A 72,089-nucleotide genomic window follows, 5' to 3' on the forward strand; every position below is an offset into this window, starting at 1 on the left:
ATCGGATTTGATTTCATAAAAAAATGGTTTAATCTTATTTGTCTAAATTTTAATTACAAAACGTATATTTTGGTTTGATATTTAAAAAGTAGTAAACTAAGATTACTATTTTTACTTCTGAATTATAAAGATAATTCAATGAAATATTTTTTATATAAAAAAAATAATTTCATTCACAGTTATCTATTACAGAATAATAACTTAATTTTATTTTGTATTATTTTAATAAAAAGAGATTAAAGAATGTAATCAATGTATGAGAGCTTTCTACAAAAGGCTATTATTTATCAACCAAAACAGTATATTGTATCACTGATAACATCATTTATAATACTAAGTTTAAAATTTAACTTTCAATGGAAAATGAATTTGTTTCACGACTACCCAAAAAGGAATATAATATATTTAGAATGTATGTACGTACTTATGTATGTATGTTTGGTCCACCGTAGCAGCTCAACGACTGAACCGATTTAAATCTATGACCCCGCGTTAGAATCCTTACGTTACCGAGTGTCATATGGTACATAAATAAATAAATATATATATATATGTTTAAATAAATGGAAAAAAATTGAAAAAAAATTATTACTATATACAAAATTGTCATCCGCACGCTCTTTAATTAGTTGCTTGGATCCCTAAAAATTTGCTGAACTCAATCGCTTGTGAAATTTGTAAGTATAGATTGGTATCAGTAAATGAAATAAATAAATTGAAATGTTTCAGTTTTCTCATTTGACTCAGTAAGTTATACATGTTACATCCATAAATTTTCAAATAGAGGATTTTTCTTGAAGATCCCTAAAAAGTATTAAATAATAAAAACAATTATAAAAATTAGGAAACTTGATAGCCAAAAAAGAAAATAAAGAACTAATAAAAAAAATAAATAAAAATTTAACTAAAAAATGACAACAAATCGAACTAAAAAGATGAAAACAAGGTATGGAAATATAGAACTAAACATCGTTATTCAGTATTTAATTAAATAAAATAACGGGTGACCAAATCAACTTTTAAACAGCTGTATTTAATTTAAATATATTTTTCTTGTAGAAATTGCACGCATTTAAGGTTATCTAATGAATAAATTCTTACCTGGTCTTACATCGATAAGAATATTTTGTACTTCGATGAAAATTTTTAAAAGCAGTCGGTAGGGGGCTCTCAATAATAACTATCGTATATTAAAGAGCAGGAGTGTCACTCCCGCTCTTATAGCGGGAGGCTATATATATATGTTTAAATAGATTTAATAAAAGATTATACTATGTATAAAATTGTCACCCGCGCGTTCTTTAATTATCCTGCATTAAAAAACAATATAGTTTTGCAGCAATTATTTTTTTTAATATTTATCTTCTATCTTAATAAAATATATAAGAAAATATTTATAATTACTCGAATTATATTGTCTGAAGTGCCTATTTAGAAAAATTAGAGAAATTACATTTCAAAAAAAAAAAGGTAAAATGTGGAGCGTAGATGGAAAAGTTGTAAGGAAGTGAAGGAAAAACGATCAGATGAATTGAAAAAATTTGATTTAATCTGCTTATCAGTCGCGAACATGTTACGCATGTATTTTAACAAGGAAGAAGAGGTGGATAAAATGGTACTTTAAAAAAGTCAAAACTCTTGCCTAGAATCGAAACAAAGATCAATAGATAAAGAAATTTAAACAAAGAAGGGGGAATTAATTAAATGAATTTTTTTAATAAGAAAAAATAAGATAATAATGATAATATTAGACGAGATTCTATTTTGAGATTAGAATTTGATTGACCTGTTTACAGAAATAAGGCATTAGGATTAGATTATTTACCTATTGTCTTGATTCTCAGAAGCAAGACTTGGTAGATTATACACAATATGTAAAGTTTACGATTCTGAAAAAGTACTTAAAGATTAGTGAAAAATTGTAATTATTACCATACTAAAGAAAGAAAGCACTTAATTGTGTTGCCTTATTCTCCCTTTAATTATCAAGCGTCGAAATATCTTACCAATTGACAGGCAAATAGAATTGGATAATAAAGACAACTGGAATAGAACTGAATGATAAAGAGTTCTGTTCAACTAGCAGCATCAAGAAAACTATTTTAATAGTAAGCTAAATTTATTAAGCTAAATCTTTTCTCAGTAAAGAATAATAAAGCCAAAGCCATCCACATAAGAATTGAAAAACGCTGAAAACACAGTTGTTTCTGATACACGGCTTACACACACAAAACTTAATTAAAAATATTTATCATTTTATTTAAATGGAATAATGTTACGTTTATTTATTTCAATGATTCTAATTAAAACGCGCGCGTATACCGCAGTTCATTTGCGCGGTTGCGGTGGTACTAGTGGCGACGGTCTGCTCTAACTTAACTAATGTAATTTCACAACTTACATAGAACAAATTTCGCTTCTACGGTCGGCAGACTAGTGTAGCCGCAAGGCTTAATGCACCAGGTACCGAGTCAATCGGGTGATCGAGTTCGAGACCCGGCCAGAACGAACCGCTCACCTGTGACGACTTCAATTGCAAACGGCTACAAATGCATTTTTTGGGATGGGGTGCGATTTTGCAAAAACTTTTTTTAGCAGTTATTGTTCTTCCTTAATTGTTAAAAAATCTAAAAAAAATATACGACATTAATTAAATGAAATATCGAGATACTGAGAGTGACCTTTCTCTACAGCCTCACCCCCTTGATCTTTTAAGTTGAAAATGTAACTGCATCAATGCCCCATATATGGAAGTAATCTGACCAAAATTGGTCAAAATCGGTGTAGTAGTTTTGGTTATTTAGAGGTCAACACCAAACACACACTCGTACATACGAATATTAACATCCGGAAACTTTCCATCCGGTTTTTCGAATTTTTCGATTCCGTACGTGTCAAAATGCTAAGATCCGGAGAAAACCTCTTATGTCCATATTGGACTGACTACAATACTTTCCCTTCTAGAGCTGTAGCTCTGCTACAGCGCTAACTAGGGAAAGTAAAAATAGAAGCAAATCTTTGTTCCGTAATAATAAAACATTGAGAAAATTTGGCTAAAATCTATAAAGGAAGAAAATTCATTTAAAACTGGAAAAAAAAATCAGATTATACTTTTATAAATATAAAAAGAGAAAACAGGATTAATTTAGGAATGAGTAAAACAAAGAAAGTCTACGTTTTTAGGAACGTGTTTAACAACATTATACGTTGTTAAAATCTCTATGTAGATGAAGCAGTGCACAAAGTGAAGAACAACTTTGAGTATGGTAAATCTATTTATTGAGAAAAAATAAAAAAAAATTGAAATTCCTTAATAAAATTTTTTTTGGCAATACTAAAAATTACTTAAAAGAAATTCTGAATTGTACGGGTTAATTGCCAAGAGAAAAATCCTACTGAGGATTAAAAAATAAAGTAATTAATTATTTTAGAAAGAAGAATAATTAAGAATTGTACGAAGGAAGAATGAACAAAGTAAAAATAAAATTAGGGCAGATAAATGTAAGCAGGAAAAACTTTGACGTAAAAATAAGTCTGATGTCTTTATGATTAATCTAAGAATTAATAAGATATTTATACAAACATTGCATCAAGCGGAACGATACATAGCGTTTAAAAGTAAACAAATTGAAAATAAAAAATGAAAACAATATAGAAAAAAAAATAAGGCCCTTAAAAAATTATGGCACAAAAAAATTTTAATTTGATTAATTACGAAATAAGGATTTATAAAGTTAAACGGAAAGAAGAGAAGCTTGCGTCAGAATCTGTAGAAAAGTAAAAAATAGCTTGTAAGGTTACAATGTAACTCCAGGTGTAACGTATTTGGTAATAGAGGAATCTGTCAAGATAACAATAAAAGAGGAAGGAAAAGATTGGAATATATAAAACAGATAACTGAGGATGTAGGATGAAATAATAATTACAGTAACCTAAATAGAATAAAACAAAACAAAATAGAAAGGAGAGTAGCATCACTATTTAACAAAGAAAATCAAGTTACTGATGACCAACTAGCTTGTTTATGGATATTATTTACTTATTCTTAATTATGTTGGTGTAAATAAATATATTTCTGTTACGTACCTCGCATGTTTTGGCTATAAGATTAATTACAAAAGAACATGTAATAGTGAACGGGTGAGGTAATATAAAATATTGTTTACAAGTGACAGTGGTGGGAGAGTTTTCCTTTCTGTTGATAGTATTTAACGTCTATTGCATCGTTAATAAGCATCAAACAACCGTAAACATCAGAAGCAGCATGTTGAAGTTAATAGTGTTGTGCTTTATGGTAATAGGAGTTGTATTGGGGGATGGTGAAAAAATTAAGAGTACAGTGAAAAAAATTAGTAATGATGGTCGGTCATCACAACATCAAATAACGCATAATCAAGATCAAAAGAAACAAAATAAACGTGAACTTTTTCATTTTAGCATCTTTGGACACGAATTCGGTCAGAAATCAATCGAAAAAGATGATCATCATTTTGGATTTGAAGGACATCACATCTCTCATGATCATCAAATTTCTCATCACCACATTACACCGCATCATGAGGTAACTAAAACAGTGACGTTAACCAAAGAAGTTCCAGTACCTTATCCGGTAACCGTTGAGAAGAAAATTCCAGTTCCAGTCGATCGACCGTATCCGGTACACGTCCCTAAACCGTATCCAGTACCGGTCGAAAAACATATACCGGTTCCGGTTAAAGTACCGGTACCGCATCCTTATCCGGTAGAAAAAGCAGTACCATATCCAGTTAAAGTTCCAGTCGATAGACCGATACCTGTTCACATCCCGAAACCATATCCAGTCTACGTCGATAAACCGTATCCAGTAACAGTCGAAAAGAAAATTCCTGTTCCAGTTAAAATAACAGTCGACAGACCTTATCCAGTACATATACCGGTAGAAAAACCAATTCCTTATCCGGTCGAGAAACCAGTACCTTATCCGGTTAAAATTCCCGTCGATAGACCTGTAGCAGTGCATATAACAAAACCATATCCAGTTTATATTTCTAAACCGGATTCATATCCAGTAAAAGATCATCATTCTTTACATCATGATAATTCACTAGATGGACGTTATCATCACACAGGACATCACTTGTAGTTTTAGGAACTTATTTTTACTTAATCATCAATTTCGGTTGGATTTTCATCAAAAGACATCTCATCTTGTAACGTAATACAGTATTATTTATTTTACAGATTTTATATGTTTTTTTATACTGAAATATAATATTTAACAATTTTTTGTTGTTCTTGTTTTTAAAATATCCTGCTTTATTTTATATATTTATATATAATAGTTTTTGTTTTTGTTATAAATTTGTAAGCGACAGATTTGTCTACAACTGTATTTTACCGAAATATACTCTAACAACTTATAAGATAAACATAAAGTAAACACCTGTGTTGGTTTTTAAATAAACAGAAAAAAATTATGAAAAAAGATAATTTAAAAGTCGTATACTTATTATGTGAAACTAAAAAAACCTTTTATTACAAATATTATATTATATAATTATGAATTAAAATAATTATTAATTATCTACTATTATATATAATTAATTATAATGAAAAATTACTAAATAAATATTAGTTTAAAATTCAAGCGTTGAATAAATATAGTATATTGTATATGAATGAATAGTATATATGTGCATGTTTGGATGTATACAAATAGTATATGTGAGTCTGTTCCTGTTTCACATAAAAATTTCTCAAAACGATTGAGCTGAAATTCTGCCAGAATATAGGTAATACTTGGAAAGAATATAGGAGAAGTGACGGCTCACGTATAGGCACTGTAAGGTTAGCAATAAATACCAATTAACAACAAATGGAAATCACATCGGTGATCTGAAGAAAACCTACTACACACTTGTTGAATTAAAGAATCAAATCTTCAGCGTTTGTAGTTTAATGAATAAACGATATTTATTTCATATTATTTTCTGATCCTTTAAAATAATATTTTTTAATTTTTGTTTTGTTATAAAAACCAAAGATCACACTGTTTATTAAATATTATTAATTTTGTCATGATTCGATATGAATATCCCAGAATTAAACGATAGTTAGGATTTCGTAATGCAGTTGTTGTTATCGAAAACAAACAAAGTTTGTTCCTAATAACTTTACTCGTTTTTATTGTAAAACATTGGTACCGTACTATATAAAAAAATTAATATTAAAAAAACCTAATATTAAAAATACTTAATAAGAATTTCAACCGTAATTCGCCGTATTGTATCTCATAATGAAATTTTATTTCAAATGTACATATTAGATTTTACAATAATAAATTTATAATTTTACAACAAAAAAAGAATATTATCCCAGTAAAAAAAAAACTGCATGTTGCTTGATATTAGAAATTTTTTTTTTGTAGAAAAATAAACTTTTACATGATTTAAACCTCTGTAAATTTAATGATTAATAAATTCTGACAAAGTTAATATTTTCCCACCAGTGGTTATTTATTCTTATATGGCGGAAAACGTACAACACGAAAAAGTTAAAAATTCAAAAAAATCGAAATGTTTTTAACTTATTTCTCCTCCTCCACCAACCTCGAATCGCCTGAAAATAGATATTTATCGATTTTTCTACTACGTTAAACGGAAAAAACTTTAAAACATCCATTAAAAAAACGTAAATAAAAAGATACCGAAGATTAATTTTTTGGTGGTAGGGGTGAATTATGATTAAATTATATTAGAAGTTTAAATAAACTAAAAAAGGTTTAAAAAATTCAGCTCTATATTTTTAAACTTCGGTCGGTTCCCGTCCCCAATATTGCGCCAAAAGTACAATGGATCACTGTTACTCTGCCTAGGAATACATAAAATTTAGTTAAAAAATATGCAACACATGAAGAGTTTTTTAGATTTTATGGGAGAGGAAGAATTTTTGGGAGCAAAATTTGTTTAAAAATTGTAAGATAACCATGTATGTATTTACCGAGTGTAATATAAAGAGAGGTTACGTTTCCAAAATGTTGATAAAATTCACCCTAAAAGATCTATTTACCCCACACCCCGAAGATATTGATCCCAAAATTTTACAAAAACCTGATAACACCCTAGTCTCTGTACCAAATCTCATAAAAATTGGTTATTCCAATCAGATGTTATTAACTTTCAAACACGCCAATTCACTTTTTATTTTACGGTAACCAGGCTCAAGAAACGTCGATAGATGCAAAAAATTCATATCCTAATTTTTGACAGATTGTACTTTTTTTTGTAATATATTTGTAAAGCTATGATATAATATTAGTAAAACTATCATTAAAATCAAAATACTACATGAAACTTTTTTCATGATAATTTTTACCATATATTCTCTGATCCTATCAGCTTGGTAGGCATTTATATCTTAATTTACCCTTAAAACGTAGAGAAAAAACTATTAATTTCGATGTGTATTTTAATATTCCGAATAAATTCATTTTTTACAGTTAATGTTGAAGAAATCTATACCTCGGTAAGTTGTAGATAAAAACCACATTGTAACTAGCAAGGATAGTTTACACATTAAAAAAAGACTGCAAACATGAAATGTGAATCTAAGCCTAGAAAAATCTAAAAAAAAATTTTCCGGTAGGATTTTATGGTAGAAAGACGGGGCAATCTAGACGGAAAAAATATCCTTTGAAGTGTTATAGAGAATGATGCTATAAAATGAGTGGATAGATAAAAAAACAAAAAACAATTTTAAGATGAATATATGAGTGAAGCTTGGGAAATAATCAGTGAAAAGAAACGATGTAGGGCTGTATATAAAATTTTAAGCTTTTAACTATTTTTATTAAACAACTGAATACAAAGAAAATTAGCAGTAGAAGAAAAAATAAATCAGTTTTATAAATTCCTACCCGTATCAAATGATGTAGGAAGTTGTACTCATATTAATAATAGCATATTATTAGTACAAAAAAGCAGAAACAAAGATAACCGACCATCAAATCATTTAAACAGCTGTTGAAAAGAAATCTTTTTGGTAGAATGTATTTTATTTCCATTCACCAGAATGTTTAAAGGTAGTAGTGCTGTGTTTAGCGGCACCAGGAAGTATACTGGCGGATAATGATGAAAGAAAGTTTACAGTACACAAAATCAGTGATGAGGATCGACTATTAAAACATCTAGCACGAATAAACCAAGACGAAAAGAAACAACATAAACGTGAAGTTTTTGATATCAGCAGCCACGGACAAAATTTCGGCCGGGAATCATTCGGGATATACGATAGGAATGTTCGAATCGAAGGACATCAAATTTCCAATGATCATCATACCTCTCATTAACAATTCGTATTAGTTCATGAACAACATCACATCTCTCAAAACAGTGATATTAACCAAAGAGGTTTCAGAACTTATCCGGTGACGATTGAAAAGAAAGTACCAGTTCCAGTCTATCGTCCATATCCGGTATCCGTACCGAAACGATACCGGGAAACGGTGGATAAATACATAACAGTTCCACTTGTGGTACCGGTACCACATTTTTATCCAGTAGAAAAAAGAGTAACATATCCGGTTAAGTTCCAGTCGATCAACCGTATCCATTACACAACCCGAAACATTACAAAATTTACGTCGATAAACCGTATCCAATAACAGTCGAAAAGAAACTCCTGTGCCAGTTGATAGACCACATCCTGTTCATGTACCTGTAAAGAAATCAAATTCTTTGTCCAGTAGAAAAAGGTCTGACTTCAATGGACGTGCTTATCTCCAGCGAAGTCGGAAACAAGCTTCCGGTCCCAACAGCTCTTCTCAGAGCTAACGCATAAAACGGTCCTTATCAGGGCCACCACAAGGTTAGGAATTACGAGCCGTCGAAGCCATTCGACGACAACAGCTCTTCTCGGGGCTACCATAAGATTAGTAATTATGATGAGATGCCGAAGCCAATCGGCGATAATATATATGTATATATATCAAGAACATATGATATTCAAATCCAAATACGTCACTACGCTAATAATAGATATAAATATAAATACGCAGATTCTTCTACCTCCATAATCTTTCCTCTTACTACTTTTATATTCAGTGGTCCATTTACATTATTTCTACTACTGTACATTTCATTACATTCGTTTTGTACTTATTTATTTTCATTCGGTACTATTTGCATAGAAACTCATCCATGCCATTCATTGTTTCTTCTAAATCGTTTTTACTTTTAGCTAGAATTACTATATCATCACCAAATCGTAGCCTCTTTTGCTTTTCACTTTGCACTGTTACTCCGGATCTAAATTGTTGATAACATCATTAACTGTTAGTATTGTGTAAATATTAAAAATTAACGGGAATAGGGTACATCCATGACCGACTCTCTTTTAGGTACATTTCATAAGAAAGCTACCTATTGTAATGGGTACCGTGATTCGACTTCCGAAAAATGTCGACATATCTTCGCGTTTCACATCAACCAGACCCCAAAACCACCGTCAGTTCAAAAATTTCTATATATATATATATTTCACTTTCTTGTGAACTCGATAACTGCCGTAATTTTGGCCCAATCATTTTCAAATTGATACATAAAATATAACCACCCAAAATCTCGGTAAAGTTTGTTAATGGTCAAAATCGGACTATCGGAGTGGAAATGGGGGGGTTTTCGAAAAAATAAATTATCCTTATAACTTTCTTATGAAGTAAAATATCGAATTTGTTTAAAGTTGCTACTATTCTTTGAATAAGAGCCTAAAACTATCTAAGTAAAGTTTTTGATATCACCAACCATTGACCCAGGAGGTGGAAAAAATGGGGTTTCGAAGACAAAAAAATCATACCTCCCTTAATAGGCACCGAATCGGTTTAAAGTTGTCGTTTGTCCTCGAAACATTACCTAAAACTTTTGTCTGAAATAATTTTTGACATGACCAACTCTTACGGCAAGGGACGACCAAAATGTTGCTGGAATTGTAAGATGGGGCTTGCGGTATGCTAAACATGTGAAACTTTTTTTCACATGCAACCATTGTCGTATTGAGTAAATTTGAATTTTTTCTTAATTTTAAGGTGGAAATCTTTTTTATCCCCTACGTAGCACCGATAAAATCTACCCCCGGCTTCCCACTGACGAAAGGGATTTTTTTATTACGGTTTCTTTATTAATTTCATCGATTCTTACTGTTGCAGTTTCTGTTCCTGTAGATGTTAGTAATCGTTCTTCTATCTCTTTACTTGAACCCTAATATTTTTAAAATGCTGAAAATTTTATTCCAGACTACGTTATCAGATGCCTTTTCTAAGTCTGTAAATGCTCTGTATATTGGTTTGTTTTTCTTTAATCTTCTTTCTACTATTAATCTGCGCGTTAAAATTGCTTCCCTTGTCCTATACTTTTCCTGAAACAAAATTGGTCTTCTCCTAACACTTTTTCCACTCTCCTCTCAATTCTTCTGTACAGAATTCTAGTTAAGATTTTTGATGCGTGAGTAGTTAAGCTAATTGTTCTGTATTATTCACAATTATGTGTTTCTGCTTTCTTTGGTAACATGTTAATGATACTCTTTTTGAAGTTTGACGGAATTTCCCCTTTTTCATAAATATTACACACCACTTTGTATAATCTACCTATCGCTTCCTCACCGGCACTGCGCAGCAATTCTGCAGGTATCCCGTCCATCACAGGAGCCTTTCTGTCATTCAAACCTTTTAATGCTCTATTAAATTCTGATCTCAGTGTTGTACCTCCCTTCCTCTTCGACCTTTTCTTCCTCTTCGACTTCTCTTCTTCCTCTATAACACCAGTTTCTAATTCATTTCCTCCGTATAGCTCTTCAATACACCCACCTATCGACTTTGCCTTTCGTATCATAAATCGGTGTCCAATATTTATATAACGCACTATGAGATTTTAATTTATGTACCACAATACATTCTTCTTAACTTTCCTGTATGCTCCGTCTATTTCACCAATGATTATTTATGTTTCCACTTCTGAAAACTTTTCTTTAATCCACTCTTCTTTCACTAATTTGTACTTCCTGTTTGTATTTCTTAATTTTCGATAGTTCCTTTTACCTTTTTCATCACTAGCATTCTTATACTTTCTACGTTCATCCATCAACTGCAATATTTCTTCTGATGTCCAAGGTTTCGTCCGAGTTCTCTTTGTTCCGACTAGTTGGCTTCTGTTGATTTAATAACTTCCTTTTTAACATTCTTTCATTCTTCTTCTACATCTTCTACCTTATCGTTTTTACTCAGACCATCTTTGAGAGATGTCCTTCTCAAAAATTTTCTTTACCTCCTAAAAACCTTCTTTTTCTCAAAAATCTTCTTTACCTCCTCAAAAAATGTCTTTACCTCAACTAAGATGTTATTTTCCTCCTCTAAAATGTTATCTACCTTCCCAAAGATCTTTACCTTCTGAAAAATCTTCTTTAGTTCCTCTTCCTCAAGCTTCTCTAAATTCCAACGATTCAGCTAGCACCTTTTCTTCAGGTTTTTAAACCCCAATCTACATTTCATTACCATTAAATTATAATCGCTAACAATGTCTGTTCCAGGATATACTTTGCAGTCAATAGAATTGATTTCCAAATCATTGTTTAACCATGATATAATCGCAGTATCACACCAGGCTTTTTCCATGTGATATCTAAAGGTATACATAAAATATCAAGATTTTAAATATCCCATAATATAATTCTTCAAGTAAAAACAACCATTTTTCATTATAAAATAAAACAAAAAAAAGAAACACAATAAAAAAACACACAAAATAAAACAATAACACATCGTTTTGCAATCAATTCAAGGCTTCATTAAGTGTACTACTTTTACCTGTAGACACTACAGGTATATAAATAGTTACTGTGTATGAGTGCGTATTTTTGTTTGTGGTACTTTAAACGTGTAAAGATCTCTAAGGATTTACTTAGATTATTATTCAGAAAAATATGAAAAGATTATCAATTAAAATTCGTAAATGATTTTTTACAATTTAATACGAAAATTTTTTTTTTAAATCTTGGTCATAATTACACTAAATTATTAATGAAATTTATTAAGGCAAAATTAAGCTACAAAAATGTTAAATGTTACTTATAATCCAAATCTTGATGGATATTTTAATTTTAACAATCAGTAGATAACATAATCGTGTGTGTGTAATATATATATACATATACTACTTTCAATTAAGGTTTTTTTTTATTGTTACTGCCTTTGATTTTTAAAATTATAAATATCATTAATTGACATCTAAGCAAAACTTAAGAAAACTATAAAACAAGTTTCTTTACTCGGGATGCAACAATAAAGTTTCTAGCCAATACCAATAGAAATCTTAAGTTTACTTTAGAACCTTAAAGCCACCAATTAATATTACCCACCTTGATTTTGTTTATTCCGTCTTTATCATTTTAACCTGCCCAACATATAAAAGTCATAGACAAAATCTCCTGTTTATAAAAGTTCTAAATTTCAGTCGATTATGTTTTTACAAAAGGATTTTCTAATAAATTTTAATTCAAATATTGTTTATTTATGGATATTGATCCACTACCATTATTCAGCAATGAAATTTCTACTTTCCTATTAATAAAGTTAGTTTCCTAATAATGTGATTCCTGTTTATTGTTTAAGACTGACTTTTCTAATGAAATAATTCTTTTACTACTAAAACCTAAGCTATACCGAATTTTTTCTGGTTTTCGATATATATAACGAAATATTTAAGCCAAACGTTTCCCTTCAATGAGTATATGTATTTAATAATTTTACATATTATGGGCATATTATGAGTATATTTATTCCTTATAAAGATTATAAATATATTTACTTATGTTTAAATAATTGAAAGTTTTTAAATATTTTTTTATTGTATTTTTTAATATGAAAATACATATTATAAATAATTTTTGAAAACAGCTATCGGCTTTTAAATAGGAAAATTAAGTTTCAGATCTGCTAAAATCATTAAGCAAATTTTCATTTCAATTTTTCACAATCTACTGATAAAATATGGGTAAAATATAGCGTAATTATACGAGAGGAGAAGAATCATCTAATTAAGAGTTGTAGAAAGAAAAAGTGGTAATTGCAGAAGTTGTGGTTATATTTTTTGAGTTTGACTTGTTAAAGAATTAGAAAAGTAAGATAGTAGGGAAAGTTAATAAATCATGAGGAACGATTATTGTTGATAGAAGCAAGATAGGTTAAATAATATATATATATATATATATATATATTGGTATCCCAACCCCTTAGAGGGAAGACACCCACTTTGTGACGTTACCGGTCGCCACACCTACCCTTTCGTTTCAAGCCCTGAGGGGCTTTACCGGAGGTCGTCTGTGGTGGGGTAAAATTGTTTGCTTACAAGGGTAACACTGTTTGTTTACAATTTTCTTACAGAAGTTGAAGTTATAATGCCACAATTACGAAAAAAATTGATTTAATATTAACTCTGCTTCACAAAAAAATCGCTTTATATTTATATATTTTTTTTTCTAGTTTCAGAAACGTAATTAATTATAGTTTTTCCATTCAATCTAAAATCTTTTAACCATTCCACTTCGATGATCTATGGTAACAAAAACCTTTCTTTTAATTTATTTTAAGTTTGCATCCATCTCGCAAGTTACCAATTGAATTTAAAATGTAAAAATATTTAATTTTTTGATATTCCTTAATTTTGAGTAAAAAAAAAAATTAGCTAAAACTTTTTCCAGTAAATTACACCTGTATATCAGTTATAACTATATAACTGTATATCATAGAATATTATTATATAATAAAATAAAATTATAGACCCCAGAACTGTACTTTTATAGTTTACGAAAAATCTGGGAGTAAAGAAAAAAGATTGGAGTTAAAGACATATTATTTTATATTTGGCGTAAAAGAACAGTGTTATATCGGTAATAAAGACGTAAAATTTTAAATAAAACTCGTAGAGAGTTGATAATGAATAAAATGGTATGAATACAATTCATACAAACGTGACTATTAAAAAAAAAAATATGCAAAAATGTAACAGATTTTAATAAGTACTAAATGAAAAGATTTTCAATAAAGGATTAAATATTTAGTAAAATAATCAATAAAAATTTTTAAAAAAATAAGAAAATCAAATAAATGAATTTATTAGGCACCTTTAAAGCTAATTAAAAACTAATTTTATCTAAATCTGTTTGAAATAATTTATTTCATTAGTTGGCAATACAAACAGATGATTACAACAATTAAGTTTATTGTACTGTATTTGAACATCCAAACCCCCTAGAAGAAGATACCCCACCTGGTTCCGATCGTCACACCACAAGCTCCGTTCATAGTTCTGATGGGTTTTACCGGAGGTCATCTTATTGTCCCTCTTCACCGATTACGTTTTAGTAATCAGCTAGGTCTCAGTTGGGATGTCACCGATGTAAATCCATCGGTAGACATTTACATCAGTGAGTTGTTTCTCAACGTTTACTTTCGCTACAGGCTTCTTACGGACATCTTCACTGCTTCGTTCAGCGTGAATCCCGCGCCTACTCCAAATACATTAGTTAACATATTGCATTTGAACAACAATAAAAATTTAAATAAGCGAATGAAATAGTGAATGTATAACATTATGTAATAATGCCTTCTAAATTTTCCAATGAGGAATTTGCAGACAACCTTTGTTAGGGTCCTGAAAAGAAAAAAAACGCTCGAGCTGTTCAGCGAGAATATTATCAAAGATTTCCGAATAGGTTAATTCCAGAATACAGAAAATTTTAGTCTGGAAAACGTAAAATTTTTGTTTAAAAACATTGTGTTTATTACCCATTTAAAAATGTTTTTTACGCAAAATATAAAATAGTGTATTTTTTGACCTCAATTTTTTGTCTTTTGTCGCAGATTCCTTGAAAACTACATACAGTTCAGAGATCTATTTTTTCAAATTTTTCAAGTAGGATTTCATATAAAACACACAATTAGATTGGATCCCAAGAATTACAATATGGCTTAATTTTAGCGAAGGCGCAGAAATCTTTCGGCAGCCGACACTCATTAACAAGACGTTTCCGAATGTACGTTTGTATGAACATTCTTTATTGTTTTCACCTGTAGAACATGTCCTGCAAGATTTGTAGATTCATGAATAATCACCTATAAGTCATATCATATCAGACATGTATAACAGTCACACTTTATAACATGCGTATTAAAATATGGCACTGTTTGTGTTGATAAATGGTAAAGCTATTTTAATATCGCAGAATTTCAATATAAAGTAATCTATCTTTTAGAATTATCAGGATATCTCCAAAATCATTTTCATTGAAAATAATTATTGCAATATTTAGTGGAATTTATGCTGCATGAATGTAAGTTATTTTGAGAAAATTAAAGAGAGGCCATTTTTAATCTCTCAGAATTACCAAATCAATTTTTCTTTTTTATCTTCTTACTACTTTTTAATATTGTTTAATGTTGTTTAATAATAATGACAACGATCTAAATAGACAGGAAAATTTAGATTTTAAGTAAAATTATTAATAAACTGTTTACGAACCGTAATGTTGTTTTCCATTTAATCAGCCATTAAAATTTAGTATATCTTTCTTTATGTAGTTATTTAATATAATTATTTAATTAATGAAGTGATTAAACTCAGGATTACTAATTTTGAACCGGGTTTTAAGTAGATATTAAGTAATTGCTAAAATTGATTGGTTAGAAGTTATTTTTTATTTATTCGGTCATTATGTATAATGGAAATGTTATAGATAAATGATTTATTCTAACTTTCATTACGATCATTATATTATTAAGTTATGAATGAAATGTTTTTTTTTATAGTAAACTAAGAAAATAATTCAAATTAGCGATGACAAAACGAAAGTACTGCTGGAATGTATATTCCTATCTATTAATATTATTATTATTATTTTACTTATATACCGTGTTACGATTGTATAATATAAAACTAATTGGAAATATGTATCCTACTCAACCTAGGAATAATCGTGAAATAGAGAAAAATGTATATGTGGTGGGATAGACTTCCTTTCATTTGATAGTATTTAACATCGCTTGCAGTACTGGTAAGTCATCAAACAACCGTCAACTACACGACTATGTTGAAGTTAATAGTATTATGTTTAATGGTAGGAGGAGGTGTCTTAGGAGATGAAGATAAAAGTACGAGTTCAGTTAAGCAAAATAATAGTCACGGTCAATCAACACGACAAGTAGCAGTACACAACCAAGATGAAAAGAAACAAGATAAAAGAGGCCTTTTTGATGTCAGCAGCTATGGACACAGTTTCAGCCACCAGTCATCCAGCAGAGACGATCATAAAATTGGATTCGAAGGACATCTAATTTCCGATCAACATCAAATTTCATATCCACAATCCGTACCGCATCATGAAGTAACTAAAACGGTGACGTTAACCAAAGAAGTTCCAGTACCTTATCCGGTGACAGTCGAGAAGAAAATACCGGTTCCAGTCGATCGACCGTATCCTGTACACGTACCGAAACCGTACCCGGTAACTGTCGAAAAACATATACCGGTTCCAGTTAAAGTACCGGTGCCGCATCCTTATCCGGTAGAAAAACCAGTACCTTATTCGGTTAAAGTTCCAGTCGACAAACCGTATCCGGTACACATCCCCAAACCGTATACAGTCTATGTCGATAAACCGTATCAGGTAACAGTCGAAAAGAAAATTCCTGTACCGGTTAAAGTACCGGTCGACATACCGTATCCGGTTCAAGTACCAGTAGAAAAACCAGTACCTTATACAGTCGAGAAACCAGTACCATATCCGGTTAAATTTCCAGTCGATAGACCGGTACTAGTCCATATACCAAAACCATATCCAGTTTATATTTCTAAGCCATATCCAGTTCCTTATTCAGTAAAAGATCATCATTCATTACATCATGGCAGTTCATTTGAGGAAAGTCATCACACAGGACATCATTTCTAGCTTGTCAGGCTGATTTGTCTTCATCGTAAAACAAACCTCAAAATGCATCTCATCCCATAATGTTTTGTAATATTATTTGTAATTTTCATTCTGTATATGTTTTACGCTGAATAAATATAATTATTTGTATGAAATTCTTATTTTTTTGTTTTTATTTTTAGAATGTATCACTTTCATTTCATTAAGATTTTAATATTAAATCAATTTAATATCATATTATAATTACCCCTTAAGTATTTCTAGAATTAAAGTAAGGGAAAAATGTTTCTGGAAAATTACAATTTTGTTGTTTAGAATTACATTATAAATAGTAGAATATTATTATTATAATATAGTATTGTTATATAATAGAATGGAATTATTATAGGCTTCAGAAGTTTACTTTTATATTTTTCGATAAATCTGGGATAAAAGACAAATTATTGCGGTTGAAAGGCATACTATTTTATGTTTAGTTTAAAGTAAGTGTTATATCGCTAACAAACACATAAAATTTTAATCAGAATTTGTAGAGAATTGATTCTGAATAAAATGGTATAAATACAATTAATACAAACGAAAAACAAGTTTATTAAAAACACATAAATAAAACAATCATTTTAGTAAAATAAACAATAAAAAATTTAAAAAAAGGAAAAGTCAAAGAAAAGAATTAAATAGGCATCTTTAAAGCTAATTAATTTTTTCTTAATCTGTTTGAAATAATAAGTATTTTGTATTGCATTTGAACATCCCAACCACGTAGGGAAATATACCCCACCTGGTGGCGATTTCGGTCGCCACACCGACCCCGTTCATGGCTCTGATGGGCTTTACCGGAGGTCAGCCTACTGACCCACGTCACTGACTACATATTAGTCATCAGCTAGGTCTTAGTTTGGATGTCAGCGATGTAAACCCATCGGTAGACATTTACATCAGCGAGCTGTTTCTCAGGATTTGCTTTCGCTAGTCTTCTTTCGGACATCTGAATTTAACAAAGTTAAACCCATTTAACAAAGTTATTTTACGCCAAACATAAAATAATGTATTTTTCGACCACAATATTTTGTCTTTTATTCGTACCCTTGAAAACTACATACAGTCCAGAGACTAAATACAGTTCAGGGACCTATTTTTTCAAATTGTTTAAGTAACATTTCATATAAACACTAAATTTACTCCTTAGTTTGGATCCCAAGAATTACAGTCAGGCTTAGTTTTAACAAAACGCAGAAATCAGGACTAAATCTTTCGCCAACACTCACTAACGAAGCGTTTCCGAATATGTATTTATTTGAACCTTCTTTTATTATTTTCACCAGTAGGAAAGATTTTTAGATTCACGATCAATCACCTGTAAGTCATATGATAGCATACATGTATAACAGTCACACTTTATAACATGCATATTGTAAATAATAGCCGTTACAGGTTTGTTTTCATTTATTTCTAAACGTATTATGATAATTTAACGGATGAACATGAAATTTGTGAAATACTATTAGAATTACAATCGAATGGTGAGTTTATCGATAGTGCTAGTGATCTAGGTATTGAAATCCACGTAATTTCTCAGCTGCCGACAAGATTATAGAAGAAGACCGAGGTGTTGTTTATAACGCAGTGACTTCAATCTCCCAAATATATCATTGTTATACAACAAAAAAGATAAGGAAAGTCGAATAAGCTGATGAAGATTTAGTGCAAATTCACAAAAACAAAAACTCCTAGGAAAAACGTAAGACGACTGACGAAAAAAGCAAGATAAAGAGCCTCCGAAAAAACAAAGAAAGTCAAACCTACTTTACCGTGGTCTGAGGTAACTTTTAATCTGTTATTTATCCATTTGACAATTCAGATTCTGGAATCAAAATTGATATCCCAAATTCTGTAGAATATGCAACTTATTTTATCATTTTATTGAAATAATAGCAACTGAAACTAACAGGTATCATAATCGAGTAATAGAAGTCATAAAACGCGCCTCCAATTCTACTTTTAGAAGCTGGACAAATACAAATGTAAATTATAATTAACTACATACATTTGTAACTGAATTAATGTTTTTGGCCAGGAATAAAAAAATTCCATAAAAGAATACTGGTTAATTGATAAATTGTTACAAACACCCATCTTTTCATGGCTAGAGCAAGATATAAAAATTTACAATGAATGCTACATTTTTCTAATAACACATAACAGCCTGTTGGTGCTCGTATTTTTTAAATTTTAACCATTCTCAAAGAACTAAAACAAAATCTTTCTGCTGCTTTGTATTCACTCAAAGATTTAGTTTTAGATGAATCACTAGTGCTGGTCAAAGGGCATCTTACTTGCTAACAGTATATAAAAACAAAATGCTCTCGTTTTGCCATAAAAATCATCACCTCACAGAATATATCCGTAACTATCTAATCAGAACAGGGAAATAAACAAAAATGACAATTCACATTCACTCTTCAATACCGCAGATTTCTGTAAACATTCACCGCCTTCACAGGTTACTTCCGTAACTATCTAATCAGAATTGGAAAATAAACCAGTGACAACACACATTGACACTTCAGTGTTGCAGATTACTCTTAATATTCACTACTGTTCAAATAGAGAGAACGATGGTAGACATTCTATGTTGCCTTTATTATGACATACCATAATTATTAATAACTGAGGGATAATATGCATGCTTATCAGATACCACAACTGTGGTGCGTTTAAGCGTACTGACATGGCTCATATTCACTTCAACAAAGCCAAGTTTATGAAAAATAATGAAGAATGGATCGGTTCCTTGCCTTCTTCAGTGACAGGAATATACCAGAATGCATCAAGATGGTAAGCTTTTCGTTTCATTTCTTTTTTCAGTTTAGCCTTCGGAACCAACGTAAGGTATTATTTTAGAGGATGATTGAGGATAATGCGTAAGAATGCAAATGAAAAATAGTCTTAAGTTCACGATTCCTGCCGTGGCGCGAGTGGTAGCGTCTCGGCCTTTCATCCGGAGGTTTCGGGTTCATATCCCGGTCAGGCATGGCAATTTCACACACGCTGTAAATCACTCATCTCATCGTCTGAAACAACATCTAACGGTGGTCCCGGAGGTTAAAAAAAAAAAATGCCGACCATTCCTAAGATGTGTAATGCTGAGATGCTGATTGATACCCAATCACCAAATAACACCGATATCCGCGACCTAAAAAAAAACTTCAAATCAAACCGTTCAATTCAAATCCGTATAAAAGTAATTCTCTGTACTAGGATTCGAACCTTAGAACTCACGATTTCGAAATCAGCAGATTTGAGATGAGTTCACAACTAGACCTAGACCAACCCGGTGGGTTATTATGCCAAGTCTAGAAAAATGCAAGCGATACAATAACTTAACACTCATTACTGGAAATATTGAATCTATATTTAACATCACTACTTTCAAAGAAAGATTTTCTGATTAGTGTCACTTATGTCACTGATTAGTGTACCTAATGAAAATGAAATGAAAATATCTGATGCGGATACCATATGAATTTCTTGTACGCCTGTTAAATTACATATACAATTTTTTTTAAATAAAAAATACAGAAAATTTTAGTTCATTAATAACTTGTGATATTTTTTTTATTGAATTATTATTTATCATAAAACGTTTTTACAATCTCAAGTTAATATTTAGTTATTAATAAATAAATCAATACATTTAAATTTAAAAAAAAAGATGAAGTCTGTTTCGAACCGATGAGTCTTCTCCTTCTAAGTTCCAAACATTACATTAATTAAAATATAATTTGATTATAAATCTGAAACAAATGAAAATATATACCGCTTTTAATATAGCTTTGTAAAGCTCTCAATAAGATCTTACTATTGTAGTTAAGGAAAAATCAAAAATCCAAATATTTTTTTAATTATGGGCTTTTTTGGACACTTTTGGTTCAGTCGATCGCAATCAAAAGGGGAGGTGCACATCTAGATTTTACAACAGTCCTAAATCCAGAATTTCAACATCCTACGGCTAATAGTTTTTGAAATACGAGGTACAACGTACGTACAGACGTCACGCCGAAACTAGTCAAAATAGATGCAGAGATGGTTAAAATGGATATTTCCGTTAAAGTTTTTCGCGATTACAATACTTCCTTTACTTCGTACAAGAAAGCATGATCATGGTAACCTCCACTCCAGGTAAAATAGCAATAAAAACAAAAAAAAAAGTCTCAAAAGAATATGAAAATAAAAATTACTAGTGCTAGTGAGACTGAATCACGAAGGATTTTAATTAGCAATAAATCGGGAAATTGATGAATACATCACATAGTACACCACAACTAAACGGATAAGAGTCAAATGTAAAGAAATTGAAACATTTTTGTAATCGAAGAACGCATTTCCGTTGGAATATCTAATTTTCCTTTTTATTTTCTTCTTATGAATTAAAACCATAAATATCGTTTTAAAAATTGTTTAATGTTGTTTGATGATAATGACAACGATCGAAATGGACAGGAAAACTTAGATTTTAACTAAAATTATTTATTAACTGTTTACTAAGCCTAATGTTGTTTCCATTTAATTAGCCTATAAAATTTAGTTTATTTTTCTTCATGTATTATTATTTATTATAATTATTAAGTGCTAAAATTGATTGGTAGTTGCTAGCAAAGTAGAAGTTTCTTTATATTCATTCGGTCATTATGAATATTCGAGATGATTTAATTAAATTGATTTATTCTAAAATCATTACGATCATTATATTAATAATTTATGAACGAAATGTTAATTTGTAGTATACTAAGAAAATAATTCAATTTAACGATGACAAAAAACCTCTGGTAGAATGTATATTTATTTCTTGTAATATTATTTTATTTATATAGAATGCAACGATTGTATAATAAAAAGCTAATTGGAAATATGTATCCTACTCATCCCAGGAGTAATCGTGAAATAGAGAAAAATGCATATGTGGTGGGATAGACTTCCTTTCATTTGATAGTATATAACATCGCTTGCAGTACTGGTAAGTCATCAAACAGCCGTCAACTACACGACTATGTTGAAGTTAATAGTATTATTTTTATTGGTAGGAGGAGGTGTCTTAGGAGATGTAGATAAAAGTACGAGTTCAGTTAAGCAAAATAATAGTTACGGTCAATCAACACGACAACTAGCAGTACACAACCAAGATAAAAGAGGACTTTTTGATGTCGGCAGCTATGGACACAGTTTCAGCCACCAGTCATCCGGCATAGACGGGCATAAAATTGGATTCGAAGGACATCTAATTTCCGATCAACATCAAATTTCATATCCACAATCCGTACCGCATCATGAAGTAACTAAAACGGTGACGTTAACCAAAGAAGTTCCAGTACCTTATCCGGTGACAGTCGAGAAGAAAATACCGGTTCCAGTCGATCGACCGTATCCTGTACACGTACCGAAACCGTACCCGGTAACTGTCGAAAAACATATACCGGTTCCAGTTAAAGTACCGGTGCCGCATCCTTATCCGGTAGAAAAACCAGTACCTTATTCGGTTAAAGTTCCAGTCGACAAACCCTATCCGGTACACATCCCCAAACCGTATACAGTTTATGTAAGTAAACCGTATCCGGTAACAGTCGAAAAGAAAATTCCTGTACCGGTTGAAGTACCGGTCGACAAACCGTATCCGGTTCAAGTACCAGTAGAAAAACCAGTACCTTATACAGTCTTGAAACCAGTACCATATCCGGTTAAATTTCCAGTCGATAGACCGGTACTAGTCCATATACCAAAACCATATCCAGTTTATATTTCTAAGCCATATCCAGTTCCTTATTCAGTAAAAGATCATCATTCATTACATCATGGCAGTTCATTTGAGGATCACACAGGACATCATTCTAGCTTGTCAGGCTGATTCCTCTTCATCGTAAAACAAACATCAAAATGCATCTCATCCTATAATATTTTTTAATATTATTTTTAATTTTCATTGCGTATATTTTTAATGCTGAAATATATGTAATTATTTGTTTAAATACTTTGTTGTTTTTATTTTTAATATTTATCTCTTTCATTACATTACCATTGTAATCTCCTTTTATAATTATTAATTATTTCCTATTTTGTACGATCGTGCTTCGATATACTTAATTGCAGTCGGTACATTGTTTTGTTAGTATAATATTTTTTTTCATTTTTAAATAGTAATATTGTCACGCCAAAAAATATTTTCCTATACTCGTACATCAAATGCATAAATAAGATTTATTTAGTAGTTTAATAATATTCTATAAAATGTTTACTTAAAATTACCAAAATTTAAAACATCTAATGCATATACCATAACCATATAAAGAGTTCTTAAACCATATCGATAAACATTTCCATTTCCAATAAAAGGTCAATATTATCTTACTGAAAGGACATCTTTATCATAAACGAGAATATTTCTAGAAATATTATATAACATATAGAAATTTTCTATATGTTATTCTAGTTAAACGAAAAAATATTCAACTAATACCTTATCAAAAATGCATCTCATCGTTTAACATAAATTTATTGTATAAGCATTTGTTTAACGTAAATTAATATTTATTGAATTACACGTTTATCTCTTTATTTTGTACTGATATTTATAATAAATATTATTATTAAATATATTGATAAAAAAGTTATAATAAATTCTTAATTATTTTTATTATTCTATTTTTTTTTTTAAATATGTACACAGGCAATTTAATAATCGATAAGTATATATATTTAAAAGTCTGTTACTTTTATATAAACTTGCGTTTACATAGTATTTTACTGCTGGAGGGAGATTGTTGGTTCTTATTAGTATTTGCTTAATGATTTTATATATATATATATATATTTACTATACAATTTTTTAACTGTGTTGAATACTCGTACAAATCACCATTATACATATGTATAATGGTGACTACTTGTATGTTTGTATATATAAACATACAAGTAGGATCATATTAAAGTATGGAAACGACATAATATTTTAAAACTGAGAGATACTAGGAGATAGTACAGAGTTATACTCGTACTATGAGATAATACTAGTAACAATAGGCGACCTACAAAATTAAAAAATTACTACTTTATGGTGAGTTTGAGATTTTGTCCGCCATCTTGGATCTGCCATATTGAAACAAACCTTCTTTTTAAATAGGTGATACATAATTTAATGTAAAATTTTAACAGAAAAAGAATGAATGAAATCGTTTCTTGCAAAACGCTTTCGTTATTATCTTTCTTATTTCGTATTACCTTCAGAATTACATTCAACGAGACAAACTCTGGCGATCTCCGTGGCGGAGTTGTAGCGTCTCAATCTTTCATCCGGAGATCCTGGGTTCGCATTCCGGTCAGGTATGGCATTATTCATACACTGAAATTTCTATTTTATTAGGACTAAATGACCAAAGCACTATGCCCGTCATCTTACGTCGGAATTAATTGCCCAAACACTAATAATAAAAGATTTCACAATTCACAATATAATAACAACAATAATATAATACAATGAATAATAATTTGCTACACTACATCATATTAAATGGGTAAATCAACTAATATCACTTTCTTTATTGTGAAGGCTATAATTATTTGTGTGGGACCAGTAATTCCAGCGTTATCTTTAAAGTTTGTTATCTTTAAAATGCAGAATAGCACAAGCTAAACGAGCCTTCAGTAAGAAATATAATTTGTTTACATCAAAAATTAATTTAAATGTCAGGAAAAGATTTTTGAAAGTGTTATGTTTGGAGTGTCACTTTATATGGAAGTGAAACTTGGACGATTGGAGTATCTGAGAAGAAAAGATTAGAAGCTTTTGAAATGCGGTGCTACAGGAGAATTTTAAAAATCAGACGGGTGGATAAAGTGATAAATGAAGAGGTATTGCGGCAAATAGATGAAGAAAGAAGCGTTTGGAAAAATATAGTTAAAAGAAGAGACAAGACTTATAGGCCACATACTAAGGCATCCTGAAATAGTCGCTTTAATATTGGAAGGACAGGTAGAAGGGAAAAATTGTGTAGGCAGGCCACGTTTGGAATATGTAAAACAAATTGTTAGGGATGTAGGATGTAGGGGGTATACTGAAATGAAACGATTAGCACTAGATAGGGAATCTTGGAGAGCTGCATCAAACCAGTCAAATGACTGAAGACAAAAAAAAATTGGATGTAATTCTGAAGGTAAGACGTAATTTCTGATTAGTGTCACTTTTGTCACTGATTATTGTACCCGATAAAATCGGAGACTAAATACAAACATAAGAATTTAAGTTTATTAAAAACAAATCACACCAAAATATGGAAAATTTTAACTAATTATTAAACGAAACAAAATTATCTTTATTTCAAAACAAACTAATTAAATATTTTAGAAAATAAACACTGAAAATTAAAAAAAAAAGAAAAATTGAAACAAGTTAATTAAAACTTAATTTAAATCTGTTTTTGCTGTTTATCAACTTATGAAATAAATTATTTCAAACAGATTAACAGTAGTAGTTTAAATAATAATAAATATTAAATAAGTGAGCGGAATAGCGACGTTCTTTCATTACTTGCCATTTGCAAATATAGGCCACAATAGGATCACACATGAATATCTTATGACTCAGACTGATGACCTGTTTGTGTTCGCTGCGACTGCCAACTAACGGTGGGCCACATCTTTGTGGACATTGTCTGTTATACGGCACTGCGTCGGAAATTTTAAATGTCTTAATATTTCTTTAGGCCGTGCACCTAGAATCAAACATATGATTAAAACTATCATGTTTCTGCCTTTTGATGTCCGCAATTATAATATTGTATTTTTGTTTTATTTCGAATCTAGCAGTCCGCAGAGGCGTTTTATATATTTTTTATTTTTAAGGTAAATTTTAATTGTTCATTTTTAATCATTTACTAAGGTAAATTTTAGTCCGGGAGCTGATAACGAAACCTCGTTGTGCGCTCAGAAAAAAAAGAATTATCGAATAATGTCTTATAAATTTGATGGGTTTTATCGTTTGAATATGTTACTTTTCTAAAATATTTCATTCTTTTGTTTTGTAATATTGAAAATTTTGTTTATTAAATACCTAGTTAAAATCTGGCACATTTTTATGTTTTGATTTTACGTACTTCAAAATTTCTTACGTTTGTATTTAGTTCCTGTGGACTTTATTCATACTGTTTTATTAAGAATCAATTCTCTACCGTTTTTATTTAAAACTTGTATGTGTTTACTACTAATTTAATACAGTTGTTTACCCAAACATAAAATAGTCTGTCTTTCGCAATTTTTTTGTCTTATATCCCAGATTTCTCGAAAAGTAGTAAAAGTACAGTTCTGGAACATATTTTTCCAAATTTTTCAGGTTAGATTTCATATAGACACAATTTACCCCTTCATTTGGATTTCAAGAATTTCAGTCTTGTTTAATTTTACCGAAGGCACAAAAATCAGAGCGAAATATTTTTCCAGCCGATATTAGCTTTTTTTCTTTTCCTGTTTAGCCTCCGGTAACTACCGTTGAGATAATACTTCAGAGGATGATATGTATGAGTGTGAATGAAGTGTAGTCTTGTACATTCTCAGTTCGACCATACCTGAGATGTGTGGTTAATTGAAACCCAACCACCAAAGAACACCTGTATCTACGATCTAGTATTCAAGTCCGTGTAAAAATAGCTGGCTTTACTAGGACTTGAACGCTGGAACTCTCGACTTCCAAATCAGCTGATTTGGGAAGACGCGTTCACCACTGGACCAACCCGGTGTGTCAGCCGATATTAGCTAACGAAACGTTTCTGAACCTATTGTAGCGTGGTGGTTCCGCGCGGCTCGATCAGGATATTGAGAGGTTGTTGACAATTTATGTTTATGTAATTATAGTTTATTGGTTTAAAATGTTCAAATATACAAACACGTGAATTAATAATAATAATAACAATGGTGATAAATACAATAATGATAATAATAATAAATGACAATATTAAAACAGTTATTGAACACAAATATAGTATTTACAACCATAATAATAGTAGCAAACGATAATTACACGACAAATAACATAATCAAAACAGTATGCACGACATAAGACAGAAAGATACATAGCGTAATCAACAAAGAATAACAATCAAGATATTACACATCAAATACTGATAAATATCATTAGTAAATAAGTAAATACAGATTACACATAAGAGAGTGTAAAATAAAAAATCGTTCCGAATTTATTCGAGGTATATAAACAGAAAACTAGTATTCAGACCCATTAACAAAATAAACGCTAGTTTTAATCTTTTTTAATCACTAGTCTTTCATTAACAAACAATCTTATAAAATTCACTTGCAAATCCCTTTTGTTGTATATCTTAACAGTTTATGGCATTATTTCTTTCACTTATAACTTATAGTTTTACTGTAACTCACCGATAGTACTTTCTTAGTTACTGAATTACGCGTGGCGTCACTTAATCGTATCGAACTGGTTACTCTCTCGCTGGACTGAGGTCTCGCAGACTCACACCTGTGACTCTCCACGCTGGACCGTCGTCGTACGTCTTGCTATAATGGTTCGCAGAACTGTCAGCTGAATACACGCAACTCGCAGCCTCTCCTCGCAGAATTGTTCTTGCAGGACCGACATCCTAAAGTCTCGCAGACTGATTCGCGGAACTCCGCCGAACTGAACTGTAGCTGGTCTTCCAGAGCTATTTATACGGCTAGCGGCTTTACCTGCCGGACTGGACCCAAGTCAAAGCGTGAGAACAGTCGACCAAGGCTTTATTCCCATGAATTCCAAGCTTGGTCTCTTCTCACCGTGCAGCAGGTGTTCATTGTGAAGGGACAGTATAACAAAAGATAATTGTAAAACGGACCTATTCTTTACAAAAAGGGTTCTCCTTTTTGTCCCTTTTCTGGATTCTTTCCAATCATAACACTTTCTATTACTTTTATAATAATTGGTAGGAATCCTTTACTCAAGCCAGCTATACCGGTCTTGTTACACTATGTTTATAAAAATCTTGTTCTTTATTTCACCAGTAGAAAACTCCTGAAAGTTGTTACATCTTCGTGAATCACTCTGTATAAAAAAATTTTAAATTTCACATACTAAAAATTTATTACCGACATTTCGAGTTATAAAATTCTATTCCTGAAATTTTATAAAAATAGTTTAATTTTCTTGCATTATGATGAATAAATAAAATGATTAATAAGAGGGAGCATACCAGAAGGAATAATTATCTATATCAGTTTACGAATTTAAATTTCTTGTACTGACTAAAAGTTAGAAGACAGCCAATCGGTATAATAACAATGTTACTGCATCTTTGATTACAGTTATGAATTTAAAATTATTAATTTAAAAATTTTAATTTATTATAAATTAAAATTTTATATAATAGTCCAACGGTGATGAATACACAAATTTCGATTGCGCTTATGCTAATAAATTGTAAAGTGATTAAAAATCTGATTATATTTTTTAATGGTAAAATATATTTATCTTTTTTTTTTTTTATAAAACTGAACAGTAATTGAATAATAAAAGCAATTCATTACAAAAAGGTTAACATTTTTATTATAACACCAGATCTGATTAAACCAAAATATTGCATTAAAATTTAAAAATTTGTTAATCTATTTTTGTATATACAGAATGTCCCATATAAAACACAACCCAACCTTATATTAGTAAATATTGAAATAATAAAAAGGCATGTATAAATATAGATGTAATTTTTATTATTACCATCCATTACCTTACATTTAGAGTAAATGTTGGAAGTGGCCGCCATCTTCTTGAATACTAGCTTCAATTCTTTTTACAGCGTTTTATGCAACTTTTTTCAAAGTTTTTGGCTGGATATTTAATGAAGCTTGTTCAATATTGATTTTCAATCGTTCAAGTGTTCGTGGTTTGTTGCTGTAGGCTTTTTCTTTGAGGTAACCCCGTAGAAAAAAATCGGCCGCAGTCAAATCTGGAGATCTTGGTGGCCACAAGCCTCGACCGATAACACGATTACCAAGGAATTCCTCGACGAAATCAGAAGTTGAACCTGCGTAGTGCGATGTCGCACCGTCATGTTGTAGCCAGCAGTGTTGTCTTCCAAGAGTGCGATGAACTGAAATAAAATATCCTGATATCGTTCTGCATTAATGGTATACTCGAAAAAAATAGGACCGATTATTTTCTTCCGCGATATCGCGCACCACACGCCCAACTTCTGCGAGTGTAATTGTTTTTCGTGATAAACGTGAGGATTTTCAGCGCTCCAAATTCTACTGTTTTGGCTGTTTACGTAGCCATCCAAATGAAACCGTGCTTCATCTGTGAAAAATAACGAATCCATAACATTAATTTCCTCACGCAGAAATCTACGGAACCGTTGACAATATTATAGCCGTTTTTCTTTGTCGGGCTCAAGAAGTCGATGAACCGTTTGAATGCGATAAGGTCGTAATTGTAATTGTTTGGTCGACCGATGAACAGTCGGTTTAGACAAATTAATTTCAGCAGACAAACGTCTGATCGATTTATTTGGCGAGGCGAGTAATCGGTCTTTGATTTCAGTGACTGTATCTGCATTCAACACTGACGCAGATCTTTTGTGCTCCTTGTTATTAACAGAACCAGTTTCTCTAAATTTTACAACTAACCTTAATACTGATGTTTTGTTAGGAGCTGGTTTATCTGGGTACTTATGGCGAAACAAATCTTGCACTGCAACCACTTATTTCGTACTGAAGTACGACTCGACAATGAAAACACGTTCATCTAGCGAAAACACCATCTTGTCTAAAGCGATACACTGAACGTTATGATTGCATTGTTGTTACTATCGGTAGTGTTCTACTGCGTCGCCGCGATGTTCAGATGTTGGAAGAGTCCATTTCAGTAACGAGTAAGGGTGTAAGCTTGACTTTTGAAATTTCATGGATGAGTGATTGATGGGTTGCGTTTTATATCGGACATTCTGTATTAAGACAGATAACATAAAGGATTTTCATAAAAGTATGGTGGAGTTTATGGCATCAGTTAAATTATTATTAAAAAGGAACTCACAATTATATAGTTTTATTAATGAAATTCTGCATTTCAGATATTTTTGCAACTATCAATAAATTTAAATATTACGCGTCCATTGTTACTCGGCAAATGTCCAATCGATATAGAGTTTTCTCTATCCCTATACATATAACATATCTTGTGTTGTAATTGTAATCGTTTCCTTAATTCTTTCCTTCACGTTTACGCAATTTTTGGAGTTAAAAGTATTTTTAAATTATTCCCACAAGAAAAATTCACGAAGGTTTCGAGGTCTGGACTTCTCAAATGCCTAAGAAAAGAAAAGGGCTTCCAAGAAGCCATCTCACCCGGTACAATTATTTGGAAATTTTTTATTCAAATCCTGGGTATTAAATCCACTTGGGTGTGCATAATTAGATGTAGGAGTGTACAATCTATTTGGAAATAAATTCGATGTAAATTTTGGAATTCATTTTTGAGGAATTTTCATCGTTTAATATATCAAAATTACCACTTTCATGAATAGTCTTTTCAACAAAATAAAAGCTTAATTACACCATTTTTCATTAAACTACAGCAAAGATAACTTTAGGTGTGACATGTACTTTCTTCAAAATTATATTTTACATCTCCATAATGTGGAATTGTGTCTATAAAAGTGAAAAATTATTTTGCTTCATCGGTAAAACAATAAAGTATTTAGAAATGATTGGTTTTCACAGATTTTGACTAAAATTTCAACAAACGAACTGGAATCGTTTTTCACTATCAAATAGTTTTTATCCCTTGCATAGCTGAATTTTATATTCAAACAAGTGCAACCTTTTACGTACAACTTAGTGAATCGATGTTTTTTTTAATTTTTGTAACTCAAGGTTTCAACGAGCGATGGATTTATTAAGACTTCTAGTTGACTTCTTGATTGGGGAATTGTGTAATTCGTTTTGAACTGATTGAACCAGGGTTGTACATTCTTTTCATGTGGTGGCTCGTTTTCATATGTACTTCGAACTAAAATAATTGACATCAGCTCAGCATGTCACTAAACACGTTGCCCTTTTTCTGGAACAGAATACACAGTGAACAAGCTGTTGAATTAAATTTTTCCTCTCCTCAATAAAAAGTCACATTTCATGTCCTAGGTATGAAGCCATTGCCGGCCTCCGTGGCGCAAGCGGTAGCGTTTTGGCCTTTCATTCGGAAGTCCTGTGTTCCAATCCCGATCAGGATGGAATTTTCACAAAAATATTGAAGCAGTTGGACTGTCTACTTCTGTAAATGATCGGTAGAAAAATCACAAGGGATAGTGGGGTTTTTAAAATAAGATGATACAAAAGGATATTTTGTATCCAACAAGATGAATTGATAAAATACAAGTAAATGGGTCTTACAATAAATAGATGGGAAGTGAAATCTGTGGTAGAATTTTGTAAAGATGAATTAGGTTAGTAAGATATCAAAAAAGGCACTGAGGTTAATTCAATTTGTTTACAGATAATTTAATTTTAATTAACTTAGCATACAGGAATGATGAGAAATTAAAATACAGTAGTATATTAGTATTAGAAAACATGCCTAATTATAAGGATATATAACATAATTATAATATTTAAGTTAGAAGATACCAGTACAAAACCAGATAGAACCGGAACTGCCATCAAATCAATAAATGACTGATTACAAAAAAAATTGTATTATTTAATTTTTTTCTTTTAATTATTATTATTATTAATGCCTTTTACTTAGGTTGCATGTGAACATTATGTAACGCAACACTTATTATAAAAATATGTTCTGCTCCACCCGTTTATTAACATGAAGTATTGTGTAAATATAATTGTAGTGGGGGTATACTTCCTTTTATTTCATAGTATTTAAGATCAACTGCAAGCGTCAGTAAAGCATCAGAGAATTGTTGGCTACCGAAGAAGTATGTTCAAGTTTATAGTGTTGTATTTTTTTATATCGGGAGGTGTACTGGGGGATGATGATAAAAATAAGGGAACAGTGAATGAAAACAGCAATGGCGTTCAATCGTCACAACAAGTAATACAAAAGGAAGATGAAAAGAACCAAGGTAAACGTGAAATTTTTCATACCGGCAGTTTCGGCCAAGAATCATCCGGCACTGACGAGCATCATTTTGGGTTTGAAGGACATCACATTTCCAACGACCATCACGTCTCACATCAACAATTCGTTTTGCATCATGAGGAAGGACAACACATCTCTCACGATCATCAAATTTCTCACCACATTACACCGCATCATGAGGTAACTAAAACGGTGATATTAACCAAAGAAGTACCTTATCCGGTCACTGTTGAGAAAAAAGTACCAGTTCCAGTCGATCGACCGTACCCGGTACATATATCAAAACCATATCCAGTACCGGTCGAAAAACGTGTCCCTGTTCCAGTTAAAGTACCGGTACCACACCCTTATCCGGTAGAAAAACAAGTTCCTTATCCGGTTAAAGTTCCAGTCGATAGACCGGTACCTGTTCACATCCCGAAACCATATCCAGTCTACGTCGATAAACCGTATCCAGTAACAGTCGAAAAGAAAATTCCTGTACCTGTTAAAGTACCGGTGGAAAGACCGTATCCAGTACATATACCGGTAGAAAAACAGGTCCCTTATCCGGTTGAAAAACTAGTACCGTATCCGGTTAAAGTTCCAGTCGATAGACCTGTACCGGTACATATAATAAAACCGTATCCAGTCTATATTTCTAAACCTTATCCGGTTCCATATCCGGTTAAAGATCATCAATCGTTACATCAGGATAATATTTCATTGGATGGACATCATCACACAGGACATCATTTCTAATGTTGGAAATTCATTTCATCTTCATTAATTTTAATTATAATTTTTCAAAATGAATCTCATTAAGTAATATTTAAAATATTTTTTTAATGTATATATTATTAGGTTTTCATGTAATATAATAAATAATATTTGTATAAAATTCTGAAACGTTTTATTTTTATTTTCAAAATGACATATTATTTTTTTTTATGTTCCTTACCTTATTTGTATAAAAAATGATAAATCCGTTTATTTTAAATATATCATGTTTAGTGGATCTTACACTCGCCTGTAACCAGTACATTTATGTACTGGTACATTTATGTACTGGTTACAATCTTTAATTTTTTTCTGGTCTGTTGACATTAGAGAGTTTGTTTTATAACCAATTGTCTTGTGTAGTTTTATTTTACAGACTTTTCTAAGAAAAGTAGGTTATTACTTTCGGTTGCGTAATAGTAGTTGTTGGAGGGGGTGAAATAGAATTTTCTTTACTTTTTGAGATATGAAGAGTATGAAAATACCACTCACTTCAATTGGGGTTTCCTTATATATATAATAAGGAAACCCCAATTGAAGTGTAATTATATATATATATATATACATAGGCCTATGTATTAATTTTTGTGGCTTGAAAATCTCCAAAACTACCAAATCAATTTCATTGAAATTGAGATATGCTATATTAATGTACATTTAGTTGTGCATGTGAAAATCTGATGAAGATTGGTTGAATCGTTTTGAGTTACGCTCAATTTAAAGTCAAAAAGGTTTGAGCGGGGCAAGTTAGAAGCGTGGTTCATTATTGTGTTGCAAGTAGGAAAGTTGCCGTTTCTTTATCTGCATAATCTTTTATTAGCTATATTAAACCAGATTGATAAAATATTAAAACCGCATTAAATTAACGAAAATTCCGTCTTCTTGCGCAGAACTGCGCATGTATTTTTTATATTTACAAATGATGGAGTATTTCACTTAATCATTTATATATTTTTCATTATTTATAATTTAAACATTAATGAATTTATATGCTGATTTTTATTGTATTATAAAGTTTTAATAGCACTAAGCGTTACGGAGCTTGAAAAAGTTTTTTATGATATTTATTTTTTTTTAAATAAATAAAAAATTATAATTCAGATCGATAATTCTATCTTTAGAATTTCGAAAAATAAAATATACGTTTAGATTTACTTTGCTACTTATCATTATTTTTATTAATAATGATGTTATTCATGTTACTCATCGAATTCCTTTAAAGGATATAAAGAGACCTCCAAAGTTTGGTGCAGCTTCATTCAAGAATCCAAAGAGACGGACGAATGGCTTAATTCTGAATCAAAAAATATAATAAAAAAAAATTTATTAAACAATATACTGTTTAATAATCCTAAACGTTTACAAATATAGGATATTATTGTTATGTTTCCTTAATTTTTTTATTCGATATAATTATTTTTTAATAATATTAATGAATTTCTTTCATTTTATAGTTTTTTTAAGAAAAAAGTTAGAGAAAATGGAAACGTTAGACAATTTCTTCCAATGGCAATTTGAATCAGATCTCAATGAAAATATAATTTCTAATATTTCTGAAATTGTTACTGGTTAAATGAATTTTATTTATATTTTTAAGTCTAGATTAATGACTAGATATATCTAGAGTTAGCTCCTTGATATAAAACGTAACTAAAATTAAGCGTTAAATATAGCTATAAAAATTGTTATTTATTAAATATTGTAATTAATTATATCATATTAATACGAGTATATTAATCAGAAAGTTTGTTTTTGTTTTTTTTTTTTTACTCGATCACACAAAAACTACTGCACCGATTTCGAAAATATTTTTTTATTTATTTTTTTGTAGAGAAACGTGTAGGATACAGAAAATCGATATCATACGTTAATTTTTCGAAAAGGTATGCAATTTTGAAAAATTTTATCAGTTTGTGAAACGAGTAAATTTCTTCATTTAGCTAGTACAACTCCACCTTACCCTATAGGGGAAGACACACTCCTTGAGGCGATTCCGGTCGCCACACATCCCCCTAAAAACCGTTCATAGTCCTGGTGGGCTTTACAGGAGGTCATCTTCTAGATCATCCTCAATACATGATTACATATTTCATTCATCAGCACGGACTCTTATCAGGATGGTACCGATGTAAATGCCTCGAAAGACATTTCCATCGGCGTTGAAACCCATCAACTAACAAACGATATTTTTCAAACTCACAAAATCCGAATCAAAAAAAATGACAAGCAATAAAAATTTACAAATTCAGCTATAAAAAAACATTAATCTCACCCTCAAAAATTTTTCGTAACATCGCAATTTTGACCTACCATACCAAAGCATCCAAAATTACCTATAAATCAACCCACAGACATACCAAATAACAACTGGGTACAACTGCTCCGATTGCGCCTACTCTTTCTTTTTCCTATTAAGCCTCCGGTAATTACCGTTCAGGTAATACTTCAGAGAATGAATGAGGATGATATGTATGAGTGTAACTGAAGTGTAGTCTTGTACCGTCTCAGTTCAACCATTCCTGAGATGAGTAGTTAATTGAAACCCAACCACCAAAGAACACCGGTATCCACGATCTAGTTAGTATTCAAATCCGTGTAAAAATAACTAACTTTACTAGGACTCGAACTCTCGACTTTCAGATCAGTTGATTTGAGAAGACGCGTTCACTACTAGACCAACCCGGTGGGTTGACTGCGCCTACTCTAGCGGAAAAGCACCCAAACGGGTACTTAGCCAACCACGCTACTATTCTACACTAAACACCCTCTGTAATCCTTTCGAGCGCCAGCAACCTTAAACATTTTTCCACAATGCACCACTCATCTCTATCTTTCCTGTTAGCAGATCCAGACTCGACCCAATACCCTCAAGCTCTCTGAACACCTCTGCACACTTAAATTGATATTTTGAGCACACATGCAGCACATGATATACATTATCAGATACTATGCATTGAGGACACTGACCCGAGTCAGTCAATTTAAATCGAGCCAGCCTGTCCCGAAATGCGCCACTCCCTAAAAGGAACTGAGTCACATGTCGGTTTGGGGAAATTCATGAGGCGACTCCCAACGCCTACGTCTAGAAAGAGAACGTACATATACCCAGCTATCCTGTCAAATAGCAAAACCGTCTCCCTCTATTTCCCGAGTACGCCAAGCATTCACTTACCCGACTTCTTTGCAGCGTAATGTAACTGACGTTTCATTTCGTTGATCGAAATCACCCGCTGATTTCGATGAATTTTTTTTATTTTCTTTATTTTTATGGGGAAACAAACAGGCTAAAAAAAACACGCAAGCTGAAATTCAGGCAGCATACAAAGCTTCCAAGACTTAAGATAAACAAATGAGGGTCGAAGGCCTCAAGCTACAAGTCAAGTAGAACGTACAAGTATGTGATAGCTGTTCAAAATATATAATCTTGTTTGATTATAATAACATTTCAATAAAGGACATTGAGAGACAAGTAGAGAATTAGTTTTCTCTTTGTATTTTCTACAATTTATAATATTTTTAGGAACGAATTAATTATATAATTAAATTATTTATATTTTTTAATTTCTGTGGTAATTTGACGTTTATAATTAGTTTTACATAAATTGCTGAATTATGAAGCTTAATTATTTGATGTAGCTGAATTTCTTCGATTGTCTCAGCTTTCTATAACAGCTATTAGCAGTATTGTGGATTCCTGATAATCTAACCACTTCGGGACTGAAACCATATGGCCCTATTAAATGACTGGACCTATTAAGCGATCAACGAAAAATCTGATGTGGACACCACATGACTTCCTGGTACGCCGGTTAAATTATTTATACACTTTTGTTTTTTTTTTTGTTTTTTTTTTAAATGAAAATTACATCAAATTTTATCTCATTGATAACTTCTAATATTTATTCATATTTTTTTTTGTTATTGAATTATTATTTATTGAAAAACGTTCTTTACTATCAGAGGTTAATAATTGTTAATAAATCAATAATATATCTTAATTTTTAAAAAAAAACTTTAAAAAAATGAGATGCTGTCTGATTTGAATCGATGAGTTTTCCTCTTATAAAATCCAAATATATAATTAAAACTTTATTTGGCTATAACTCTGGAACCAATGAAAATAAGTACTACTTATGTGATATATCTACGTCGTTGTAAAGCTCTCAATGAGGCCTTATTGCTGCAGAAAATGTCCAAAATCCTAATTTTTTTGATTCTGGGCTATTATAGACACTTTTGGTTCGGTCGATTACAATCAAAAGGAAAGGTGCACAACTAGATATTACAGCAATCCTAAATCCAAAATTTCAACATCCTGCGGCTAATCGTTTTCGAGTTATGCGAGATACATACGTGCACAGACGTGTACGCACGCACAGACGTCACGCCGAAACTAGTCAAAATGGATTCAGGGATAGTCAAAATGGATTTTCCGTTGAAATTTGAAAACCGAAATTTTTCGCGATCACAATACGTCCTTTACTTCATACAAGGAGTAAAAATGAGGCGATATACACAAATACAGTACAGTAACTACTAATTATTAAACACGATTTAACGTCTTATTCAGGATTTTATTTCTAATTCAATAATAAAGTTACATAAACAACATTATTAAATTACACAATGATTAAGTTACTTTTATACTCTTACATCATTAATAAAAAACAAAGCTTGATACCGAAAGTAGAAGTACAAGTCAAAACAATGACTGCCTTTTATGATCACTAAAATAAAAAATATGTACTTTAATATCTCTTAGTTTGTAAACTGTTGAAAAAGTGCTTTGTCGTCTCCCTTTCGTTTCCTGGCGTTCTACAAGTTTGGCAAAGACTCGCAATTATGCTAGCGGTTTCCATCACTGCATTGTTGCATAAAATATTGCTGAAGTCGTCATAGGTTTTTTTCATCGTCTATAGAAAAACGCGTTTAACTTCAGGTACGTCTTTTTCATCTTCAAATTCGTCCAGTTTTTGAATAATCTTTTTGATTATTTCATCATCGCAATTTAATGTTCATCCTAGCACTTAATTTCTTCCTCTTTTTTCTAGAACTAATCAAAATGTTGAACCTCCTGTTGCAAAAATGTGTTAGCATCGGCATCGACTATTTATTTCAGTGACTTTTAAATCGCATTTGGCAAAGCAATTTCTTATTGTGCTCAGCTAATAACTGAATTTCCTGCAAAAAAAAATTGAAACGTATACGGATATTTTTAGCCGTAGCGGAAGAAGTCAACATATTTCCTTAAATTTCTTGTAAAAGTTAGCTTACTTATTTAATTCGGTTAACTTAATTTTTCATTTATTTTCATAATTTCCATGCCAGTGATTGAATTAAACTTGTATTTGGTGGCAAGAACTCAATTTGATTGTTATCGCTTCCTTCCTCCTTGCAGCGTTTAAAAAATGATTAAATGATTTACATCATTAATAAAATTGTTTTTACGAAAAAATAAAGAAATATACGATCTGGTCGACCTTATAAAAAGCATTTTAGGCAGTTAAACCGGCGTAATTTTATCTGAATTATACCAATATGTTTCTGTTTTCTACAAAACTGCCCCAATTAAACGGCTGCCCAGAATAACCGGCGGCCATGTTATCTGGAATTCACTGTATTAGGAAACAATGCATACATATGAACCAATGGATATTAAATATTTGCTTTTAAAGGGAATAATTGGCCTGTGTTCTATAAATTTTAACAATAAATCGTTATCAGTTTTAAGTTAAATTTGAAAACGTTTTGAATGAATCATGTTCACCTAATGAATTATAGTTATAAAAACCTTTAGAAGAAAATGTGTTTAAGATAGTTTTAAAAAAAACAATGATCTTGTAAATCATAATTTAAAAAACATTTATCTAAACAAAATCAGTGAAGAAATAGTATCTTGTTCTTTGCAAGTTTCTAAAAAATATTAATAATTTTCTCGCTCTCTCATTCACTCTCTCTCTCTTTCTCATACACACACCGATATCTTCTGGAAAAATTAGAACAGTTCCCAATTATTAAACTATAAATATACGTGAAAATATACGGAAAATTTCATGACCGTTATCTTTTTCTTCAATAAATACTTTTTTGTATATTTAAAAAAAATTATTCAATAAATGTTCAAGGACTACTATTAAATATGTACTTATTTTCCATGTTCATGTATATTTATTATGCAAATTTAAATTCTTTTTAGTTTTTATAAGAGAAAAAGAAAAACATTTTACAACGATATTTGTAATTAGATTGTCACGCTAGATAATAAGTACAAGACTTATAGACAATATACATACAAGAGTATAGACAACAATCTGATTAAATTTTCACGATTTATAAGGGCGCACATTCACGCATACGCCCGCTCTCACACACAGTATTATTGTAAACATTACATATGATTATACATGAGAAAAACGTTTTTTAATAACGTCAGAAATGCAAATATAAAAAGCGGTTGGTAGTAAACAAGTTTTATTGATTTGCATTAAATTGTTTTAAATTAATTAATATTTTCTAATAATCATTCCAGTATTTCTATTTAAAAGTAATTAAACTACAAAACTACATGCAAATTTTGATTTTCTAAAAATAAAATATTTATAATATAATTAAATAATTAAGTAAAAAAAAAAAAAAATAAAAAAAATAAACAAGAAATAAGTTTTCTCTATGAAATTTATTTATTTTAATAAAGATAAAGCTGATTTTACTTACCTTTTCTTTCTTATTCTGTTTAACCTCCGGAACCACCATAAGGTATTACTTCAGAGGATGATATGTATGAACGTAAATGAAGTGTAGTCATGTACAGTCTCAGGTCGACAATTTCTGAGACGTGTGGTTGATTGAAACCCAACCACCAAAGAACACCCACCGGGTCGGTCTAGTGGTTAACGCGTCTTCCCAAATCAGCTGATTTGGAAGTCGAGAGTTACAGCGTTCAAGTCCTAGTAAAGCCAGTTATATTTACACGGATTTGAATACTAGATCGTGGATACCGGTGTTCTTTGGCGGTTGGGTTTCAATTAACCACACATCTCAGGAACGGTCGACTTGAGAATGTACAAGACTACACTTCATTTACACTCATACATATCATCCTCATTCATCCTCTGAAGAATTATCTAAACGATAGTTACCGGAGGCTAAACAGAAAAAAATCCACCAAAGAACATCTGTATCCGCGATCTAGTATTCAAATCCGCATAAAAGTTACTACCTTTACTAGGATTTGAACCTTAGAACTCTCGACTTCGAAATCAGTTGATTTTTGATGACGAGTTCACTTCTAGACCAACCCAAATTATAAATCCCTGACCTAATCTATATAAACGTTTTTTGAACATTTTTATTTTATTATTTTAGCCTTTATTGAAAGGAGTTGTTAGAAAAAGCTTTACTCAGATATGTTAAGTTTAACCCACATATGAATAAAGTAATTTTTTTCGATTTCATAAATTAATTGATATGTATCATAAATTGTATATGCTAATGAGTTATAATGATATAACGCATTAGTTTGAAATAAAAATTGTTACATCATTTTAGCTTATAAATTATTGTTTATTTTAACATTACCAGCTCTTCTTAAGGTACAGATACATATAAAATGCCTAAAGAACATGAAATCAGTTCCTTTCTCTGATTAACGTTATTATGAATATGACACAAAATAAATTTTTTTAATAATTTCTTATAAGAGAATCAAATATTTTTATTAAAATAAATCAACAGAATATAGAAAATTTCTTTTCTTTTATTGTTTAATTTTCTATTTATTAGTTTATTTTTGAAAAAACAAAGGTTACAAAATATGATTCCTTTTAATTATTTTTAAACAGAAAATGAAGAATTATTACCAGAAAATATTAATTAATTTAGACAAATTTAATCTCTCTGTAATAAACTGAATAAAGGTATCACTTTTTCAGCTGAATACCACTTTGATTTCAATGGGCTTCTCAAGATTATTTTTTTTAGGATTAATTCACCATATAAGCTCGAAGCTTGTGCCGTGGTAATATGAAATAGAAATTATGTAGCGGCGACTAGGACCTTCCTCGAGTTACGTGTACATTTTATTTACGCGCGCGCGCACACACACACACACACACGCACGCACACACACACGCACACACACACACACACACACACACACACACACACACACACACACACACACACACACACACACACACATTAAATAGGCATTGTTCCCCTTCAGTGTTCTAGGCTATCTGTAAGATTTAGAAATTAATATTATTATTTTATTATTAATATTGTACTTTATTTTCAGACACGTGTGTGTGTGTGTGTTTAAAAATGTATGTGTGCACACACACAAACTTAAATTCATTTATACATTTATTATTTTATTTAAAATTGATTTTTATTTAAATAAAAAAATATTTAATAATTCTAAATAAAATATGTACACTGTATTTAATCCTTGCAAGTGTAGCGGTATCTAGCGGCGGTAGTTAGTTATAACAAAATTAATGTAATTTCACAACTTATATAGAACAAATTTTGTATGGTTGATGCCCGGCTTGCAATCTTATTGGTTCCTGGGTGGATGGGTAGGGGAAATCCAAAATGGCCGTCGTCACGTGACCAAAATCCTGCAACGGAATTGGCTATTGATTCAGTATGCCCGCTTTGTACGACTTTTGTTATTCTTTAAAATAGCTGTCATTGTCAAGAGTGATTTTCCAACAACCATTGCGATTGTATTATATTTAACATCGTACAATAAATAAAACCTTTAGAAATACTTATTAAATAATAATAAAATATAATTATTTATTAATATCCTGAATCAAATTACTTAAATAATCATTTTTGATTATCTTAAAAAACATAACGGTTTCTTTAAACTCTATTACTGATAAATAGTAATGTCCTAAATGCGTTGTAAAAATTTCAATGTCGACGATGAAGAAGTAGTTTACAGCAGTTTTATATCCTCTTTTTCAGTCATGAATAATTTAAAGAGCATTATCAAAGAAAACTGAGTCAATGATTCAATATGGATGAATTATAAATAAGATGCAGTGGAGAGGGGTTTTAATATTGAATATGGATACATATATATATGTTAGCGTAATAGAAAAAAAATCTCTGTTTTATCTTCATTCTGAATAGATTTGAGATGAAAACTATACTGTAATATCAAGTTTAATTAAAACCTTACCTATTTTAGAAGCAGATTTTAAATTTAAAGATTTAATTAGTAGAGATTTAAAGTTAATCTATTTAATTAATACAGACTTAAGAAAAGATTAGAGTACGTCTTAACATCTTAAAGGCTCAACCGTTTCCAAAACTCATCCCGCTCTCAGTCAACAAATAAGTTCCAAATGACTGACTTTTCGTTTTCTTTACCTTCGTTCATTCTTCAACTTCACTCTTTAATCGTAATTTTCTATTCATCACTTAGTAGATTTTTTAAAAGTGTTTTTCATATCTTGAAATATCTTTCTTTAAAATATAATTAACATAATTTACTATTCTGTACTTTCATTACTTCATCTTTTTTTACAGTAGAAGAATTTTCTTGGCCTTGAAAGAGAATTAATTTGTTTTATACTAAAATCTTTCTTTTTTTATCAATTCATTAAACCGTACCTTAAAAATACGTATAAATAAAAATCATAATTTATTTGTCGTATTCTAGTTTTACTTAATTATTTATTTAATCGTAATTATAATTATAGTTAAACAAATTATTAATCAATGAATATATTTAAAACAAACTGAAATGAAATTGGACGAATCCATGGATTTGGAGTATTATGTATTATTTTAAGAAAAACAATCAACATTATTGTATAGTTCTTGCCACATAAATTTAACCGCGTAGGAATATATTTTGTTTTAGTATATCCAATTGCATCTTATTATATATGATATAATTAAAAAAATGACATTAATGATTAATTTAAAGCAGTCATTCCCAAAGTGTGCGCCGCGGTCTCTTCACAAGGGCGTCGTGAAATATTGTAAAAGCATCATAATTAATTGAACCAAGACATTTATAATTATTAATTTAATGTTAATAAAGTAAAAAAATAATGAAGATACACGAGTTTTATATATTTTTATCTCTTACTTACAAGCAGTCATACTTACTTAGGGTAGGGCGCCTTGGAAAAATTTTAATTGAAAAAGGGCGCCGTGACTCGAAAAAGTTTGGATACCACTAATTTTAAAGCATTGATTCTCAAACTTTTTCGCCCACCGCCCACATTGAGAATCAAAAATTTTCTAGCGCCCCAAAATTTGTAAACTTACCATCTGTTAAAAATAATAATTGCAGTTGTTATTTTTAGATGCGCTCTTAAAAACAGCAATTGCAGTTATTGTTTTTAATCGTGGCATATCCTATTTCTGAGTTGAAACTTATATTTTAAATGAGAACAATATTAAATAATCATGTTTGGAAGTATTTTTATTAAAATTGCATTCAAAAAAGTTACAATTGTATCTTTGTAATTATATAACAACAATAGTAATAGCAAATTCAATATAACAATACAAAGCTTTCAATTGAAAAATTACAGTTACAATAATGTAATTCTTTTTGTACCAACCAATAGGGATTTAGAAAAGGGAAATCTATAACTGATAGAAGGGTTGTAGAGATCTCGAACGAGGCGACAGCCGGATCTAGACACACCAAGAATTTCTATTGTCGTTATGTTAGATATTAAGAATGCATTTAACTGCATCACTTGGACCTCTGTTGTTGATCAACTGGAGGAGAAGAGGCCGACTCCCTCCTGATGATGAAAGAATACTTGACGAGTAGAGAGTTGAAGATTATCGCTATGGAAGGAGAGAAGGTCGTTGTGATATTGGAAAGGGAGGTGTCCCAGGGGTCAACACTGGGTCTCCTTTTGTGGAATGTTGTTTACAACGGCCTCCTGGCGAGGAGGCTCCCAGAGGATGCTGAAATACTCGCTTACGCGGATGACCTCGCGCTGGTAGCGGCTGCGAGGACGGTGAGAGAGGTTAAACGGCTGGCCGACAAAGTTTTGTTGGACCTTGTTGAATGGCTAAAACTAATGGGCTGTCAGTGTCGCCTAACAGAACAATTACGATCCAGATGACTGAAGAAGAAGGAGCCTCTGTAAGGCTAAAAGGTATTGAGGTGACCCCCTCGCCCAAAGCAAAGTATCTGGGAGTGTGGATAGAAAGGACGAGGTGGTTTACATCTTTTGGAAGTATGTATGAAAGCAGAGAGAGGTTGACTGCCGCGGTGGGAAGGCTGATGGGGAATCTTGGGGGCCCTCGGGCCTCCAGGAAAACAATTGTTCTACTGTGGTTTCAGCAAATTTATACGCGGCGCCAATTTGCCTCATGGTGCTAGAGATTAAGCGTAACAGAGCTCGTATACACAGTGTTTATCGGCGACTGGCGCTGCAGGTCGTACAAGCCTATCGGACGTCACTTGCAGTAGTACTAGTCACCACCGGAATGCCTCCATTAGATCTAAAGGCAAAGGAGAGGCTGGCCAGGTATCGGAGCGAAGATTTGATGGTGGCCAGAGATGAGCTTTGAGAAAATGGCAAAAGAGATGGGACAGTGATCGCACGGGCAGATGGACGCATCGTTTAATTCCGTGCATCAGGACCTGGTTAGACAGGGGGCACGGGAAGGTGGACTTTTGAACAACCCGCTATCTGATGGGACATGGGTCGTTCAATATATACCTTCACGCGAAAAGAAGGAGGAAGACCCCTAGGTATCTATATTGTGAGGAAGATGACGATGTGGTTCACACATTTTTATGGTGGCCTAGATGGAGGTCGGAGTATCCATTCCACTCAGAATTACTCCCGGAGGAGATTATAGTTAACACGCTCAGTTTGGAGAGGGGTGGAACCGTTATAGTAGTTGGTTTAGAAAAGTGTTAACTAAAACTTTGGAAGAAGAAAAATAGAACTGAGAACAAGAAGTATGTCCAAGGGTGACGGTGGAAGGCCAGCCTCCAAGGGTGGGCAGCCGGGGGTTTAATAGGATCGTCACTGCTGGTTGCCCCCGGGGGCCGCTGAAATCCGTCCCGAAGACGCTTGTGGTGATGATGGCGTACCTTATGAGTTACGAGAAACGATTTTAAAGGGCATTGAAAAATAGACATTTTGACATAAAAAAAACCTTCTCGCCAGTGTGAGAACCAATTAATAATTTTCATAGTTCGTTTCATATATGGTCTACCCCACTCATTGTATCATACCAGAGACTAGATCATTTTGAGGTAAGAATCTGCTAAGTTTTATTTTTCTATGTTTAACTTTTGAAAAGTTTCAGGTTTTAAGTTCTTAAGAGTTTTAAATATACTTTGTGTAAAGTTTGAAAAGTCGTTTATAGGTTCGTTTATACTTTATTAACACCATATATAGAAGAAGGTCTTAAGGGTGACAAAGCTTGGCTTCAAGAAAATCTACTAAAATGTTTAAAAAATGGTGTTTGTGACTTTTCTACAAATCACGGTAGTCAGCCTCCTAATCTAAATAATTTAACCGTGCATTCAATAAACTGAAAAACGCTAACTCCATATATGTGTTTAACTAGAAAATGTAAATAAAGTATAATATCTTGGCAAATGGATAGACCCTCATCTTAAATGGGACGTCCACATTAATTATACGTCCAAAATAATTATACACTTAATCCTTAAATTCCACCAAACTAGTAAACTAAAAAATCACAGCATCGTTAGACTTGTATATTTTGCGTATGCCCAATCGATATTGCAGTATGGAATATGTTCATGGGGTGAGGCAAGAAATATCCACTTTAATAAAGCATACGTGCTTCAAAAGCACTTAATAAAAACAGCCTTAAATAGACCCAGATTTTACCCTACAGCTGACCTATTCCGGGAATTTAGCGTGTTAACAATGACACAGATCTACGTCAAGAGCATTGTTTTATTTATTAACAAAAATATAAACCTCTTTATTAGTAGTAATTCGTCATTTATTCTGAGGCCATCTAGTACCACTTTTAAAATACCCAGAAATGACCTCTCGGTCTACAGAAGACATTTCACGTATATTTCTGCTAAACTAATAACTGTTATTCCTGCTAAATTTATGTATAGCAGAGTGAACAAAAAATTCTTTAAAGAAATAGATGAATGGATAATGACAAATAATCTGTACGAATAGCTATTCTAAACATATTTTTTGCATGTTTCATTTTAATGCGTGGGTGCGGGCGTTAATTTGTTCTATTATTATTACGTTCAGTTTTTTATTCTTTCTTCGTTTTTCTAAGATAAGTTTAAATGTTAATTCATCTTAATCTTTAACAATTAATTTTTTGTTTGTAAGAATTTTTATTTATTTATGCAGCGACTTTATTTGCTACTATTTATTTTAAAAAGAGTTTTAATTTTTATATTCTCTTTTTAGAAATACTATATAAAGTGGCTTACACAGCACACAGGTTATACTTTGCAGGTATTACGTTTCCTAAATTGTAAATTTTTTTTGTCATATTTTGTACAAAAGAAATAAAGGTTTATTCATACACACACACACACATATATATATATATATATATATATATATATATATATATATATATATATATATCTTATGAATATCGGGGCAGCGGTTTAAGAGTGACAGAGGCCAAACAGATATAATACGCAAACGAGTTTTCCTCCTATTAGATTTGTAAGATAAAAAAAATTTAATTTGTTAAATATTCCAGATGCAGATATTTAGGTATGTAAACATAAAGAGGGTAAATATTGTTCATTTCACAACGGAAACCTTTACACATTAGTTGTCACGTTTCATGAGCTCATTTGCATGCTGTATTTATTCAAATTGATATTTATTGTGCGTGACAAAACGCTTTATAATTGTTTTTATTCTACTTACTTTTTTATTAAATCATTATTTATTTATTTTTAAGTTTTGTAAACTACAAGGGTTAATTAAAGGATTATTTTTTTATTTTGTTTTCAATATTGATTAAACTGTTTAATACTACGCGTATGTATGTGTATATATATATATATATATATATATATATATATGTATGTATGTATTGCTCTGTGTAATATTCAGAAAATGACAATAACAGAATGTTGTTATAATACTGTACTGTACGAACAATGTGTGTAATGTGTGTTGCATAAAAGCAATCATGCAGGGGAGCCCTGCTGAGATCCTCTTTGCCATGTAGAGTACATTTCACTGTCAGCTACCATTGTATATTATTCTTCCACTACCAACCCTGTCTTTTCTCACTAAATCCCTTTTGTAGCTTAAAACTGAAATTGTTACTGCTTCAGTCGATATTATATATAATTATTTTTTTTTTTACTTTTTTTTAAAAAATAAATTAATGAAATGTTATTTTCAGTATACATGTGTCGTGTCAATTGTACATTGAACAAAACGTATAGTTTTGTTCAAAACTTTTTATTTTTTCTATTTTTTTTATCTAAAGGTCTTAAAACATAATTTATAAGTAGTGTATTATGTATAATGCAATATTTAATGCGTAATATATAAAAAAAATAATAATTTATTACCTTGACCTACACGTGTAATTCAGTTGATTTTGTTAAACTAATATCACTAAAACGTATCGTAAAATTAAATGCGCGTTTCAGTTGTTAAATAATCATCATCAGTATATAAAAATTACAGAGGAATTAATAAAAATTATTTATATTAATAATATAATATGAATATCTATATAAATATACATACATATTTCTAAGTTAATAAATATTTTAGCAAATCGCATCCTAGCAGTGATTTGATTTATAAAATTAATTTTTACAATCATTAATTTTACATCCACATGTTTAAAATTTTCCCAGATAGAGATCTCTGCTTCAGCAAGACTATTTTTTTTAAAATTATAAAGAGGTATTTTTACTATTTTAATATTACTAACAATAAAATAAATTTATCTACGTTATTACAAACAGTTGATTAATTTTGATACCATAATTTAAATATGGTATCTTATTTTTTATTTTTTATTAACAATTTAAAAATGATCATCCGTCAGACCTAAGTCTGTCGACAGATATACTAAAGAATTATTATTACATTATTAAGTGGTTAATGCAATAACCAACTTTATGTAACAACTAAAGATATTATTAGTTTTTATAATAGTTATAATAGTAGTACAATCATAAAAATTAATTTAACAAAATTAAACTATATATTTAAAAACTAATGAACAAATTATTTCTTTAATATTTGTAATGTATTAGATTTAGTAACTAAAACTATATTCAAGAAACAAAACTATACTTAATTACAACAACGAATTACACAATTAATATCTTGTTGCAACAATTACATAAAGAAAATAAATAACTAAGCTTTAACCATTCAACAATACATTATTTATTGATTTACAATAATTATCAACATTAAAATAATAACTATAATCATGTTATAATTGTCTGGACTGCCAGTATAAATCCAAAATGAATCCTGCTAGTACCTATTACGTTATAGTTAATGCCCACTCAATGAGAAGTTTTTTTAAATCATTTTTTTTTCAATTTTACATTATTGAGGTGATTCGGTAAAGAATTAAGTAATGCAGGAACAACATACTTCTTTAATCGTTTACCGTAAGTATTATTATATCTATCTGTAGTAAAGCTCATTACTCTCAAATTGTATCCACTTTCTACATTTACCCTGTATTCAGTGTTGTAAAAGTTCCTAAAAATAATTAACAATTTAAATAGACCTCTAGCTGACAGAAACCTTTTAAGATTATTTAAATTAGTGTCATAATTGTTATCAGAATCATAACGAGCAATATCTTTGAGGACCCTATTTTGTACTAAATTTATTTTATTTATGAGATAATCTGCGGCTGATCCCCATGCTGTCAAGCCGTATCGAATAACTGATTCAAACAAGGATGAATAGAGTAAGCGTTTACAGTGAATTGGTAATAGGGGTGAGATGTGGTTGAATTTCATAGCAACCGCTCTTAAATTTTTACATATATGTTTTATATGGTGATCCCATCTAAAAAAAGAGTCAAAATGTACACCCAAATATTTGTATTTGTCAGCATTCTGGAGATGTTCACAATTACAGTTTATGTGGTAATTTTTTATACGGTCACATGTATGACAAATAATTTTTATCGGTCTTTGGGATCGAAGATAAGGAGATCTTACATGTATAACAACAGTTTTTTTAGCGTTAATAATTAGGCCTTTGTCATGAAGCCGCTTTAATAGATTATTAAAATCTTCTTGCATTAAAAACTCTGCTTCTTCCAATCGCTTATGTCCAAATTCTAAAACACTATCATCAGCGTATTGCAAAAGACGTGAATAAGAGATCGCGCTAGACATATCATTAACGTACAGATTAAAAAGTGTTGGGCCCAAGATAGACCCTTGAGGTACGCCACTATCCGTTTCGTATCTATCACTATATTTATCTTTAATTTTAACAATATGTTTTCTGTTACTTAAATAGTTTTGTAGCATATTATTAAAAGGGCCATTAAACCCTAGCTTATTTAGGGCATCTAGAAGTTTATGATGGTCTAACGTATCAAAGGCTTTACGAAAATCTAAAAAAAGTAAGATTACACGGTTACATTTATTTAAGTTAATATTGACAAAATCAGATAAATCATTTATAGCATCATTAGTCCCAATCCCCTTTCTGAAACCATATTGAGTTTCACTGATTAATTTGTTATCATCAAGGTACTTAGTAACATGCATAAAGACATACCGTTCAAAAACTTTTTCGATACATGACAGTATAGAAATTGGACGATAATCATTTAAATCTTTAAAAGAACCAGCTTTATAGATAGGTCTAACAATAGACATCTTCAGTAGATCAGGAACCCTCCTTGATTTAGTTATATTGTTTACTATAATTGAAATTAAAGGGCTGACTTTATTAACGACATATTTCAAATCTTTGATCCGTATGCCATCTACACCTGGCGATTTTTTATCATTCATAGATGAAATTATATTTTCTATTTGTTTAGGAGAACTTAAAGGTAAATGAAGAGACACAAGCTGCGTGCAATTGCCACCCGTGAATTTCAAGAACTTATGTATACAATTATGTTTAATATCATCTACTGAAGTTACAAAGTGTTTACCGATAATGTCTGCAGCGACCTTACCCGCGTCATTAGATGTACCGCTTACATGTTTAATTATAGTATCGTCTAAGTTACGCTTAGAGAGTAACCCCATCAAAGAGTTAAGTAGTTTCCAGTTACCCTTAATATCATTCTTTTGAAAATTTTTAAATTTATCATTAAAATACTTCTCCTTCGCTTTTCGTATTTCAATATTAGTTTTATTTCTATATAATACGTAATATTTTCGATTTTCCATGTTAGCTGGTGCTTTTCTCCATTTTTTGAACAGTTTGTCTCTATACTTTATTTCATTTACAATGTCATCCGTCATCCATGGTTTTTTTCTATTTTGAATTTTAATCCTATCAGTATTTCTGCGAACTAAAGAACTGTTATACACAGAATTAATTATATCAACGAATTTCTCATATGCAGATGGATTATTATCCATCTTATTACCTAAGGTGTCATAATTTATGCTATCTAACTTATATCTAATTAAGGCATTATCTAAGTAAAATGAACCAAGACTGTCATCCATCGATCGTCGGGATGAATTCTTGTATAACAGATCTGCTATTACCACATAGCGATCAGAAATTTTAGTTTCAATTACTCCAGAAAAAACGTAATCAGGAAAGCCTCTAATAAAAATGTGATCTATACAAGATCTAACAATTACCCCATCTCTTATTTCCTCCCTCGTTACATCAGATATGCAACACATGAATCCCGTTGAATGTAATAAGGTTTTATAGTAACTAACTACAGTATTTTCCGTAGTAAGATCAATGTTCATATCTCCGATTAAGACCGCATTATTGTTATTATTACAATTATGTAGAATATTTTCAAGATCATGTAAAAATTCATGAACATTTAAATCTGGCGGTCTGTAAAAGCATAATATCGTAAAATCATCGGTCTTAACGCCCAATTTCACTGAAACGTGAATGCATAATAGTTCACAACTTGAGACAGTCAAATCCAACATTTTCTTTCAGGACTGAGTGTGCTATGACAAAGAATTAAAATACCACCACCAGACCTAATATTCCGAACACAGTGATAGGAGTCATAGCTATTAATCTGATAAAAATCAATTAAACTTATTTCATTATTCGTAATGTTTATTTCCGTGAGAACTATCAAATCTACGTTACTATTACCTAGGTGAAACAAGAATTCATCCCGATGACCGCGAATAGTCCTAATATTTAAATGAAGTATACTCAGTTTCGATAAACTGGAGTAATCTTTTCGAAAATTCTCTTCAGTAATTTTCGAAATTCGTCTAGGTTCGAGTAATAATTATCAATAGCCAAAAACCGGCCATTAAAAATATTATTTCATTAATGTTTTCCATTTCAATAGAGATTCGAAAATATGTCTAAAACGCACAGATTACATAAGCTATAATTTGTATCCAAACATAAAATAAACATTTTATTTAGAAACATATAAATTTTATTTGTAAATACTAATTTAATATTAATCGTTGTTATGACTAATGTCTTATCTACGCAAAAACACAGTATAACCGATTTTGTTAAAGGGGTGGGAGAACGTATATTCGATAGAATAAACACTCGAATAAGATCGTAGGTGTAACTTATTAGTAACACCTATTAGTAACACTTATTAGTAACTTATCAGTATCATATTATTCGATATCAATGTCGTCACCATAACAGAGATAACATTTTTGAGATAGGCTCGCAAGAGAAAAACATCGTTATGCAAGTCAATTATCCTTATCAATTTAAAGCCAGTTTCTAAAAATAAAATATTTTTTCGTTAAACTATTATTCACTTTAAGAAATAAACTGATGCTTATAAACATAGAAAAGCACCTGCTGAATTGGCATAAAATTAAATTAAGTGAAAGTCTTCCTTTTTTTATACTATTGGAACAGTAATACCAAGAATCTTGAGTCATCAATAAGAGAATATGATAAATATAAAATGCAATAAAAAGATAGAAATAACTAACACGTAAACTTACGTTTACAGAACTGAATGTAATGTACATAATAATATTATTACGAAACAATTCTATTATACTCTTAGGGATAACGCTATCATAGTTACAAATTTATATAACTCACTTGATTTTTTGCAGATCCGCCTCAGTGTTAATTTTAATAGCGAACACATCTTCACTTTTCTTAACAAATATTTTACCATTTCGTACCCAAACAAATTTGTACTGAAGTTCACCCGCTTTTTGTTTCGTTTTATAAAGTAAGTCTTTTATTGATGTTACTAGATTTTCATTAATATACACTTTTTTGTCACTTCCATCTGCAAGAACCATATTATTTTTTAGCTTCTCGCGCTTTTTGCTGATCCAGAAATCTCGCATTTTTCTGCTGCTAAATTGCACTTCGATCGGGGGTGAATCAGTCTTCCTCCTAGTAGGTAGTCTATGAACGGCTTCCACACCGTCCAAGCTGAAAGGAATATCTAGTTTATCAGCGATTTTCTGAAGAGAGTCATGTAAATTTTCCTTACGGTTTCCATCGGGGTGTAATTTTAGCCCGTGAATTTCAATATTTTTGTTTCTTCCATATTGTTCGAGTTGTATGATTTTTTCTTCTAGCGAAGCGATTTTCTTATCCTTATCTGTTACGCTTTCTCGGAGTTGTTTCACTTCTTGGAGAAGATCCTTGTTAGATTTCTGTAATTCACTAATTTCATTTTTAATATTATCGTCATAGAACAGGGATAGCCTACCGAGTTCATTTTCGGTCCTACTGGAAGGAGCTCTGACTTCTGCTTTGAGTTCTAAAATGATAACTTTTAATTCATTAATACCGGTGAAATCTAATATTTCTTTAGTCGAATCCACTGATTTGTTGTCAGTAGATTTGACTGATTTGCGACACTCACAACACATCCACTCTTTTTTCTTTTTCTGCGACATTCGCTGATATGTATTCTCCGTAATTCCAACGCATTTATGGTGGAACCGTATAAACAAAAACGACAAATAATGTATGTTCCATCAATCGGTAATTTTCCCTCACAGGTATTGCACTTCTTCATTTTCAAATATTTTTTATCAAACAGGATTACAATATAATAAAATATTTAACACTGGCATATAAAATACAACATAATTGTTCAAGAAAATATACAGTTGTGTATTTAAGATAACAACTGCTTATCTACTACACTCTGAACAGGAATGCGAATAGATCGAACACACGTCCGATTCAGTACAGAATCTTAAGTACTGAATCTTAAACTGGCTACTGACATCTTAAATATGATGTTTGATAATTGAAATTACGTTATTATTATTTCTATAATCTATTTATTATATGTAAATTTAACTTGCTGATTAATTAATTTTTGTTTACTTTTCGATATGATTACATTTTTGTTGCTATATTTATTTTAATGTTTTTTCTCCAAAGTAAAAGCTACTCAAATTTTGTCATGTAAGGTAAACACATTGTAAAATTGTGTTTTGTGTCATTATAAATTATATACAAGATCATCGATAAAAAATAATTTTAAGGATGTAATTGTTAATTTCTTATTCTGTTTAGCCGCCGAAACCTCCGTAAGGTATTACTTCAGAGGATGAATGAGGAATGAATGTAAATGAACTTTAATCTTGTACAGTCTCAGGTCGACTATTCCTGAGATGTGTGGTTAATTGAACCCAACCCCGCCGAACAACACCGGTATCCACGATCTAGTATTCAAATCCAAATAAAAGTCTGCCTTTACTAGGATTTGAATCTTACAACTCTCGACTTCGAAATCAGCTGATATGCAAAAATTACATAGCCTACCGGTGTAGCGGTTAATTGTTAAATGATGTCAAATGTTAAAAATTATTACCGTCATTTTGAATTTTAATAAAAGTAATTTTTATATTAAATTTTTCAATAAATTATTTTGAATAAAACATGTATCACAAATTTTCTGTTTAAAAAAATAACTTATGTTGGACTGGTATAAAAAATGATTTTTGAACGTAGGTTTTTGAACTATTTCTTCATTTTCAATTTTACTAATAAAAGTAATACTAATTGTAACTAATAAAAGTAATACGGCGTATTCGTTTTACATTTAATTTTTATATAAAGGAATTCCAAAAGGAAGTGCTAAGATACTTGGAAGCTCATTAAAGTAATGAAGGTAAACAAAATGAAAGAGATATTTTTAGAAATGTCCGATTGAGAATATTTTTACACTTGAATAATAATCATATAAAATTAAAATCGGTAAAACAATATAAAAATATTGTGCCCTTCACTAAATTCTAATAAAACTTTAAAAACGTAATTTTCTTCGTAATAGCAAACATAAAAAATTTAATTAACATATCCTTGTAAGTATAAACAACCACATTATTTAAAATTTCACTGTTATTGCTGAGCAGGCGTTAGCAAAATATCTTTTTTAAGAAGTATATATATATTTTTTATTGTAAAGTAAATTATCATTAATGTAACAAAACAAACGTTGAAAAGTAAAGTGAATCCTGTAAATGTTATTAAACAAATAATCTGTATTTGAACAATACGATATATATTTGATTTCTTGGAATACAACATAGGATACAGTACCACTTGCAAAGTACAGTAATATAATATTTTTAAAATAAAAGTTATAAACTTTAGATTATCAGGAAATCACTACAATAAAACGTACATTGTTGTCTGTTTATTTTTTTACAGGAAATGAATAATGTTTTTCAATCGCAATACATATTGTCCATTCTTATTTTATATCTGCCTCTTTTAAAGTTCATAGGTTGCGCTTATCGTCTACTACATTACAACATATCAGACTTTTTAACGCCAGGAACGTAGATTTAATTACCTGACTAATAAGAAATTTTAAAACATCAAACTATCGCAATAGTTAATTATTTTGACGAATAGAAATATCGAATGGTTCTGATAATTTAGATATTACATCCTAACCAATTACTTTGCTGTATTATTATTATTATTAAAAATTCTCTTATTATATCTTATCAAATTCTGCTGAATTTATAATGATAAATGAGTTTCTACCGTGTACTTTTATAATAATTTTAACTTAGCAGAATAATAATTACTTGAATTGTAAATTCTTCCTGTAAAATAATTTTATATCATTTATCATTGATAAAAATGTATAAATATTATATGATATTACATGCGTTCTATAACAGTTATGAAAAGAGTTGTTAAATAAAATTAATAATTCATTCGGTTTAGTACTTCAGAATACAGAATTCTCGATTTAATATTTTTATAGGAGTTAAACTACAAATATTGCACGGTGTATGTTATGCCTGGGAGATAAAAGTGGGTCCTTCGGAATGATTGCGGAGCAAATCATTCAAAATCGTTACCAGAGGGGCGTGGACAGATACTTCCACCAAAAATTCTGAATACCGTCAGATCCTGCTATTTTCCAGTTTTGTAACTTATTCACACCTTGTTTGGTATCGGAAGATCTGCTTTATTATTATTATTATTCCAATTTTTGTTGGAGCTAGGCAGGTCGAGTTGCGATCCCCTGCTTCTTGCGTCCGGCGTAGGCCAGCGTGCGAGCTCCTTTGTTCAATTTACTTCACATTTCATCTACTTGATCTTAGTTAAAATAGTTTTAACTTAGTTTAGTTTATTAGTTTGTTTTGCTTTTCTGATCGCATTTATTAACCTTTGACTCGTAAACTTTGTTTACCTTTGGTTATTTTTAGGACTTCATTACATACTAGGCATCTTGTCTAATTAAATCTTATTTCTTTTTTATTATCATCTTCTATTAAGTACACGACCAGTGTGGCCCCTTCAGTATGCCATCCAGTAAGGATATTTGCCGCTTTTGTCATCAGCCATTTTTTGGCAGGAAAAGTCATGTGAAGTGTAGAAATTGTAATGAGAGGCACCACGTTGTGTTTATTGTCATCTGAGATTCTCAGTAACGATTTCTGATCAAACATAAGATTTTTGTGGAACAGCATGAATTTTTATTGGGTAGGTCAACTACCTCGAATGTTTGTACCTTTTGAAAACTGTAGGTCCAGCAGTAGAAGGCCAGGGTCAGGTAAATGTAGTATACCTAGTTAAGAACTAAATAAAAAATTTAACAAAGCATCTAAATTACAGATTTTCTTTAACAATGTTCAATGTAATACAGTAACGTCATATTATTTTAAAATTCACTTCTATTCGATAGGAGCACATCAATTAAAATTTGCTTAAGAACTAACTAAAAACATATATAAGTTCCCAAAAACGGCTTTATTTGTTTAATAAAGCTTACAAGTTACAGGTTATAAAAAAAACGAATATAATATAATTAAAAAAAATGGTAAAACCATAACGTTAGTGGAGGGGTGGGATTAAGCGTGGTAGATTGGAGGGCCCCATCACAAAAATTATCATTTAATTATTTTTAGATATTTATTTGCAAATTGTAAACGGATAACTTTTCTTTTAATTAATTAAATTAAAAAAAAAATAGTAAAAGCCAGTAATAAGGAAAAGGTCTACGTAGATAATTAAAATATCAAAAAATCTAGGGAATAAGAAATAAACCTAATCGAAAAAGGTTTAATCAATTAACAACATTTAAGAAAAAGTTAAAAAAATTTTAACGGTTAATAAGTGTGTTCTTACTTCTTAGCCGTTTAAAGAAGGTTTTAAAATCAACAGAAACAAGAAAACAGACTTACAAGTACTAAATAAATACTTAAAAACCAAAAGGACTAAGAAATTTAACACTTGTATAAGTAAAAGAAAAGTAAAACAGAAATTGTAGAACCATAATGATAGCGGAATGGTAGGATTAAGCGACATGGGATGCAGGTTCTCTATGGCGAAAATTCAAGATCTTAATTAAATATTTTTTAAAGAAAATAAGTAACTAATAAAATGTAAGCCAATTTTATTTAGTACAAGACTCCGATTTAGACATTTGTCGTAGCGTGATACCAACTTTCCAATACCCTGATCATAGAACGGAGCCGCCTGTGTTTTCAGCCATGTTCTACGCCGGTCTGCAACTCGATGTCTGTGCCAAATGTTGTCCTCCTAGCCAGCGTTTCATGTGACCAAAGAGGTGAAAATCGGATGGAGCCAAGTCCGGGCTGTATGGCGGGTGATCAAACACTTCCAAAAGAAAACGCTACATGAGCTTCTTTGTTACAGCTGTAGTGTGCGGCCGAGGATTGTCATCGAGAAAGACAATGCCTGATGACAACATTCCTCTCCGCTTATTCTTATTCACCCACCATACAGCCCGGAATTGGCTCCATCCGATTTTCACCTCTTTGCTCACATAAAACACTAGCAAGGAGGACAACATTTTGGCACAGAATCGAGTTGCAGAGGCGTAGGACATGGCTGAAAACACAGGCGGCTCCGTTCTAAGACGAGGGTATTGGAAAGTTGGAACCACGCTACGACAAATGTCTAAATCGGAGTGGCGACTATGCAGAGAAATAGCGTAACTGTGTAAGTACTTGTTACAATTAAAAATTTTTTTATTTTCACTGTGGTTTTAATTTTGTGACCGATCGGACCTTGAAAAAAAATAACCCTCGTGAATATATATATATATATATATATATATATATAATAGCGGAAAAATTAAACCCGTCATATTTTCAATCATAATAAAGTGTTTTGTGTGTGGATAATTAATAATACAATAATATTAGTCCAGTTGATATTAATACATTTAATATGTAAATAAAACAAACATTTGTATGATTGTCTCTGCGTTCATACAGAAACGTTAAAATACAGAATATTCTGCGGTGTGACTAATTCTTTCAGGAAGATCACCACTTCAGTCTTTCTGATGCGTTTAGCCATTAAATTACTCAGATTTCTTGTCTAATTACGATGCAGTAGAAGATAAACAGAGAATGAATGTTATATTATAGCATGATATTCTCGGATTAAACAAAAGAGAAATTGTAAATGGAGATAAGGAGATAAATAAATTCAAATAATCATAGAAAGTGATATTTAACGTAAATTTTTTACCGTGAAAAAATATAAACATTAAACATTTATTTACTACCATGTCGACAATTTTACTACCAAAGATACATTATTATTTTCTCTAGTCAGTTTCATACATTAAAGTCAATTTCATACGTTAAAACTTCGTATACTGGGAAAACGAAAGTCGGAAACTATTTTCTAAATATTATAAAGCAATTTTTCTAATAAGATGTAATACTTTCGTTATTATATTTCATTTATTGCTGACCGATCACCAAGTAAGACTATATATCTCAATCCTGTTGGTCCTGTTTTATAAACGAACCGAGAGTAGTGATCTCTCAGTCGAGCTGTGTTTGCGGCCTGAATGCAAAATTTCCAGGATCTATTTAGTACCTCTCGTGATTCTTTATTAAAAATTAAATACTCCATCGTTTCATTGTAAAATCTGCAAAATTTACTTTTTTGTGACATGATTTGTTGTATCGACGCAATTTCATTTCCGATGAGCAGTACAAATTAAACACCGCTACATGCCGTTAGGTTTTTTCGACTAGTAAAACAAATATGTAAAATGAACTATAAATTTTTTAATTTAGTTCTCAATTCCGAGAAAATAAATTTCCTATTCTCTAGTGCTAAAGATATCGCTGTTGCTTTTAAAAATACATAAAAACTTAAACTGTTAATACATTAATTTATCGCCTACAAACAGTTTCTTGTTTGCATCTGTCAAAAACTACTAGATATATGGAAATATATAGTTTCACATATTAAATTAAAATCTTACAATATACTCGTATGTGTATAGTGAGTTATATTATATATTCATATATAAATATTCGATTGGATTGGTTAACAAATATTTTTGTTATGTTTATTAGATAAAATAACGGTATAATAATTCTCTCTCTCTCTCTCTCTCTCTCTCTCTCTTATGTTTGGACAAAATTTATACTGTTCTCTGAGTGATTCTCAGTCTTTGTGTCTGATGAAATGTAAAGTTTTGTGATTATATATGATGTATTAACAATATTCAGGAACGGTACGTATTTTATTAGTTAAAATTTGTTGTATTCAGATTGGTAAATGTTATTCACACCTTACGACCGGTTAAAAAAGTATATTTTTATATATGTGTGTGTGTGTGTGTGTGTGTGTGTGTGTTCTTTGTTAAAATGGAATGACCAAACTAAAAACCAGGACATAGTAAAGGAATAAGGAATGAGTACCTTTATTGAAGCGTTTGCAAAACGTCAGTTTTGAAGTAAAATTAATGAAGGCATACTTTAGAAGACAACGACTGATTTCAGATTTAGAGACTAGCAATTGATTTATACGTAGGTACGAGATGTAACAGTGTATAATTAGTGAATTTCCCGGGACAATTATAGTAATAATAGTAGTAGAAGTAGAATCGGTGGTCAAAGCTTCCTCCACCTTTTGTTAGGGTGTTTAAAGAGAAAGAGGGTTTATTGCTGTTGATTTATTCCCTTGGGTTCTTTTCCACCCTTAAAACCTCCATATGTTCTGTACATAACATACTACGTGATTGGTTCCACTGTTTTGAGTTATTTGTGTTCTGTTGGGAATAAGGACAGTTGTAATTACCTGTGTCTGACTAGTTATATATTTCTCCATCTTTGTTTTAAATGAACAAACAAAGGACAAAAAAATATTTTTGATACAATGAATTTCACCAATCGTAAACTGAATTCAATCATCTAATTGATACGATATAATTATAAAGGTATAATAATAGGATCAGACAATAGTTTAAAATTTACATATTTATTAATTATTGTCAGATTTTGTTAATTTCCTTTATTCCACTTTAACTGTACGGAAAATAGAAAAATTGAAATAATTGAAATCATTATTTTAACCCATCTTTGAATTTATTGCAATCGGTCAAAGTAGCAACCTGTTTCCAGGTTTTTTTCTACTCCTTGATGTTTTGTATTCCTTTGATTTAAATAATTGTAAAATTTTTCTAACTAAACTCTTGCGTATGCATATCTTTTTGTGAATACCTAAAAGGATTTAATATGTATTCATGGTAATTGGTAGAAGTTATTATTTAGAACATAATTATAGTAATTAATTTGTTTGAACTGAGTTGAACTGAGAAGGAGATAATTAAGGGAAATTATTTATTGAAAAAGGATAAAATTAATTAAAATGTTATATGTTTTTTTATAAAAAATATTTAAATCAAAGTATAATTTTAAATAACACAATATAAGAATTCCCCCACCCCAAAAAAAATTATTCCAGTAAATTTTATTTTACATTACTTAATGGCGTAATAGCTCTAGAGCAGCGATCTGCAAAGTTATTGTTCGCGTACCCCTAACGAAAATAATTATAAGTTGTACCCCATATAATATAATATTATATATATAACTTTCAGAAAATCGAAATAACTCATCAACATACTGACCACTGTGCCAAATAATTTCAAATAACCACCAAACACTAACAGAAAACCTAAAAAACCAATACCAAAAGTCGACTTTCACGGAATTAGTCGGTACAAAATTTTACAATTGCATCAAACAAAAAACCTAAATATTTTTTTATTCAAATCATCATACTTTTGTTTGACGTAATAGTAAAATTTTGTACCGACTGATGATGATGCGGGATCCCGCGAAATTCGACTTTTGTGTGTGTGTGTGTGTGCGCGCGCGCGCGCGCGTGCGCGCAGGTTTATTAGTTTTATTTATACTACTTATTTGGCGTACTCCCTGGGTTACGCGTATCCAACTTTGGAGGTCACTGCTGTAGAGCTATACTGAATGAAGGAAAGTATAATAATCAGTCAAAAAATGGGGTATGGTTTTTTTGAATTACTCACGACTTTTCATTACTCAGGAATCCCAAAAAGCAAACAAAAATGGAGAGTAATATACCTTTGTTCGTATGTTCATGCGTTGGCATGTTTTAAACTAAAAACCTTTAACTGGATAAATCGATTTTGATGAAAGTTGGTAATGAGTTTCGAGTATATGGGATATACTCGAGTATATTTGTTGCAAAATTCTGAGCAGATATTTTCAACAGAATAAATACACTGATGGAAATATCTGCCGAAGCATTTGACTGATGAGCGGGCCAGCTGATGACTGTGTTGCGTTATCAAGTTTAGAGAGTCAAAAGACGACCTCCGGTAAAGCCCATCGGGGCTAGGAACGGAAGGGGTGGTGTGGCGCCCGGGACCGTAACAATGCGGGGGTCAGGATGCAAAGTTTTGGGGTCAATATTTCAAAACGGTGGGTAAATAATTTCTTTGGGATCAATGATCTCAAAATTTTGGAAACATAACCCTAGTTTATAATAAGCTCAGTATATGCTTACATGCTTATCTCACTGATTTTTTTTTTTTTTAATTTGTGTCCCAAATTCTTTCGTTCCCCAAAATTAAAAATTTATCTTTTTATTTATTCGATATTTTTAATTGAATTTTTTTTTATGCCTTGCTAGGCATAGTAGTAGAGCAAAAGAGCAAACGACCTACAAAATATACTTGGAGCAAATATTGGGGTACGGGTGCTCATCAAAGTTTAAAAATATCGAGTTTTTAATTTTTTTTACTTGTTTGGTTTATTTAATAATAATAATATCAGAATAAAATTTCATCATAATTTACCCCATTCTAAAAAAAATTTCGATAACTTTTTATTGGTTGTGCATTTCTCAGTGGAATTTTTTTTTCTCATCCATTTAATATAGTAAACATAGACAAAGCAAAAAGCTTTGTTGGGAGGAGATTTTCCGGATGGAGAAAAAATTTTTTTAAATATAATATTTTAATCATTTTTCCACTATATAAGAATTAATGACTGGCGTCATAAAAAATTATATCAACTTTGTTTTCAGCGTTTCTCAATTTATTTTTCTACTTTGTGTACCAAACTACCTCTTTTTTAATAAGACGTTATTTAAATAAGTTAACAATTATTATAATCCACCTTACCAGCACGTTGATACGTTCTCTAGATCTTTCGGCTTACTTGGAAGCCATCATCAGAAGTTAAAATTAATGCATTAAAGTCAAAGTTTAAAAATATAGTTAAAAATTTTTTTAAAAAAACCGTCATGACTGACCCGGTCCTACTAGTATACTGAAGGAATATTCTGGTGAATTAAAATGAAATCAAACGAAACCATGTTATCAAGGAGATTATTAGTTTATTAGATTAAATTATTACTTCTTTATATTTATGTTTTTAAATAATATATCGTGTTTAAATAAATTTGTTCATTGATTAATTTTTTATTATTACAATATATATGATATTTTTCCAAATTAGAAGTATTATAATATTTGTAAGAAATACCTAAGATTTTCATGAAAATATTGTGATTGTATGTATGACCGTATTCTATTATATTTTTGACAAAGTTAGAGTTTTCTGGTTTATAATGTTTAATGCTATTTATATGCACTTTAGCACGGGTGGAAAATTTTCGATCGGTCATACCGACGTATATCAAGTCGCAATTACCACAAACAAGACTATATACTCGCTGTTTATAAAATTTGGAATCATTATCATATGGATTTTTTTTAAAAATTATTATTAATATATTTAATTAATTTGTTGTTAATAGTATATGGAGATGTTAAGCTATTATTTTTGATATGTTTTTTTCAATATTTTAACTAAAAGGTGTATATTTTTTTTTATGTATATTTTATCCTTTTTATTAGGTAATAATTTTGTATTGTTATTTATATTAATTTCGTTATTTTATTTTATTATATAATTTGTCTACAGTACCGGCACCGTTTATACTTACAATTATAATAATTTCACGAAAATCTCAGATATTTCTTACAAATATTATAATACTTCTAATTTGGAAAAATATCACATATATTGTAATAATAAAAATTTGATTAATGAACAAACATTTTTTAAATACGATATGTTATTTAAAAACATACTAAACATAAATATAAAGAAGTAATAATTTAATCTAATAATTATCTCTCTGATAACATGGTTCTGTTTGATTTCATTTTAATCCACCAGAGTACTTGTATATTCCTTCAATATACTAGTAGCAACGGACAGTCATGATTGTTTTAAAATTTTAACAATGCTCTTTAAACTTTGACTTTAATGCATTAATTTTAACTCCTGATGATGGTTTCCAAGTTAGCCGAAAGATCTAGAAAACGTACCAAAGTGCTGGTAAGGTGGATTATATTAATTGTTAATTTATTTCTTTAACATATCAACGGTGCCATTTTTGAGAAATTAAGATATTTGTTGTCGTTGTAGTTATTGTCGTTATGTTATTGTCGTAGTTTAATTTCTTTTACTATTTTTTTTTTCTTAAACAGGTTTTATAAAGGTGGAAATTATTTTTTATCCTTTAGAAGAAAAAGTAATGAAAAATTCTTTTTTTTTTTTTGATATTAAAATTTTGTTAAAACAATATCATCTACTATGAATGAATTAGAATTAGTAATAAATGGTAATGATTTATAGAGAAATTTAATTTTAATGTAAAGAAAAATAAAACAAAGTAATGAAATTTTTACAGAAGGAAGTTAAATATTAAGATAGATAAATAGAGAAAAAAAAAATATATATATATATACAAATTGTTTTTTTTTTAAGTAATAAAAGTCACAATAATGAATGGAATAAATAAGTTATAAAAAAACAACCTAAATAAACCAGGAAACAGTTATTTTATACAGAAATAAAATCTACTGATTTAGAATTCAGATTAAGGAGTTACAAAGAAATTTCTGTAACGCCTTAATCTGCTTTTGAAAACAGAATGTTAAAGGAAAATGTAGAATATTTGGTAGAGTGATAAGAATTTAAAGTGTAAGTATTTAAAGTTTAAAGTGTTCGAGTCATTCGGAGAGAAGTTTATGGCGGATTCTTCTGCTCTATTCTTGAAGAAAATGATTCAATAATTTAATTTTAAATGGAATTTTGGAGGACAAACTATGAAATAAAACAAATAATTAAAATTATAAGAACCAATATATTTTTTGATGCCAAAAGTAATAATCCATCAAACTAGTTGAACGAAAAAAAATCTGGCAAAGTATCGCATGAGTTTCCCAGTGAAGACATAAAGAAAAAAAAGAAAAAAGCAGAATATATATATTTTTACGACGAGTGGAATAAAGTTTTAGAAAAATTCTTTTTTTAATTATCACATATTAGCCAGTCAGGAATCGATTCGCTCGCCCGACCTGTAGTCAAAAGGCTCCGCTTCCTGGAACCTCGAAGCGTTCGTTATCCTCATGGTAGTGAGAATATTAAATATTTTACATATATTCATTTTTAAAAAAAAATAGTCATTTTACTTCATTATATTTTTTTATTTATTGAATATTTTTAATATCTTGGGGGGGATTTATGACTTAAAACCTTCCCTGGGATAACAAAAATGTATGGTGGAAATTTGAAAATAATTGGTCTCTTGGTTCTCATGTAATGCGAATAAATGCAAATAAATAAAAAAAGAAACAAACAGACAAACTTTCAAAATTATATTTAAGATAGGTTAAGCTTAACAAATTTGATTAAGTAAAGTTTTCTCTAAATTTAATACTCCCTTCAATAACGGCTAAACTAAGAGAAAGAAAATTAAAAAAAAAACTTTTCTGTATATTAGGTTTATAATGTTTAAAAAGATGAATACATTTCTTGATAGTATTAAATGTGAAGTAAAAAGCTTCAAAAAAAATTTTAAAAATATTTAAACTTAAGGGCGATAGAGTAATAGAACAAAAAACAAATATTTCAATTTTAAGAGGAGAGGGAAGGTTTTTTTTAAAAAAATTTTTTTGGATTATTTATATATTAACAGTTTTAACAAATTATTAACAAATTTATTTAGATAACAAATTCGCTTTAATAAAGTTTCTTCTAAAACTCCTCTGAAGAAGACATAAATCAATTTTTCACGATATCCCCCACCCTCTTGTGCCACCCAAATACTTACATAAACATATATACATACACACATTTGTTGTTGTTTTTTTTTTGTCTAAGTGAACTAGTTGAATCCTAAAATGTAAAGATTTGCAAAAAAACTCGTTACCCCATTTCTGACATGATCACCATACTTTCCTCTTTAGTATTCTACACGTATTTGCCATTTGCCGAGAAAGTAAAAACAAAAATAAATGATAAAAATTGAAAAGCAACATAGTACATTTACAAAAAAATTCGTGTTGGTAATAAAAAAAAGCGTTATTTGATTGGAAAAATATTTTTTACAAATTTTCAAAACCCGTAACCGTTTTTAAGAAATTAATATAAATTGATTGTACCCGGATGAAAAAACTTTACAAATAACTAAAATCAATAACTTGATTGAGTTATCTTAATACAAAACTGGAATTTGTATGACAAATAGTAAAAGTAAAAAAAAAAGGTAACATATCGTGTTATGTATGAATGGGTCAATAAAGTCTATGTTTTTCTTGACGGTCTTTTTATAGATAAAATATATATAACATTATATCCAGTTTTTTAATGAGTTTAAGTACTTTGTAGATAAAAATTACAAGTACTTATATTATAAGAGGAGAAGAATTGCGCTGAAGAACGCATTGCATGCTGGGAACTTATTTATAACAGTTTAAATGGAGGGTTGCGTGTAATCTTTAGAAGCGAATAGGAAAGATAACAGTTGAGTTATAATAAAGAAGAATAACAGTATGACTAAAATACTAGTGTTTTGTACATTGTTTTCTTGTTAGTTTTTAACGTTAAAAGATAATAAAATCAATTTTTATTGTTTTATTGTTTTTTCCTCTCTTTTATCTCATTTTTTTATTTTATTTTTCTCTTTTATTTGGTCTGTTAAGACGTTTAAGCTACTTCGTTGCTAAATCATTTTGTACCAGTATAGAAAATAAGTTTAATGACAGGTATTTTAGACAGAAAATTGCTTCTTTTTTAGTAGTTTTTCATAACTTAATATCAGTGTTACTAATTATTGTATTTTAATAATGAAAAATACGTAATGTCTTTGAATTTAGCCGATTACGATATCTACATGAGAAAATTTGATATATAGTTTTTTAAGTATTTCTTTCCCAGCGTTATACTACAGCTTTTGGGCGATTTGAACCATTTCTGTTTCAAGCACTGTAAATCCCAGAAGTTTTCTATTTTTTGGGGATTCCTTTTATTGTCTGTATTTATTTGGACATATATTCCTATTAAGGAACATATTTTGTTTGCAGAAAAAAAAGGGAATTCAATGAACATAATTATGAATAGTAGAAGAATAGAAAGAGTAACAGAGTTTAATCTTCCGGGAACTTTCTTTTCTGTGAATGAGAGAATGGTTAAAGAAATAAGTACAAGAGTAGGGAAAGCAAGTGAATTTTATAAGAAGTCTGGTTTGTGACAAGAGAGTTATGTATATAAAGCCTACTTTGTACCAATTTTTATCTAGCGGCAGAAACCTGGATAAGTGATAAAACGATGAGAGTAGAGTACAGGCGGCAGAAATGAAATTCGAGAGAGACATCCTAGGAAAGACAAGAAGAAATAGGGAAAGGAGTAGTACGATCAGAGAGGAACTGAAATTGGGAAGCCTTGTCGAGTCCGCTGGAAGATCAAAGCTCACAAGTCGTTTGAGCATATTGAAAGGATGGATGAGGAAAGATTACCAAAAAGGATGCTGCAAGAATGCTTCCAAAAAGGAAACGGGTAGAAGACCAAGGGGTAAAAACCATGAATGGAATAGATGAATACAGTAATTGAGGAAATGCGCAAGAGAGGAAATGTGGTGAGTATAATTGAAGAAAGATGATTCATGGACCGAAGCAGCTGGAGAAATTTTGTAGAAGGACCAACCCAACTAAACTTAGATTAAAGAGAACTGAAGATTATGTTGATAATTTATTTGCGCATTTAGGTGTCAGGAGTGACAGTCTGACGTTAAAGCCCATCACTGAGGCAATTATGTGTTGATTTAATTAGAAAACTGTGCCTGGATGTGGCAGATTTCCTTCGACCCGTATTCCTGGTTTATCATTATATATTCAAAACTACTCCAATTAAAATCGTTGTTATCTAGATATCTGCTCTCCAGAAACGCTATTACTGAGATTTTCTGGGTGATTAATGTGTAACGTGATCCTTGAGTTTATCGATTTTCAGAAGTAAGATTATGTTTATTGTTGCTTTTTTTCGTTTGGTTCTATAATTTTCGTGTAGAGTTTCCAAAAGCTTTTGATACCTTCGAATATAGCGGTTGAATCTAGAAATCTAGAAATCTAGAATTGTAATTCATAGAGCATTTTGTCATCTTGCGCATCGGTGATCCTGCTGACTTAACATCCACCACTGCATAAAAGATTTGTCGGTTTTAATTGGTTGCCTGTACTCTCTCTGTCACAGCGTCAATTTCTGCATATGGTATTTTATAGGCGCACTACTCATACTCCTTGACCAGTACTCCATTGTGCCTCAGATAATGCAGCTGCCTGTTCCAGCTGCTTATTTATGTTATTTCTTTATTCGCATTTGACTGTCATACTATCCTGTTGCCAGGAGCTAGGCTCCCAATCCTTAGGGCTGGGTTTTCGTTATTTTACGCAATTGTTTTGCGAGTAGGCCATCTATGGATCACACAAATAATATTTTTTCTGGTTTCTTTTTCTTTTCTGCGTGAATTAATTTCCGCGTGATTAATCCTTCCCTCTTCCGACCTTTTCACTTTCAATTTTTCTCACCCTTTCAAACCCAACTTCCTATATTTTTGCGTCTGAATGGGGTTCTACGTCTCATTTTCTGTTGTTGGATCGCTTGGATTTGTAATTATTTCTTCATTTGTTTTAGGTAATCATGGTTGTTCTTTTTCCCCCAGAGTTTAACGAATATTTGTTTAGTTACTCTCTGTTCATCCGTTCTGTACACTTGGCCTAGAAACCTGAAACTCCTTCTGATTGTTGCTTTTTCAATATCCTCTACTTCTTCATTCAGTTTTTGTTACATTTCCTTTGTCTGTATCCTTCTTTTGTATTCTTGGGGCCTAAGATTGTTTTCAGTATTTCCTGTCTACTTTCTTTAACGGTTTCCTCGTCGGTAAGGTGTAACGTTTCACTGCCTTATAATACTACTGTGACTTACAATCTGAGTTTGGCCCTTTTAAGGGGTTCACTTTATTTTAGCTAAACGAAATTTATCCAGTTTGTTTCTTCTCCCTTCTATTACCGCTCTATCTATACCGTTGTATTTTATTTTTCTCGTAGATAATTGAAACTAGTCACCGCTTTAAGATTTCCGTATTCTGTACTTTTTTGGGGGTAGTTTTTGATTCTAGGCATTCTAGGATTCTAGGATACCTGTAGGCCTGCTCTCTCAGCCACCTCTTTTAGATCCTTTACGTGTTTAATCGCTTCTTCCTTAGTTTCTACTAGCAAAGCAGGTCATCCGCAAAAGCCAGACGTCTGATTTAGTTCCGTTCTTCTTTGTCACTATCCTTAGTCCTTTATCCCAGATAGTCTCTAGTATTTTGCCCAGGATGAGGTTGAAAAGCAGAGGATAGTCCGTTTCCTTTTGTTAATTCTCTTTTTATTTAGAAGGAAGCGCTTGGATGTTATCTGAATTTAATTTTTGTTTATTGTGTTTGTGAGGGTTAACTTTGGAGTTTGGTGGTTTTGTTATTTTTTATATAATTTATTTTTTGCATTTTAGATTACTTTCTTAGAAATTATTGCATTAGACATTTTTTGTATAATTATAGTAAATTTAGAATTCTCTACACTGCTGTAAACTTTTATTTGAGTAGATAAAATTAATACCCAAGAAGCATGTGAACATCCTGATCCAAAAATCCTTTTAAAAGGATTAGTTAATCCTTTTATTGAATCCAAAAAAAAATTATTACCTTTAATACAAATTTTAGATTTTAATGACACCGTTAATTATATACTCGTAATACAACCAGTTATTTGACATCTAAGATAAAGAGTTGAAAGAATAGGGATGTTTTCAAAATATTTGGAATTTATAATAATTGTTTTTTTTTTTTTTTTTACTAATATGTAATTAATACAGCAGTTAATGTAATCCATTAAGAGAAAGGAATAATAATAATAAACGTGTTTTTGTTATCGATCTTAGAAGAATTTAATGGTATATTAGTCGAATAATGTACGACTACCAATATTCTACAAGAATACCTAGTTTATATGTATTGATTACTTTTTAACTGAGATAAAAATCAAAATAAAAATATAAGTACAATACCTCTACTAAGAGGGAAGAAAATCGTGAATTCCACTTAAACAATACAATTCTCGATCTTTATCATTATAATTACCATCATCGATTCTTTAAATAATAATCGATTATATTCTACCTAAAGCTACTGTTTCGTTTTGTAAAAGCATTTTAACCGTTCTTATTCTAGGTCTAATTAAAATATTTACGTCGAAGTAAAATAAATTACAGAGGAATCTGTAATAGATAGATATACTGCAGTATATACCTTCCTTTTTTCTTTCTCACTCTTTCTCTCTTTTTAAGAAAATAAAACTTAAAATCGTAATCGTTATCCATTTATTTTTCTTTGTTTTTATCCTGTTGGGTTTTACTTACATTTTAAGTGGACTTGTGCAATATACATATATGTATTTTGTATGTGTATACGTATTTCACAATTGAAAATTAAATGGACGATTAAGTTTACGAGTCGTACACTAATGGTAATACAAGATGAACGATCCCCCTCTCCTAATGGTTTTTAAATGACTAATAAATTAAAGAATGAATGAAGCTTAGTGTTCCCATATAAATACACGTATTATACAAACATACCATGCAATCTTCCACGAATAATAATAGTTACAATATACCTCCTCCCCCCCAAAAACACACACAACACAGAGAGTGTATATATGTATATTAATATATACAGATATAAAAAACGGATCAGCAGAATACATAACAGAAAGATTGAATGAGCAATAGAGAGAGATATATGGTAGAGGGAAAAAAGAGATAGAAAATGGGAATAAATAGAAATGGAATTACATACATTTGTTGAACGTGACCGAATACAGTAAAAAACGGATTACATGAGTCCATTCGTTTTTTTTTTCTTTTTTTTAAATAAAAAGATTGTTTTGTAAGCATGTCATCGTTACTATTCAATTATTGATTGAACCTTTTTTTAAGGGAGATAAATGACATGGAAGGAATGTTACACTATTTTTAAGTCCTGTAAAACGGTTTTAGTTTTATTATTTTTCTTCTTTTATTAGAATATTATTGATACGTTTTTTTTTTAAATATTTAATGTAACAAAAATTAAATTTCACGATAATTTATTATTTATTTTTTAATTATTTTCTTAACATTTATATGTCAATTTATAACGAGCATCATTGGATTTACAATTTCAACAAAATTTATACATTCACATAAAATCCTTATATTATGGCTGCATAACAAATTATATAGTTTATATTGAAAGAAGAGTTTTGTTGATAATGAAAGATGTTAACAGGAAAAAAACACTTAAAGTTTGTCGTTTTCAAGAATGATTTGTGATTAATGTCAGATCATGCATAAGCATTGCGATTATGATAATTATCATACACATTACTGTTTAAAGTAATAAAAAATAATTAGATACGATTTGTTATTGTTTTTAAAGCAGGAATTTTTGTTTCCCAGTTAGAATTAATTCATCGTAAAATAAATTGCGGTTATGATGTTTATCATACACACAACTACCCGTTTGTACCGGAAGAAATCGGAGTTTTTTAATTATAAAATCAACCGTTACATAAGATAGATAAATTAACGCTTCCAAACGTGTAGTATTAAATTATAAAGAGTGACTCAAGTTAAAATCATTAAACAAGTAAAATCTGTACGATATAAAGAAAGATTTTTATTCAAAATGAAATATCATAATAAATAAAATAATTTTAATTCAAAATAAAATATCATAATCGCAATGGTTATGGATGATCTAATATTAGTCACAAATTATTCTTGAAAACGACAAACTTTAAGTGTTTTTTCCTGTTATCATCTTTCATTATCAACAAAATCATCGGTTAATTTTTATTACTTTCCCGTTTAACACTGTAGCAGGACTATAGCTTTAGAAGGGGAAGTGTTAAAATTAAGGCATATGCGGTTTTCACATGATCTTGACGTTTTGATACCTAAGAAACACATAAAAACCTGATGAAAATTTTCCGGATGTTCATATGTACGCGTGTGTGTTTGGTGTTGACCTCTCAATCGCTTTACATCTCCAGAACTAATGGACCGATTTTGACCAAACTTGCTCAGATTACTTCTACTATGGGGCATTGATGCCACTAAATTTTCAACTTAAAAAGGTCAAGAGGGTGAGACTGTAGAGCAAGGTCACAGTCAGTATCTCGAGATTCCACCTAATTAAGATTTTATTTTTTTTTAGACACACTTGTCAACAATTAAAAATTGTTATTTTCAAAAAAAAATTTGAGATATCGCAATCTCACCCCAAAAAAATGCTCTAAACTAGTAGCAAAGTGGATAATCTTCATCAATAGTACCCCCTGTCCAACCAGGAGCGTGTAGCCCTGACGTGCTAAATTAACTTGTGTGTATATACGTGTGTAACCCGTGTGAAGGGAAAGTCTATAACTGTGTTGTCAGCTTTTTTATTATGAGAGAATTAATAATTTTTATTTTAAACATAAATTTAAACTTTCTAAAACAAGAAATTATCTCCATAACAATTGAGATTGAGATTTAACCGACTGATCGATCGGTTTCTTTTTAAAAAATAATTTTAAATTTCCAACTTTTTACTTCCTAATGCAGGTTTCAAACGTATTTCTCGTTGTTATATTTATTTAATATTTAATACCTACCGGGCTGATATAGTGGTTAACTCGTCGTCGTAAATCAGTTGTCGAGAAACAGCTGATTTTTGAAGTCGAAGATTTGAGGTTGAAATCCAAATAAAAGTTAGTTACTTTTACGTGGATTTGAATACTAGACAGTGGATACTTTGGTGGTTGGGTTTCAATTTACCATACATCTCAGAAATGGTCGCGGTAAGTCATATCATATCACTGGAATGCGGATGAGGTTGCTTATAGTTTACTAGTTGAACAGATTTCGACGATA

At 30.6% G+C, this 72,089-nt stretch overlaps 3 protein-coding genes across 3 annotated transcripts in view; 2 read left to right on the forward strand and 1 right to left on the reverse strand.

Annotated features, from left to right (window-relative positions):
• LOC142330916 (uncharacterized) overlaps positions 1-5,122 on the forward strand; it is a 15,358-nt gene extending 10,236 nt beyond the window's left edge. The window contains exon 3 of the mRNA XM_075376384.1: positions 4,302-5,122. Within this exon, the coding sequence (XP_075232499.1) occupies positions 4,302-5,122 (821 nt within the window). The remainder of the gene's footprint in view (positions 1-4,301) is intronic.
• A 10,988-nt stretch (positions 5,123-16,110) lies between these two features.
• LOC142330917 (uncharacterized) lies at positions 16,111-32,827 on the forward strand. The gene is made up of 4 exons (XM_075376385.1): positions 16,111-16,825; positions 22,389-22,847; positions 31,965-32,155; positions 32,228-32,827. Exons 1-4 carry the CDS (start codon positions 16,111-16,113, stop codon positions 32,825-32,827), a joined length of 1,965 nt encoding a protein of 654 aa, XP_075232500.1.
• Positions 32,828-52,079: 19,252 nt separating this feature from the next.
• On the reverse strand, positions 52,080-52,901 carry LOC142330918 (uncharacterized). Its single transcript, XM_075376386.1, has one exon. The coding sequence runs from the start codon at positions 52,899-52,901 to the stop codon at positions 52,080-52,082; it is 822 nt and encodes a 273-aa protein (XP_075232501.1).
• Between the last annotated feature and the right edge of the window lie 19,188 nt (positions 52,902-72,089).

The sequence above is a fragment of the Lycorma delicatula genome, chromosome 10, assembly GCF_047948215.1.
Source record: "Lycorma delicatula isolate Av1 chromosome 10, ASM4794821v1, whole genome shotgun sequence".
Lineage (NCBI taxonomy): Eukaryota > Metazoa > Arthropoda > Insecta > Hemiptera > Fulgoridae > Lycorma > Lycorma delicatula.

Coding starts and splice junctions, on each gene's coding strand:
- LOC142330917 (XM_075376385.1), top strand. CDS start 16,111: ATGTTGAAGTTAATAGTATTATGTTTAATGGTAGGAGGAGGTGTCTTA. Junction 22,848..31,964: donor ACATCATTCTAGCTTGTCAG/GCTGATTCCTCT, acceptor TTATATCGGGAG/GTGTACTGGGGGATGATGAT. Junction 32,156..32,227: donor TTGGGTTTGAAGGACATCAC/ATTTCCAACGAC, acceptor CACATCTCTCAC/GATCATCAAATTTCTCACCA.
- LOC142330918 (XM_075376386.1), bottom strand. CDS start 52,901: ATGTCGCAGAAAAAGAAAAAAGAGTGGATGTGTTGTGAGTGTCGCAAA.